This window comes from Drosophila santomea, unplaced genomic scaffold, assembly GCF_016746245.2.
Source record: "Drosophila santomea strain STO CAGO 1482 unplaced genomic scaffold, Prin_Dsan_1.1 Segkk101_quiver_pilon_scaf, whole genome shotgun sequence".
In the NCBI taxonomy this organism is placed as follows: domain Eukaryota; kingdom Metazoa; phylum Arthropoda; class Insecta; order Diptera; family Drosophilidae; genus Drosophila; species Drosophila santomea.
This window is the reverse complement of record NW_025318933.1, coordinates 1,367,124-1,439,212: the sequence shown is the minus strand read 5'-3', so window position 1 is coordinate 1,439,212 and position 72,089 is coordinate 1,367,124. Positions and strand designations below refer to the sequence as shown.

The following is a 72,089-nucleotide window of genomic DNA, read 5'->3' as shown; positions in this document are numbered from 1 at the left end:
ATCCAATCTGTCTCAAATAGACTGATACGGACCAATTGGTAGTTATTAGTTATTTTAATATCCTTCTTCCTCAATTATTGGATCTGTCTTTTAGCAAGTCCTGAAGTAGTCCAGAGTAGCACCTCCTGTCCAGAGTAGCACCTCTTACTCAACCTGAAGATCCATATCATCCTACTTTCGAGGTGATAATTGATATAGGTACCGTAATAAAATAGAAGTCTAAGACTAAATAATGTTATATCTGCCTTTAATTGGTCCGATCTGTACTACTGCAATATAATGGCGGATGCCATAAAAATTTTTTTTGTACCGCAATTAAATCAATATTTAACTCTTGTGGTCGCATGTACTATCCGTCAGTCTCTAAGAAACCTACTTGGTTTAAGAGTTGACATACCTAAGAAAAGTAAAGTCTAGACTTTAAACAAAATTTAAAAATACCGGTTTTCAGTCTATCCATCTATCTAAATATTTTACCGTGCCTAATGTTTCAGTTCGGGTCGAAAACTAATTTATAATTTCGTTCACACTAGGCGCAAAACAATTTCTTACCCTTTCTCGCTATATTTTTTAAATACTACAACATACTCCACGTTGTCTCATTCCGAACTGTCTTACTCTTACGCGGTATTAAAGTCGAATTTAATATTTTGTCCCACTCTAAACAAAAGCTCGCTGCTTTACGATCTTCAGCGTTAAGCCAATCTATTCGGCAAGCCCCGACAGAATCCCCGGATGTGTGCTTAGCTTCTGTGCGAAAGCGTTGTGCAAGCGTCTGCTGAAATTGGTTACCATATCTCTGGAATCTTCGCAGTATGGGAGGAGTCCTTTGTGATCCGTCTCCATAAAAAAAGTAAGAAAATAATTACAGAGGAATCTCTAAATTGTCGGCTATACGTAGGCTTATGGAAAACGGTATCACTCCTCATTTGCAGCACCCTTGTAGGTTAATTATATTACCATGACAGCATGGTAATAACCTTTTAGAGCTAACTTCCCTGGTTATACAGGGCTTAAAAAGCAATATTCAAACAGATGCCATCTACACTGACTTTAGTAAAACATTTGACTTGGTAATTCATACTCTTCTAGTAAGAAAACTTGATTTAATAGGTTTCTCTGTTGATCTTCTAAATTGGACTTAAATGATTTAGTGGATCTGAATGGCAGGACGCAACGGGTCCTATTTAAAAATTCTTTTTCTTGTAATCTCCGAGTCACATCCGGTGTTCTACAAGGGAGCCACCCTGTTCCGCTCCCTAGTAATACAACATTCGCGTGTACTCAAGTTCGCAGACGATGTTAAAGTATAAAGACATTTCTTGTCATTTGGATTTAAAATTCAATCTAGATAGCTTTCCAATATGGTGCCGTGATAACGTATTGATCTTAAATGGCTCGAAGTGTAAGGTTATGACCTTCTGTCGTGCCAACCCAAGACCCGTGACATACACTCTAAGTGGATGCTCATTGGATAGAATAACACGAGTTATTGATCTTGGTGTTATTCTAGACCCTAATCTAAAAATTGTATGACCATATTTCGTCTATAGTCAATACGGCCAGGGGTGTGCTTAGTTTTATAAAAAGGTGGGCAAAGGAAGTTCATGATCTTTACATGACCAAAATCTTATTCATATCGCTAGTCCGTCTGTAGACTAATGTTAATTAATTTACTCTTCCTAGCTAACCGTAGAACGATGCTTGAAACAGTCTCTATTTGCAAGCTTATTCGTGGTAAATTTTGTGGTTCCGACCCGGTTAGTCGGTTAAGCTTCTCTGTTCCAAGCAGATACACTAGAAACTAGCTACCCCTAATCTTAAATCATTGTAGATCTAACTATGAGTTGCATGACCCCTACAGAGTATAATGTTCAGACTTTATTCTATTTTCTCTAATCTCAATCCGTTCGTGGTTTTCAACAGTGACGGACGTGATTAAACCGAGCTCCGCGATAAGCAATCGATTTGCCAGTGCTGTGAATGTTTAATAACAATACAATATATCTGAGTCTTCAAATAAGGCGAAATAGACGCTAAAGCACAAATATAGTTTCCTTTTTGTAGTCTTGAGTATTTATTCTCAAATAATAAAAAAAAAAAACACTTAAAATAATTATGAGCCAAAGCATTATTTGCTTTCTGTGCCAGCCAGAGCACGACGAACGTCGGCAATCTCTTCAAAAGAATAACGCTTACTTCCTATTTATATCAACACAACCCGCAAATATTACAAATGCAGTAAGCGAGCGGTCATTGAACCTAAACCCGGCAAATGCACTAATACCAACAAAACAAGAAAGAGCGCGCCCTCATTACCATTGATTACTGCTACAATAACTTTGCTGAACATTCCCGAAATTGCACTTCTCTTACAGACAGCGACAAGTACAGTGACCTCAATAACTACCGCAACTGCAGTTACAACCAGAAAGACCGCTATTGTCGAGTTTCCCGACTATCTCCCCGATTTATCTGTGCGGCGCTCATTCCTTGTTCTCTTTGTTATCTACCTACGTTAAGCTTGGGCACTGCATTTCGGCTGTCTGTCTTCGTTTTTCGGCAAAGACTCAACTTGTGCATTTGAAATCGCTCTTTGTCGGCCCTAGCTGCCGTAAACAATTCGCAAAATAAACAGCATTAAAAAATAAACAAACTTTCTTCGGCTACTTATTATTCGCAACAGCTATTGAAAAAGCTCAATAGCTAAACATTGGTGACCCCGACGTGATAGTGTTAATTTGCATGCATTAATTATTGCACTTATCCCGTTAATATAAATAATATTAAATTAATATAAATACATTAAATCGCAATCGGTTGGACAAGTGAGTGGTGATTTCGGTGATAGTGGCTGTGTTTAAGCGAGCTAGCATTACATATATACATACATACATTGCTACATATATCGTTACGCGCATTGACTCCGCTTGCATTTTCGGCATTTCCGTTTTGCTCATCTTCCCGCTGAACCGAATTAAAAGCGATTTGTTGCTATGCCCGCTGAAAGTGACAAAAACAGGGTGACCTTTTTAAAGCGCAAAGCCAATGCGCTGTTCAGCAGGTTGCAGAGGCTACAAACGTCGCTGTCTAATGAGACGCTAAGAGGATACGACGAACCCACTCTTACGGTGAGGCTGGAGCAGATTGATGAGCTGCAAAGTGCCTTCAATGTTCTGCATACAGAACTTGAGGAATTGGATTTCGACGAAATTGGCAGTGAAATGAGCGAGAGTTTCGATGAATTCATCGTTGAATTCAAGGCTAGTGTGCGCGCGGAAATAGCCAAACGCAATGTGCATTTCGCGCCGCACTCAACGCTTGCAAAAGGTGTTGTGCCCCACCAGTGTAGTGGTCCTCAAACGCAGCCGCGGCCGAGGCCGATGCCGTTGCCGCCTGTGCAGCTGCCAACCTTTGGCGGAGGTGTGCTTAGTTTTATAAAAAGGTGGGCAAAGGAATTTGATGATCTTTACATGACCAAAATCTTATTCATTTCGCTAGTCCGTCCGTAGACTAATGTTAATTAATTAACTCTTCCTATTTAACCGTAGAACGATGCTTGAAACAGTTTCTATATGCAAGCTTATTCGTGGTAAATTTTGTGGTTCCGACTCGGTTAGTCGGTTAAGCTTCTCTGTTCCAAGCAGATACACTAGAAACTAGCTACCCCTAATCTTAAATCATTGTAGATCTAACTATGAGTTGCATGACCCCTACAGAGTATAATGTTCAGACTTTATTCTATTTTCTCTAATCTCAATCCGTTCGTGGTTTTCAACAGTGACGGACGTGATTAAACCGAGCTCCGCGATAAGCAATCGATTTGCCAGTGCTGTGAATGTTTAATAACAATACAATATATCTGAGTCTTCAAATAAGGCGAAATAGACGCTAAAGCACAAATATAGTTTGCTTTTTTTATTCTTTATTATTTTATTATTATTTTATTATTTGCAGTGTTGTGAAAGTTTAATATAACAATACAATATATCAGTCTTCAAATAAGGCGAAATAGACGCTGTTGGGTCACGCAGCCGCCAAAACTGTGCAGTAGACTAATCTCATACTCTTTAATATTGTAAGCCGAAGTAGTCAGTGGTCGCAGTTGCGATGCCCATAGTGCAAACCGCTGTTCTCGCACGCATTTATCTGTGCGGCGCTCATTCCTTGTTCTCTTTGTTATCTACCTACGTTAAGCTTGGGCGCTGCATTTCGGCTGTCTGTCTTCGTTTTTCGGCAAAGACTCAACTTGTGCATTTGAAATCGCTCTTTGTCGGCCCTAGCTGCCGTAAACAATTCGCAAAATAAACAGCATTAAAAAATAAACAAACTTTCTTCGGCTACTTATTATTCGCAACAGCTATTGAAAAAGCTCAATAGATAAACATTGGTGACCCCGACGTGATAGTGTTAATTTGCATGCATTAATTAATGCACTTATCCCGTTAATATAAATAATATTAAAATAATATAAATACATTAAATCGCAATCGGTTGGACAAGTGAGTGGTGATTTCGGTGATAGTGGCTGTGTTTAAGCGAGCTAGCATTACATATATACATACATACATTGCTACATATATCGTTACGTGCATTGACTCCGCTTGCATTTTCGGCATTTCTTTTGTGCTCATCTTCCCGCTGAACCGAATTAAAAGCGATTTGTTGCTATGCCCGCTGAAAGTGACAAAAACAGGGTGACCTTTTTAAAGCGCAAAGCCAATGCGCTGTTCAGCAGGTTGCAGAGGCTACAAACGTCGCTGTCTAAAGAGACGCTAAGAGGATACGACGAACCCACTCTTACGGTGAGGCTGGAGCAGATTGATGAGCTGCAAAGTGCCTTCAATGTTCTGCATACAGAACTTGAGGAATTGGATTTCGACTAAATTGGCAGTGAAATGAGCGAGAGTTTCGACGAATTCATCGTTGAATTCAAGGCTAGTGTGCGCGCGGAAATAGCCAAACGCAATGTGCATTTCGCGCCGCACTCAACGCTTGCGGAAGGTATTGTGCCCCACCAGTGTAGTGGTCCTCAAACGCAGACGCGGCCGAGGCCGATGCCGTTGCCGCCTGTGCAGCTGCCAACCTTTGGCGGAGGCTACGCAAACTGGGCGGATTTTTACTCCGTGTTCACGAGCATAATCGACAGCCATCCGGACCTCTCCAACATTGAGAAATTTCAACATCTGCGGTCATGTTTGAGGGATTCAGCGCTGGAAACTATCCGATCATTGGAGATCTCAAACAGCAATTACGAAGCGGCTTTAGAGTTGCTTCAAAAAAGGTTTGATAATCGGCGTCTCGTTTTTCAGGCGCACATCACCGAGATTCTGGGTTTAAAGGTAGTACGGAATGGTTCAGTGGCATCGCTTCGGGAATTGTCGGACAAGTTTAACGCTCACATTCGTGCGTTGAAGGGTTTGGGCACCACTGAGCAAATCGCTGGCTGCATCATAGTGCAAGTGCTGCTGCAAAAGCTGGATGCGGCGAGCCAAGCTAAGTGGGAGGAGCGCTTGGAGGATCCGGTCTTTGTCAACCTAATTCCGTCGTGGGAATCGATGGCTGCATTCCTGGAGGCCGTGGATTGCGCCATGGCAACCTATGCGCCAGGCGCTCAGGTGGGCAGAAATCGTTCGACGCTAGTTGCTACCACCCAAAATTCTCTTGGTTGCATGCTTTGCCATAGTGCAGAGCATGCCATATATTATTGCCCGCAATTTAGAGACTTAGCGCCAGTAGATCGTCTGCGCGAGGCAAAGAGGCTAGCACTTTGCCTAAATTGCCTAAAGGCAGGTCATCAGCTACGGCAATGCAGCTCGAGCCGCTGCCGCACCTGTGGAATCAGGCATCATACGCTGCTTCATCTAGATGGTCCGCCTTCCTCGCAGCCACATGTTCCGGTGTCTTCAAGCTCCCACACTGAGCCTTCTGCCCCGCTTTCGACTTCTTCTACTCTAATTGCCCAGGATCTCGGTAGTGACCTTGTGCTGCTAGCCACTGCAACCGTTCTAGTGCAGAATCGGTCGGGACTGTTCGTTTCCTGCAGGGCTTCGTTAGATTCTGGCTCTCAACTGCACTTGGTCACCTCTCGGTTTGCAAATCAACTGCAACTTAAGAGGTCGAGGTCGTCCGGCTCCGTCACTGGAATCGGCGATTCCAATTTCGCGACTGATGGATTCTCGGTAGGAATTGCGATGCGGTCTGTCACTTCGGATTTCTCAACGAGCATAACAGCAGTTATCGCTCCCAATATCACGGATCGCCAGCCAAGTTTTAATGTGGACATTGGGAACTGGAAGATTTCAGAAAACTTGCAGCTCGCCGACCCGGAATTTCATAAAGCTCAGCGTGTTGACCTGTTAATAGGAGCTAGCCTGTTTTATGAGCTGCTGTGCGTAGGTCAGATAAAGTTGTTGCCAGGACTGCCACTGCTTCAAAAAACTCGTATGGGCTGGGTTGTGTCTGGAGGCTGCGCGCGCCCTTGCGGTAGCGCCTTAATAGCTTCACGCGTTCATTCTTCAGCCAGCAAGGAAAACAGCATTCACTTTTGCAGCGCTTTTGGGAGGTAGAAAATTGTCCCGGCCCAATAGTTCAAGCCACTAAGGAGGAGCTGGATTGTGAGGCCCACTTTGTTAAAAATTACACCCGACTGCCAGCTGGCGATTACTCGGTACGGTTGCCGCTAAAACTCCATTTGGACTCTTTAGGAGATTCCTATCCTCAGGCTTTGCGAAGATTCCTGTCGCTGGAAAGGAAGCTTACAAAGCACCCTGGCTTGAGGGTTAAATATGCGGCGTTCATGAAGGAATATCGTGATCTGGGACATATGTCGCCTGTGCCTGCCTCCGAGGTCAGCTCGTGCCGATATTTTTTACCACATCACTGCGTCATGAAGGAGGATAGCACTACCACAAAGCTTCGCGTTGTCTTTGACGGATCAGCTGCCACTTCCACTGGTTACTCGCTTAACGATGTGTTAATGGCCGGCCCGGTCATCCAGCCCAAGCTATTTCACATCCTAATTCGATTTCGATCACACCCAGTTGCCGTTACACGAGACATATGTAAAATGTACCGATGTGTAAGGGTCTCGCAAGAAGATAGCTATTTGCAGTGCATTGTATGGAGGGACTCCCCGATCGATGACCTTCAAGTATACAAACTCGACACAGCTATGCAGCAGTTGTCAATCGATGAGCAGGCATCGTTCCATTGGATCAGAAATCCTTTTGCGCGATTTTTACGTGGATGATCTTATCTCCAGCTACGGCACGGTAAAGGATGCTATCAGCATCAGCAGCAGACGGCTGGCATTCTTGCGAAGGGCAAGCTCAAGCTAAGGAAATGGTGCTCTAACATTCCGCTTGTGCTGTCTCGCTTGGGATCCCGCCTCCGACCAGCTATTTTTTTCGTTCTCTGCCTTTCAGTCGCCATTGAGACCCTGCAGGCGCTCTGTTTTGTCTGCGATTGCTAAATTTTACGATCCTCTCGGCCTGGTCGGTCCGGTAATCACAAGGTGTAAAATCTTTTTGCAGCAGCTCTGCAAGGAAAAGCTTTCCTGGGATGAAAGCCTCCCGGAAACTCATAACACGAAATGGCTTGATATATGTCGCAGTTTTGAAATAATAAGTCATGTTAGTTTCCCTCGGTTCGTGTTTAGCGCAGAGTCTGGTCTTGAGGTGCATGGTTTTTGTGATGCAAGCATTGATGCCTATGGAGCCTGCGTTTATGTGGTTTCTAAAGGGAATCAAAGTTTTAGCCATTTGCTTTGTTCGAAGTCGCGCATAGCTCCGTTGAAGACCATAACAGTACCAAAGCTGGAGCTTTGTGGTGCTGATCTTCTGGCTAAAATCATGAGGGAAATAGTTGGCTTGAAAGTATTTAAAGGACGCTACTATTGTTGGTGCGACTCGACGGTGGCACTTTCCTGGATCCGAGATGAGCCCGCCAGGTTCAACATATTTGTGGCAAATAGGGTTGCTGTCATTCAGGAGCTGACAGATGTCACGGCTTGGCGTTATGTTCCGACAGCTTTAAATCCGACTGACATCTTATCCAGAGGATCCCTGGCGTCTGAGCTTAGCGAATCGTCACTCTGGGCGCATGGACCCGCCTATCTTACGGAGCCTGAAAGAGATTGGCCAGCAGCTGTTTGTCCTGCCAAACCGGTGCTTGAGCTTCGTCGAAGTGTGTTCATCGTAAAGTCGCCGTACGTGGATGTAATTGCTAGCTCCAAATTTGCAAATTCTTACCCCTCACTGCAACGAGTGTTTACATACATTTACAAATTTTGTAATGGAATTCGTCATCCTGGGCTCACCGTCGCACACATTCAAGAGGGTAGTCAGATGATGCTGCGGTTGGTGCAGCGCGCGAAGTTATGGGAGGACATGCAGTCCCTAAAAACGCTGGGAAGAGTTTCCTCGTCTAGTCCCATATCTTCGCTCTCGCCGTTCCTGGATCAATTTGGACTTCTTAGAGTAGGCGGTCGCCTCCGGAATTCGTCATTGGACTTTGATGGCCGCCACCCTAAAATCCTTCCAAGGTCCCATCCGGTGACTCTGGCAATTATTTCGCATTACCATGAAAGCAATCTTCATGCCGGACTTCGAGCTCTTCTGGGTGCAATTCGATCCCAATATTGGGCTATTGGGGGGAGGAAGACGGTTACCAAGGCCGTGAACAGATGCATCAGATGTTTTCGGATTAAGCCGCGGCTGATAGAGCACATAATGGCGGACCTTCCCAAGGAGCGCTTGGAAGGATCTCACGCTTTTGAGGTTGCTGGTATAGACTTCTGTGGACCCTTCTTTCACAAGTCGGATACTCGCAACAAGCCCGCGGTTAAATGCTACGTCTTCGTCTTTATATGCTTTGCAACCAAGGCAGTGCACCTGGAGCTGATCAAGGATCTCTCGACAGTTGCGTTTCTGTGCGGACTCAAGAGGTTCATATGCACCCGGCGGAAGCCGAAGCAAATTTGGTCAGACAACGCCACCAACTTTGTCGGCGCCAAAAATGAACTTCTGGAACTTCGAAGGTTATTTCTCAGCAGCGAGCATCAAGGCTCCGTTCTGAATTTTTGCCTTTCGGAGACGATTGACTGGCGGTTCATCCCTCCACGGTCGCCCCATTTCGGTGGACTTTGGGAAGCATCGGTGAAAACGGCCAAACATCATTTCTACCGCGCTGTGGGTACGGCGGTTCTGACCTTCGACGAGCTGAGGACGATGGTGTGCCACATCTCGGCAGTTATTAACTCCAGACCTTTAGTTCCCATTTCAGAGAACCCTGCCGATCTGGACGTCCTCACTCCGGCGCATTTTCTCAATGGTGGTCCGCCTTCGTCGTTTGACGAGCCAGATATAACGGGCCTAAACTATAATCGGCTTGACTCTTGGCAGCGCATCTCCTTTCTTCAGCAAATATTTTGGTCGCGATGGAAAGAAGAGTACTTGACGTTGCTCCAGCAGCGCTCCAAGTGGCGCACCCCAAAGCCTGGCGTAGCCGTGGACAACGTCGTTCTTGTTAAGAATGAGAATCTACCCCCAATGAGATGGCCTTTGGCGAGAGTCATGCAGTTGATTTCTGGCGAGACGGCGTCGCTCGAGTTGCAGAATTGAGGACCGCGTCTGGAGTAATAAGGCGGGCAGTGAACAAGCTGTGTCTGCTTCCCCTTGAGGACTCTGTTGGAAGCCAAGCTTCCAACGGGGGGAGGATGTTGGGTCACGCAGCCGCCAAAACTGTGCGGTAGACTAATCTCATACTCTTTAATATTGTAAGCCGAAGTAGTCAGTGGTCGCAGTTGCGATGCCCATAGTGCAAACCGCTGTTCTCGCACGCATTTATCTGTGCGGCGCTCATTCCTTGTTCTCTTTGTTATCTACCTACGTTAAGCTTGGGCGCTGCATTTCGGCTATCTGTCACGCCAATTGCCACTTCTTCGTTTTTCCGCAAAGACTCAACCTGTGCATTTGAAATCGCTCTTTGTCGGCCCTAGCTGCCGTAAACAATTCGCAAAATAAACAGCATTAAAAAATAAACAAACTTTCTTCGGCTACTTATTATTCGCAACAGCTATTGAAAAAGCTCAATAGCTAAACAGACGCTAAAGCACAAATATAGTTTGCTTTTTTTAGTCTTGAGTATTTATTCTCAAATAATAAAGAAAAAAAAAAACACTTAAAATAATTATGAGCCAAAGTGTTATTTGCTTTCTGTGCCAGCAAGAGCACGACGAACGTCGGCAATCTCTTCAAAAGAATAACGTTTACTTCCTATTTATTTAAACACAACCCGCAAATATTACAAATGCAGTAAGCGAGCGGTCATTGAACCTAAACCCGGCAAATGCACTAATACCAACAAAACAAGAAAGAGCGCGCCCTCATTACCATTGATTACTACTACAATAACTTTGCTGAACATTCCCGAAATTGCACTTCTCTTACAGACAGTGACAAGTACAGTGACCTCAATAACAACCAGAAAGACCGCTATAGTCGAGTTCCCCGATTATCTGATACCCGTTACTCAGCTATTGGAAGTGCGAAGGAGAGGCTTCAACACTGACAGGTTTTGGCGGTTTGTAGGTGTTGGAGTCATGGCAAAAAGTTTTTTGTCAAATCGATAGAAATTTTCAAGACTGATACAAAAATGAAAAAATATCAAAACATTTTTCAAAAGTGTGGGCGTGGCAGCTTTGGGCAGTTTGTGGGCGTTACAGTGGGCGTGGCAAAAAGTTTTTTAACAAATCGATAGAAATTTACAAGACCAATACAGAAATGAAAAAATATTTAAACATTTTTCAAAAGTGTGGTCGTGGCAGTTTTGTGCGGTTTGTGGGCGTTAGAGTGGGCGCGGCAGCATGATTCGACAAACTTGCGCTGCGTCTATGTCCCTGGAGTCTGTATGCTTAATCTCAACTTTCTAGCTTTTGTAGTTCCTGAGATCTCGACGTTCATACGGACAGACAGACGGACAGACGGACGGACAGACGGACATGGCCAAATCGACTCGGCTATTGATCCTGATTCAGAATATATATACTTTATATGGTCGGAAACGCTTCCTTCTGCCTTTTACATACTTTTCAACGAATCTAGTATAGTTACTCTACGAGTAACGGGTATAAATATGAAAACATTTTTCAAAAGTGTGGCCGTGGCAGTTTTGGGCGATTTGTGGGCGATAGAGTAGCCGTGGCAATATGAATTAACAAACTTGCGCTGCGTCTATGAGTCTGGAGTCTGCATGCTTAATCTCAACTTTCTAACTTTTATAGTTTCTGAGATCTTGACGTTCATTCAGACAGACAGACGGGCATAGCCAGATCGACTCGGCTATTGATCCTTGTTGGATGAGGGGTTGGCTGGCCTGGAATTTTCCAAATATGCTGAAAGATAAAACACTCGAACACTTGACTTTTAATAAATGCGCGGGCGCGACCGGGCGTAATGTTTATTCGGCGAATACCAGATAGACACTAATGCTTATTCTACTTAGCTAAGCTCTCCCGAGCGCAGCGGAGACTCCGTGGTGAAGAGTGAGAGAGAGAAAGAGAGGGAGTGGAGAGCGGGTGTCAGTCCTCGCCCTGTAACCTGGACATTCCGCCCCCCTTCCAATCACTGGTGTTGCAATATACCCATCCTACGGCATGCTGCAGGCACCGGACACGATCCACCCAAAAACTGTTTTCTGGGCGACCGGCATTCCCTCGTCGAAGGTCAGGAATCCGGATTGGATGACCTTTGGATAAATGTCTGCTCCCAGGTCCAGGGAGACAGTAGCAGGCCGATGGAACTGGTCATCAGCCAGCACGATGTCCTGGAACTTGGACACCACTGTGTCGCTCAATGCCCGGACAGGTGTGCGGATCCGCACACTGGGCTCGATCTTAAGCACGACCTCTAGCTTCGTTTTCGCGTCGACCCTGGAGCGAATCGTGGTAGTACAGACCTTCTCGTCGCCAACATTGGTCATCGGTAACGTAATGGCTGACGCCAACGAAGCGTCGATGCAGCTCATGGGGGTGCACGGATCGATAAGTGCTGCGGCCTCGAAGGTCTTCGTCCAGTTCTCCCACTTGACCAGCGCTGTCGGAAGGATGTTCACGCTGTGGCGTTGCAGCAGCGACGAGAGCGATGGGCCGGCGTGGTCGATTCCGGGCGTTGTGGCGGTGAACTCCTACGCTGAGTTGGCGGATTTTGCCGGCGGGAACGCTGGGACGAGGCCGAAGCTGCTTGCCTGGTTGGCACCGGATGGAGACGAGAGCGCGCTCGCAACCGCGCGTGCATGTGGAGCAGCGTGTGGTGGGGTCGGTCGCACTTCTTGCAACGATCACCGCATCGGCAGTCTCCTGTGGAATGCTCGTGAGCAAGGCAATTGGCGCAGTATTTGTTAATGAGGACTGCTCGCAGATGCTTTTCAGTGCTGAGCCTTAGGAACCTCGCGCACTTCCGAAGAGGATGGATACCGACTCGGCAACGTTAGGCACTAGCACTGCGTGCGTTTTGTTGACGAGGGGCCATGCTGCGGGTAGTCGAATGGCGAAAGGAGATCGAAAACGAAATGAAAAAGAATGGATGATTAGTGCTAATGAACTACAACTAAGGACGAGAGGCGCGCCTATTTATTGTGGGGATTCGGAAGACTCCGTCGGCAAAAACACCACTTTTGCCACTGGACGTTTAAGAACAATTTTGTGCGCTTATGGAGTTCTTTTAGGTACTCTTCTTTCCATCGCACACGGAACTGCTGATGGAGAGCCTTCAAATTTAGAATGGATTTCGTTTCTCCCTTTACTTCGGGTTCCACCGTGGACATAAGGGGTCCCCCGACAAGGAAATGACCTGGCGTCAGGGCCAGCAAATCTGTCGGATCTTCAGACATAGGATAGAGCGGCCTGGAGTTAAGGCACGTTTCTATTTTTGCCAAGAGCGTGGAGAGCTCTTCGAACGTGTATTTTCGTGTGGCAGTGCATTTGTAAAATAGTGTCTTAAAACATTTTGCGCCTGCTTCCCAAAGGCCTCCCATATGGGGTGCCCCCGGAGGAATAAATTGCCATTGCATCTCATGATAACGATAGGTATCCGTCACCGACTATTTTACGGCCTGAAGGGAATCGCGGGAAAGCAGGGTGGCAGCGCCAAAAAAGGTTTTGCCATTGTCTAACTGGACTTGACGTGGACACCCTCTTCTGGATACAAAAGGAGCGAAAGCGGCAAGAAATGGATGGCCTTGGTGGAGAAACAAACAAAAACACGTGGATCATAACCAAGCTGGACGGTTACATATTTTACCTAAATATTCTTATTTTGCAACCCAAAAAAGGTTCAACAATGAACACGTGTAACTTCTAAAATAATAAACCGATTTGAATCATTTCTTGAATTCAACGCTTTTGAACTATTACCTGTCGAATGAAACATCCGATATTTTGTATAGTATTTTTGTATAGTATCTTTAGCTTTTGCGGCATTGTGCGGTGGTTCAACTAAAAAACCAATTTTCGTTTCTCGACTTTCCCCTGATCAAACATCATTTGATGTATTCAGGCATGCTTCAGTAATCGAATTCGTAAGATTTTTACGATTTCGATTTGAAATCGTAAAATTGGTGCTCCGGTTTTCGAAATCGTAAGAATTTTTCGATTTGTAAAACGGGCACTTTTGTCTGGCAGAAATGAAAAGCAAATGCCTTTTTTTATATCAAATCAGATCTTATTTACTAAGGGAAAAAAATATTTAACTCAGTGGTCTATTGATGTTAATTCCACATCCCCACAAAATCATTCTGCCACTTAGTTATTTTAAAAAAAAATATTTCTGACTCCACCTCAGATTTGACAAACAAAATGTTGCCTTCAACAGGTTTTCAAAAATAATCTTCAAACAGATGTCATTTATACGGATTTCAGTAAAGCATTCGACTCTGTTAATCATTCACTTTTAATAAAAAAACTTGATTTATTAGGTTTCCCTGTTGATCTCCTAAATTGGATTCTAAGTTATCTAAATGGCAGGACGCAACGGGTCCTCTTTAAAAATTCTCTTTCTTGTATTCTCCGAGTCACATCCGGCGTCCCACAAGGGAGCCACCTAGGTCCGCTCCTTTTTACCTTATTTATTAACGACCTTCCCTTAATAATAAATCATTCGCGTGTACTAATGTACGCTGATGATGTAAAATTATGCTTGCAATATAAGGACATTTCTCGCCATTTGGACTTACAATCCGATCTAGATTGCTTTTAAACCTGGTGCCGTGATAACGTATTAAACTTAAATGGCTCTAAGTGTAAAGTTATGACCTTTTGTCGTGCCAACTCAATGCACGCAACTTACACTTTAAGTGGGTGCTCTTTGGACAGAATAACACATGTTGATGATCTTGGTGTTCTTCTGGACCCTAAACTTAAATTTTCAGACCATATTTCGTCTATTGTCAATAAGGCCAGGGGTGTGCTTGGTTTTATAAAACGGTGGTCAAAGGAATTTGATGGTCCTTACATGACCAAAACATTATTTATTTCTCTAGTCCGTCCGATCCTCGAGTATGGATCACCTGTTTGGAGTCCACAATATGAAGTTTACTCGGACCGCATTGAATCGGTTCAAAAGAACTTCTTACTTTTTGCCTTACGGCGCCTTAATTGGGATGCAAACCGTAGATTACCTCTTTATTCGAATAGATTAATGTTAATTAACTTACCCTCCTTAGCTAACCGTAGAACGATGCTTGGAACAGTCTTTATTTTTAACCTTATTCGTGGTGAAGTGGATAGTCCCGACTTGGTTAGTCGGCTAAACTTCACTGTTCCAAGCAGATTTACTAGAAATTACGTACCTCTAATTTTAAATCATTGTAATTCTAACTATGAGTTGCATGATCCCTACAGAGTATTATGTTCTGACTATAATAGATTCTATCCTATTATCTCTAATTCTGACTCTCTGCCGTTTTTAAAGCGAACATTACTAACGTACTTAACGAATCCTTAGATATTACTACTAGCCTACATATATTTCCTCGTCCTTTACTGTCTTCTATATCGCGTCTATCTTCCCGCGATTCGAGCCGTACGATACACGGCAGCGCCCCTCGGTCGGTTGGGCGGGAGGTGTGGCCGTGGGACTCGCGCGTAAAAAAAAAAAAAAAAAAAAACAACAACAATTTACGATTTGGTAAGGGATCGAAGTACGTCGCAAAAGCTATCCCTAAGGTTGCCATACTGTTCGTGGACAGGCAGATAAAAGTACTTATAAAATATAAAAGAATTCATTAATTAATTAAAAGGAGGGCCATACGTGTTCTTTGTAAATAATGCTATATAATTTAATTACTTAAATGGTCAAAGTGCAGACCAAAGTGCGAACATCGGAATTAAAACTGTGAAAAAGGTGGCAACTCAAGATTTTCTCAAGCAAAAATTTTGCGAAAACCAGAGCACCTAAAAACGAAATCGTACGATTTGGCCCAAATCGAAATCGAAACCAGAGAGAACGCTATAGTCGAGTTCCACGACTATCTGATAAAAATTACAAGACTAATACAAAAATGAAAAAATTTCAAAACATTTTTCAAAAGTGTGGGCGTGGCAGTTTTGGGCGGTTTGTGGGCGTTAGAGTGGGCGTGGCAACATGAATCGACAAACTTGCGCTTGTGACAAACTTGCCACTTCTATGTCCCTGGAGTCCGTATCCTTAATCTCAACTTTCTAGCTTTTGTAGTTCCTGAGATCTCGACGTTCATACGGACGGACAGACGGACAGACGGACGGACAGACGGACGGGCAGACGGACATGGCCAGATCGACTCGGCTATTGATCCTGATCAAGAATATATATACTTTATATAGTCGGAAACGCTTCCTTCTGCCTGTTACATACTTTTCAACGAATCTAGTATACCCTTTTACTCTACGAGTAACGGGTATAAATATCTTACGTTTACCGGAGCATGCCTGATTGTCTTTTATACACGATAAAACAGAAGTCAATAATATAAATGTGGAAAAATTTAACTTTTCTTACGATCTGCTTTCGGCCATATGTTCTGATGATTTTAAGCGGGATATTATGGTGCTAAAAGACTTTAAAGCTAAGATTAAAAACAAGAGAAAACGCTATAGTCGAGTTCCCCGACTATCTGATACCCGTTACCCGTTAGTGGAAGTGCGAAGGAGAGTCTTCAACACTGAGAGTTTTTGGCGGTTTGTGGGCGTTAGAGCGGCGTGACAAAAAGTTTTTTGGCAAATCGATAGAAATTTACAAGACTAATACAAAAATGAAAAAATAACAAAACGTTTTTCAAAAGTGTGGGCGTGGCAGCTTTGGGCGGTTTGTGGGCGTTAGAGTGGGCGTGGCAAAAAGTTTTTTGGCGAATCGATAAAAATTTACAATACTAATTCAAAAATGAAAAAATATCAAAACATTTTTCAAAAGTGTGGCCGTGGCAGTTTTGGGCGGTTTGTGGGCGATAGAGTGGCCGTGGCAATATGAATTAACAAACTTGGGCTGCGTCTATGTCTCTGGTGTCTGTATGCCTAATCTCAACTTTCTAGCTTTTGTAGTTCCTGAGATCTCAGCGTTCATACGGACGGACAGACGGACATGGTCTTATCGACTCGGCTTCCTAGCTTCCTTCTGCCTGTTACATTCTTTTCAACGAATCAAATATACCCTTTTACTCTACGAGTAACGGGTATAATAATTCTTTAAAACTCTAACATCTAGTCTTACTATCTCCTATCAAAATGCAATAGGGTTTCCTTTGCATCCCATATTATTGTGTTTACAAAGACTTTACAGAGACTTAACGCCGGAGATACTTACCTCTGAAGTTTTCCCAGGTATATAAACAAGGCATGACCGTTCCTCCAGACGAAAAGGTGGAGTCCTAATTGCGGTTAGGTCTACCCTTACGTCAAAGGAGGTACTCTTTGACGAATATCGTCAGTTTTATTTACATTACGTGATTTTACATTCTGCCGTTTTCTGAATTCCCAGAATATAATAAATAATAATATAAATAAAATTAAATTTATAATAAAAAATAATATAAATCATTTGTCAGCTATCCAATCTGTCTCAAATAGACTGATACGGACCAATTGGTAGTTATTAGTTATTTTAATATCCTTCTTCCTCAATTATTGGATCTGTCTTTTAGCAAGTCCTGAAAGTGTGTTTCTGTCCAGAGTAGCACCTCTTACTCAACCTGAAGATCCATATCATCCTACTTTCGAGGTGATAATTGATATAGGTACCGTAATAAAATAGAAGTCTAAGACTAAATAATGTTATATCTGCCTTTAATTGGTCCGATCTGTACTACTGCAATATAATGGCGGATGCCATAAATATTTTTTATACCGCAATTAAATCAATATTTAACTCTTGTGGTCGCATGTACTATCCGAATTTAATATTTTGTCCCACTCTAAACAAAAGCTCGCTGCTTTACGATCTTCAGCGTTAAGCCAATCTATTCGGCAAGCCCCGACAGAATCCCCGGATGTGTGCTTAGCTTCTGTGCGAAAGCGTTGTGCAAGCGTCTGCTGAAATTGGTTACCATATCTCTGGAATCTTCGCAGTATGGGAGGAGTCCTTTGTGATCCGTCTCCATAAAAAAAGTAAGAAAATAATTACAGAGGAATCTCTAAATTGTCGGCTATACGTAAGCTTATGAAAAACGGTATCACTCCTCATTTGCAGCCCCCTTGTAGGTTAATTATATTACCATGACAGCATGGTAATAACCTTTTAGAGCTAACTTCCCTGGTTATACAGGGCTTAAAAAACAATATTCAAACAGATGCCATCTACACTGACTTTAGTAAAACATTTGACTTTGTAATTCATACTCTTCTAGTAAGAAAACTGGATTTTATAGGTTTCTCTGTTGATCTTCTAAATTGGACTTAAATGATTTAGTGGATCTGAATGGCAGGACGCAACGGGTCCTATTTAAAAATTCTTTTTCTTGTAATCTCCGAGTCACATCCGGTGTTCTACAAGGGAGCCACCTTGTTCCGCTCCCTAGTAATACAACATTCGCGTGTACTCAAGTTCGCAGACGATGTTAAAGTATAAAGACATTTCTTGTCATTTGGATTTAAAATTCAATCTAGATAGCTTTCAAATAAGGTGCCGTGATAACGTATTAATCTTAAATGGCTCGAAGTGTAAGGTTATGACCTTCTGTCGTGCCAACCCAAGACCCGTGACTTACACTCTAAGTGGGTGATCTTTGGATAGAATAACACGAGTTAATGATCTTGGTGTTATTCTAGACCCTAATCTAAAAATTTTATGACCATATTTCGTCTATAGTCAATACGGCCAGGGGTGTGCTTAGTTTTATAAAAAGGTGGGCAAAGAAATTTGATAATCTTTACATGATTAAAATCTTATTCATTTCGCTAGTCCGTCTGTAGACTAATGTTAATTAATTTACTCTTCCTAGCAAACCGTAGAACGATGCTTGAAACAGTCTTTATTTGCAAGCTTATTCGTGGTAAATTTTGTAGTTCCGACTCGGTTAGTCGGTTAAACTTCTCTGTTCCAAGCAGATACACTAGAAAGGGGCCGTCCATAAACCTCGTGACGCTAATTTTGGGCCATTTTGACCCCCTCCCCCCCTATGTGACATTACCATGACTCTCACCGCAACCCCTACTGTGACATTACGTGACTCTTCGGCGCACCCCCTCCCCCCCTCGGAGCTAGCTACCCCTAATCTTAATTCATTGTAGATCTAACTATGAGTTGCATGACCCCTACAGAGTATAATGTTCTGACTTTATTCTATTATCTCTAATCTCAATCCGTTCGTGGTCTTCAACAGTGCCGGACGTGATTAAACCGAGCTCCGCGATAAGCAATCGATTTGCCAGTGTTGTGAAAGTTTAATAACAATACAATAAATCAGAGTCTTCAAATAAGGCGAAATAGACGCTAAAGCACAAATATAGTTTGCTTTTTTTATTCTTTATTTTTTTATTATTTGCCAGAGTTGTGTAAGTTTAATAACAATACAATACATCAGAGTCTTCAAATAAGGCGAAATAGACGCTAAAGCACAAATATAGTTTGCTTTTTTTATTCTTGCGTATTTATTCTCAAATAAAAAGAAAAAAAAAGAAAAAACACCTAAAATAATTATGAGCCAAAGCGATATTTGCACTCTGTGCCAGCAAGAGCACGACGAACGTCGGCAATCTCTTGAAAAGAATAACGCTTACTTCCTATTTATATCAACACAACCCGCAACTATTACAAATGCTGTAAGCGAGCGGTCATTGAACCTAAGCCCAGCAAATGCACTTCTACCAACAAAGCAAGAAAGAACGCGCCCTAATTACCATTGAGTACTACTGCAATAACTTTGCTGAACATTCGCGAAATTGCACTTCCCTTACCGACAGTGACAAGTACAGAGACCTCAATAACTACCGCAACCGCAGTTACAACCAGAAAGTATAGTCGAGTCCCGACTATCTGATACCCGTTTCTCAGCTAGTGGAAGGGAGAAGGAGTCTTAAACACAGTTTTTGGCGGTTTGTAGGCGTTATAGTGGACGTGGCAAAAAGTTTTTAGGCAAATCGATAGAAATTTACATGATAAATAAAATAATGAAAACATACAAAAACCTTTTTTAAATGTGTGGGCGTGGCAGTTTTGGGCGGTTTGCGGGCGTTAGAGTGCATGTGGCAAAATGTTTTTTGGCAAATCGATAGAAATTTACCAGACTATAAAACAATACAAAAATATGAAAACATGTTTACAAAAGTGTGGGCGTGTCAGTTTTGGGAGGTTTGTTGGCGTTAGAGTGGGCGTAGCAAGATGATGCAACTTGCGCTGTGTTTATGTCTCTGCATGCTTAGTCTCAACTTTCTAACTTTTATAGTTTCTGAGATCTTGACGTTCATTCAGACAGACAGACGGGCATAGCCAGATCGACTCGGCTATTGATCCTTGTTGGATGAGGGGTTGGCTGGCCTGGAATTTTCCAAATATGCTGAAAGATAAAACACTCGAACAGGCGAACACTTGACTTTTAATAATTGCGGGGGCGCGACCGGGCGTAATGTTTTTTCGGCGAGGGAGCGGGAGCGGAGAGCGGGTGACAGTCCTCGCCCCGTAACCTGGACAATACTGATCAAGAATATATATACTTTATATGGTCGGAAACGCTTCCTTCTGCCTGTTACATACTTTTCAACGAATCGAATATACCCTTTTACTATACGAGTATCGGATATAATTATTACACCAACCAGTTTAAAAGCAGCTAAACAAGTTGCTTTGAAGGGCATTGAGCCCGAGGTGACGCCCGAAGATAGTATGGAGGCGCTACAGGAAAAGGGGCTTTCCGCTAAATCTGTTATTAAAATTCTGAATAAAGACAAGTAGCCGCAACCACTTTTTAAGATCGAACCTGACACCAAGCCCCTAAAAAGATACGAGATTCATTCAATCTACAAGCTACAGTCTGTTCTGCATCGTAGAATCACAATAGAAGAGACGCATAAGCGCAAGACTCCTTTACAAGCACTGCACCCATGTCGCCTTAGATAACAAAATCCTAAATATAAATTATCGCTCTCGATTCATTTACATAAGATATGAACGGAGCCCAAAATTGTAAGTCTTTAAATATATTCGTGTTCATGTGTGAACATTCTGCCAAAGGACCAGCAAAGCTGAGATGTACATTTGTATATTAGTTGCATTTATAACAGTAGTGGACTGTATTTATTTGATATACGTTCATTTATTTTGCAACTAAGATTTCAATGGCCCTAGTTTTCATGGCTTTTAATTTTATTGGATTACAATTATGGTTTTTATTATTTTTATACCCGTTACTCGTAGAATAAAAGGGTATACTAGATTCGTTGAAAAGTATGTAACAGGCAGAAGGAAGCGTTTCCGACCATATAAAGTATATATATTCTTGATCAGGATCAATAGTCGTGTCGATCTGGCCATGTCCGTCTGTCCGTCCGTCTGTCCGTCTGTCCGTCTGTCTGTCTGTCCGTCCGTATGAACGCTGAGATCTCAGGAACTCCAAAAGCTAGAAAGTTTAGATTAGGCATACAGACTCCAGAGACATAGACGCAGCGCATGTTTGTCGATTCATATTGCCACGCCCACTCTAACACCCACAAACCGCCCAAAACTGCCACGCCCACACTTTTGAAAAATGTTTTTATATTTTTTCATTTTTATATTGGTCTTGTATATTGGTCAAATAACGTTTTGCCACGCCCACTCTAACGCCCACAAACCGGCCGAAGCTGCCACGCCCACACTTTTAAAAAATGTTTAGATATTTTTTCATTTTTGTATTAGTCTTGTGAATTTCTATTAATTTGCCAAAACACTTTTTGCCACGCCCACTCTAACGCCCACAAACCGCCCGAAGCTGCCACGCCCACACTTTTAAGAAATGTTTAGATATTTTTTCATTTTTATATTAGTTTTGTAAAATTTTTATCGATTTGCCAAAAAACTTTTTGCCACGCCCACTCTATCGCCCACAAACCGTCAAAAACTGTCAGTGTTGAAGACTCTCCTTCGCACTTCCACTATCTGAGTAACGGGTATCAGATAGTCGGGGAACTCGACTATAGCGTTCTCTCTTGTTAATTCATCAATTTGTACTCAATTAACTTTTTTTAAACATTTCGCTTTTTCTATGTAAAAGTACATTCTCTCTTAAACAACGATATAGTGGACTGTATATTTTTATACCCGTTGCTCGTAGAGTAAAAGGGTATACTAGATTCGTTGAAAAGTATGTAACAGGCAGAAGGAAGCGTTTCCGACCATATAAAGTATATATATTCTTGATCAGGATCAATAGTCGAGTCCATCTGGCCATGTCCGTCTGTCCGTCCGTCTGTCTGTCCGTCTGTCTGTCTGTCCGTCCGTATGAACGCTGAGATCTCAGGAACTACAAAAGCTAGAAAGTTTAGATTAGGCATACAGACTCCAGAGACATAGGCGCAGCGCTAGTTTGTCGATTCATGTTGCCACGCCCACTCTAACGCCCACAAACCGCCCAAAACTGTCACGCCCACAATTTTGAAAAAGGTTTTGATATTTTTTCATTTTTGTATTAGTCTTGTAAATTTCTATCGATTTGCCAAAAAACGTTTTGCCACGCCCACTCTAACGCCCACAAACCGACCGAAGCTGCCCCGCCCACACTTTTGAAAAATGTGTAGATATTTTTTCATTTTTGTATTAGTCTTGTAAATTTCTATCGATTTGCCAAAAAACTTTTTTGCCACGCCCACTATAACGCCCACAAACCGCCAAAAACTGTCAGTGTTGAAGGCTCTCCTTCGGATTTCCACTATCTGAGTAACGGGTATCAGATAGTCGGGGAACTCGACTATAGCGTTCTCTCTTGTTTTTGTTATATATGTATAATTTTATTTTTTATTTACTATTGATATTTATAGTACTGGCAACGGATGTGCAAAGGTTATTGCTTTCATTCTTTGTTGCACAGCACATTTCCGTATGAACATTTTTTATTAATAAGCTTGTTAGGTGGCATTTTTCTAAATTGAGTGGATGTTTAACATTAAACTCTGCATTGGAGTTTTGCAAATGGATTCAATGACAATATTCTATTATTTGTCTTGATTTCCTTTTTGATTTTAAGGCACTTTATCTCTTGCCTAAACTGGAATTCTTGTTGTTTCTTAATAACAACTGTTTCCGCTATTTTTATCTCCTTTACTGAAATAATTGATGAATAGACTTTTCTTTTTGTTTTCATCTGCACGAATCTATTTATGTATGCTATTATACGTATAAGTTTTTCTATACTGGAATACCTTTCTATTAATTCGTAAATCGGATCATCTATTTCGTCATTTAATACCGTATTTATTAAGACAGGTTCTTCTACAGACTGCTGCCGAGGCCAATGTTCTTTTGGGTCGGCTAGCCATTTCGGACCTTTCCACCAAAGATCACAGTTGATCAACTGGTTAGAATCCACTCCCCTGGATGCTAAATCTGGTGGATTATCCTCTGACTTAACATGATTCCATTCAGTATTTTTTAATTTCCGAATGTCATCCGTTCTTCTTCTTATAAATTTGATCTTACTTTGACCACTGTTAATCCATGCTAAGGTAATCGTGGAATCACTCCAAGCGTAGATCTCCATTATATTGTCAATTGATCCTTTTAGTCTTTGGATTAATTCACTAAGCAAGTGAGCTGCACACAGCTCGAGTTTGGGAATTGTCTTCCTATTTTTTATAGGGTTGACTCTACTTTTGATAGCTTTAACATGAGGTCCTACTTTAGCATAGACTACTGCAGCATATGCTTTTTCGGAGGTGTCCGCAAATCCGTGAATCTGAATGACGTAAGAACTGTTTGAATTAATCCACCTTGGGATTCGAATATTCTCTAACAATAATACATTTTCTTTATATTTTTCCCAATAATTTTTTTCTTCTATGGATAATTCCTGATCCCATTCACTTTTATTTATCCAAAGTTTTTGAATAAAAAGTTTTCCTGAAACATTTTTCTATTTTAATTTGTCGGTACATCTTTTCAATGTCTGCCGAAACCACAAATTTCCATTTTCTCCATTTAATAATAATGTCAAAAATATATTTTTGAACTCGTGGCCCAACCCACATTATGTCGTTCGTAGTTTTTGCTGAAGCATCAAAGACTACTCTCAATTTGGTCGTAAGGCCTGAATCTCTAATCACTGCCTGGTGCGGTAAAAAATATTTGCCTTCATCACTCACTTTAATCATGTGTCCTAAATCCATGTATTCATTCATGAATTTAGTGTAGTCAACCTTAAGTTTTTCATTTCTTTTTAGTTTTTTCTCCAGATTCATGTAACGAGCTATCGCTTGTTTCTTTGAATCTCCTAAGGTTACATCCTCCTTGAATGGAATTGACACAATGTATCGCCCATCTGAATCTTTTTTTGTCGTTTTGACAAATTTATTTTCACAGATTTCAGACTCGATATCATCTTTTTCTTCTTCTTCCACTTCCCAGTAGCGATCTAAATCCTTTATTTCTATTGTTGTGGCTACAATGGTTTCTTTTCCTTTGGATTTTTTACATCCAGAAACTATCCACCCGAAATCAGTTTTTTGCCCAAGGAGACCATCTATTTTTATAACTCCATTTTGCAGAATGTGACTATATACGTCTGCTCCAATGATTAGATCAATACGACCTGGTTTATTAAAATCGGGGTAGGCTAATTTAAAGTTCTTCCATTTTTTCTGATCAACATTAATTGTGTTGACTGGAAGTGCCTTCATAAGCTTGGGGAAAATATGTGTGTAGACGTCGGGGGCCGGAAAAGCTGATGTCGCAAAATGTCCCAGAATTTAATAGAAACACAAGGGGTGTTGGAGTTCGTCCTTCTCGTTTGGGGTTTTATTTTCAAGTAATTTTCTCACATAAAATAACGGCTTCATGTCCCACTTCCGAAACATTCCGCCAATAGCGATGCTCTGCTGGCGGGATACCGGACTCAGCTGTTCGGCATGAACATTCTCCCCCCCTTGCAAGAGGAATACTTGCACATTTAGGACAGAGAACAGCGTCCCGAAAGAATCCATCCCAGCTTGGAATTTTGTGCCATGGGCAGGCCGTCCTGGCTCGCGATGATACCCGGCAGCATCAGGTCAGCGTAAACGTCTGCTCCAAGGACAGCCGAGACAAGCGCTGGGTGGAACCACCGGTCATCCGCTAGCGTCATGTTGTGGAACATGTCCTGCACCTTCGGATCCAGGGGCTGTGCCGGCGTCCGGCTCTGCATCTGCTCGTCCACCACCATCAGCAGCTGTTTGCTCATCCGGGACGTTTTCGAGCGAATCTCGGTGGTGCACAGCCGTTCGTTGCCCACGCCCGTGACGGCCAAGTTGAGGGCCTTCACCAGCGAGACGTGGATGCGACTCACGGGGCAGCACGGATCCACCAAGACTCGCACATCGAATCTCTTCTGCTCGGACCCAATGAGCACGGCAGCGGTCGGAAGGATGCTGACGCTCGTCCGCACCAAGCTAGGCGCGCCCGTCGGCGTTGACAATGAGCTGTGGGGTGGGGACCTATCCATCGGCGAGGCTGAGCGTCGTGACCCGGTCGAACCCACCTCCTGACGCCGTTGAGGCTGAGGCGCTGCTTGTGGCTCACGCTTCCGTTGAGGCCTCGAAGAGCCTGGCTGTTCGCCGCGGATGTGCAGCAGAGTGTGGTGGGCCTCTCGGCAGATGCGGCACCTCGCTTTGCTGCGACACGACCGGCCCGAATGCTCGTGGGCCAGACAGTTAGCGCAGTACTTGTTAATCAAGACTGCCCGGAGCCGCTTCACAGCCGGCAGTTGCAGGAATCGCTGGCAGCTCCTCAATGGATGAATCCCCCTGCACACTCGACAGCGGTATACATCGTGGCGGATCGCTGGAGCCATTGTATATGCGGCTACATAAGAAATGGGCAAAATAAAAAGTTAGATGAGATAGATGCGGATGATCATGACACATGGACGACGTAGGACGACACAACTTAGGACTCGTCAGTAGCAGGTTTTCAACTACTTAAAGTATGGAGGAGTCTTTCGACTCATTCGGGCTGTCCATTGGAAGGCGGATCATTTTTGCCACTGGTCTCCGGACGACCCCCCGTGCTGTGAGCACGTCTGCCACTCTGACCTTGCCGTCCACGCCGGGACAGACCACTTGGATACGCCCAAGTCGCCACTCGTTGGATGGCAAGTTCTCCTCTTTGATCACCACCATGTCTCCAGCCTGGAGATCTCGCGTTGGGAACTTCCATTTATTCCTTTTGTGGAGTTCCTTTAGGTATTCCTCCTTCCAACGCAGGCAGAACTGCTGATTCAGGGCTTTCAACCTCCGCCACCGATTGATAATGGAGCTGGGACCTTCTTTAACCTCAGGTTCTGCTACCGCAAGTAATGGTCCACCGATTAGAAAATGCCCAGGGCTCAGAGCGATAAGGTCCGTGGGATCTTCGGACATTGGCGAGATGGGCCTGGAGTTCAAACAGGCCTCAATCTTCGCCAGGAGGGTAGTCAGTTCCTCGAACGTGTATTTCCCAGCGGCTGTGTACTTGTAAAAATGCGACTTGAAACTCTTCACACCTGCCTCCCAAAGCCCTCCCATATGAGGTGCGCCAGGAGGGTTGAAATGCCAGGACACATTCTGAAGACTGTGCTGCGATAAAACCGATGTTCTGGTAGCTTCAATGAAATCCTTTGATAAGGACGTGGAAGCTCCGACAAACGTTTTCCCGTTGTCAGAGTATACGTGTTGTGGACACCCACGCCGAGCGAAAAAACGGGAGAATGCGGCCAGGAACTTCTCTGTAGTCAAGTCCGAGGTCGCTTCGAGGTGGATAGCCCGGGTAGTAAAACACACAAAAACGCACACGTACCCCTTTGTGATTTTGCAGGCTCGACCGACATAACTCTTGACGTCAAATGGTCCTGCGAAGTCCACTCCCGTATGGGTGAACGGTCTGGAAAACGTGGACCTCGCACGGGGCAAATTCCCCATCAACTGCGTCTGCAGTCTCTTCTTGTGAATAACACACACTCGGCACGAATGTATGGTTCGTTTCACCAACATTTTAAGCTTGGGAATCCAGAATTTGGAACGGATCAGTCGGATCATTAATTGATTCCCCCCATGCAAGGATATGCGATGGATAAACAAGACTTGAAGTTCGGCGAACCTACACCGTGCAGGAAGGATGATCGGATGTTTTTCATCATAACTAAGCATTTCAGATGCTTGTAACCTGCCGCTTGCTCTCAAGACCCCATTCCCGTCAAGAAAGGGGTTTAGGTTCGAAATTGCGCTTGCGGGTGGAACTGGTTGCTTGTTGCTCAAAACCCTATATTCGGCGGGAAACTCATTCTTCTGAGTGAGCACAATTAGCCGCTCCTGCACCTCCGACAACTCCGCCGCAGTGAGTTCTGCCGATGAGGCTACACCTTCCCTCCGGCAACTTTTCACAAAACGAAACACATAAGCAAGAACTCGCAGAGCTCGGTCAAAGGCTGAGAACCTCTCTAGGATTTCAACTGCTGAGGGCACTGCGACCGTGTGGCATTTGACGGGGCGCTGCTCAAGCTCAGTCTCCGGATGGACCAACAACTCACTCGGCCACTGCTCCTGTTTGAGGTGCAACCAAGCTGGCCCACGCCACCACAGTGCGCTGTCCTTCAGCTCTTGGGGTGAGACGCCCCGGCTTGCCAGATCAGCTGGATTGTCTTCGGATCGTACATGTCCCCACTTGCTTCCGTCGGTACACTGTTCGATTTTTGCGACCCTGTTGGCAACGAATGTTGTCCAGGTGCACGCTGGCTTACTCAGCCATGCAAGAACGATCGTGGAGTCGGTCCAGTAAAAGGTCTCATAAACATGAGGAGGCATTTCAGAAATTACTAGAGCTGCCAGCTCCGTGAGCAGCACTGCTCCGCACAATTCCAAGCGTGGTATGGAGATGGATCTGACAGGAGCGACTCGGGTTTTGGATGTAAGTAGATGAGTACAACAGCCTTCCTTCGTTTCGATTCGGACGAAAATAGCAGCCCCATAGGCGTCCTGTGACGCGTCGCAAAACGCATGGTACTGAAGTTTCGCAGCTGGATGGAAACGTACCCATCTCGGAATACGAATCTCCTTAAGGGCAGGATACCCTTCTAGGAACTCCCGCCACTGGGTCGCGAGATCCCTGGGGAGTGGCTGATCCCAGCCCAGCTCCCGTAGCCAAATTTTCTGCATAAAAATCTTGGCCCGGACTACGAAAGGTAATAGCCATCCTGCTGGGTCGAACAGTTTGGCTATCTGAGATAAAACCTCTCGTTTTGTGTAAGCAGTTTGGAGGTGGATCACCATTGGAATAAAAAAGAAACTATCGGATGTAGCTTGCCAACGGATCCCAAGAGTTTTCGCCGTACTAGCCTCTTCAAGCTCCAGAAAGTCTGCACTAATCAAGTGCTCCTTTGGAACCTCTTGTAGGAGTTTTCTTTCGTTCGAGGTCCACTTCCGTAATGGAAAGCCAGCACTCTCAAGAGCCAGCCGAAGCTCCTCGATGGCTAAAACTGCCGACTGCTTAGTGTGAGTGCCTGCGAGCACATCGTCAACGTACATGAAGTTCGAGATGATGTCACTTGCCAAAGGATATTGGCCTCGGATATCCTGAGCCAACTGTTGTAGAACGCGGATGGCTAGGAAAGGCGCACAGTTTACGCCGAAGGTGACTGTATCGAGTTCATAGTCACAGAGCTCTCCATCCTTATTGCGAAAGAGGATTCTCTGAAAGCGCGTATGGGTTGAATTTACCCGAATTTGCCTGTACATTTTTGTGATGTCCGCATTGAACACATACTTGAAGAAACGCCATTTTAGAATCTGGATAGTAAGATCGGACTGCAGTACGGGCCCCGCATGAAGGATATCATTGAGGCTGTTCCCGTTTGATGAAGGATTGGAAGCATTAAACACAACGTGAACCTTCGTTGTGGTGCTGTCTGGTTTGAAGACAGCATGATGGGGCAAATAAAAATTATTAGAGTCGTCCGGAGAGACTTGGTGCATATGACCTAAATCTAAATACTCTTGAATGACTGAGTCGTACTGCTTTTTTGACACAACGTCTTTATTCAGTCGAATCTCGTTTCGGAGGAACTGAGCCAGTGCGATCGACCTGGAGTGCCCAAGGTTGATATTGTTAGGCTCTTTAAAGGGCAACGAAACCACATACCTCCCATCCTCATTCCTTTCGGTAGATTGGACAAAGTTTTCCTCGCAAATCGAGGTGGATTCCCTAACCCGCTTCACTGGAACATCCTCCACCTCCCAAAATTTTGTGAGAATGTTGTCCAGTCTGGACTCGGTGACAGCTAGTCGGGACGAAAATGAGCATATTCTGCTTGTGGGATTCGTTGCGATCGGACCGCAAAGAATCCATCCGAATATGGTCTCCTGGCCAAGAAGCGTGCCACAGATATTGGGATGGGAGCCGCTGAGAATGATCGATGGCAGGATATCGGCACCGATCAGAACGTCGATCTGCGAACTCCGGTAGAAATTTGGGTCTGCTAGTTGCAAAGGCGGCAGATGCTTTAAAGAGTCCTCAGGTAAAGTAAAAGATGGGAGACTCCCGGCCAGTTGTGGTAGTACATATGCAGAAGTCTTAATTTGGATGTGGGGCTTGACCGGAGAACCTATGCTGAGTTGACAGCGCTTACGGGGCTGAGCCGCAACAGTGAGGTTGAGCCCTGAAACTTGAGCATGGATGGATTCATAAGGCAACTTAATCAAGTTGAACAAGCGTTCTGAAATAAAGGTTGCCTCAGAACCCGAGTCAATAAGTGCCCGTGCTGAGTATTTGATGCCTAAATGGCAAATCTCTATTAAAGCTGTACTCAGGAGGACCCCTTGAGTGTTTACAGCCAGAAACGTTTGCACATTCGGTTGATTCTTTAATGGAGTGGACTGTATATCTTGCTGGTGGTTAAATGTGGATACGTGGGCCTGGTGGTCAGGATTGACCGCTGACTGGACTGGTGGAGTGCCGCTTCGGTGTAGGAGAGTGTTGTGGCGCCCTTTACAAGTATTGCAATTATGCGTGCTAGTGCAATCCCTTAGCAGATGCGTTCTAGCAAAACAGTTTAAGCACAACTTCTGCTGTTTTATATATTTCTCCCGCTCTCCGACTGGCATTCGTAAGAATAACGGACATACTCGGATAGGATGGTTCTCTTGCGAACAAAGTTTACAGGATTGTGGAGTTACCGTCACTCTATTCTCAAAGGTCTGGATCGCCCGCGGGCTATTGTCAGTCCGCAGTGCTCTGGATTGAGCGTTTGGCTTAAAATCTTCGATCGCCTCGAGCGTTCGATGACGATCTTGTAAGAACGCCTGGAATTCAGCCCACAGTGGAATATCTGTCTTACTCATAAGGGATTGTTCCCATAGAGACAGCGTTAGCTTTGGCAACTTGGCAGAGCACAGAAAAACGAGCAGGCAATCCCAGTTAGAGGTGTCGATTTTTGCTATTTTCAAAGCTGTTAAACAACCTTGAATTGTGCTCTCTAACTGTTTCAAGGATTTGCCGCATTCAAGGGCAACAGAAGGTAAATTAAACAAAATCTTAAGCTGACTGTTGACCAGCAGCCTCTTGTTTTCGAAACGATTCTGCAAGTTTCTCCATGCTGATTCGAATCCCTCATTGGTCAAGGGTGATAAGGCCACAATGGATTTAGCCTCACCACTAGTTTTAGCATTGAGATGCAACAATTTCTCAACTTCTGAAAGCCAAAGGTTGTGTATGTAGATGGCTGAGAAAAGATCCCGAAACGTGGGCCAGTGAACATAGTCCCCACTGAAACTGTCGCACTCGACTGGGGGTAAGCGACACCCTCCCTGAGGAGGCGCCGGAATGGAGGCCTGAACGGCCTGTTGCGAGCGTGAACCTTCTTCAATGATCTCGTTGAGGCTCGCTGCGCACCGCTCGTAAACGGCATAACAGTAGTCATACTTGGACTGCATGACTGTTATTGTGTCTGTGGATCCCAGACCGGACAGAGCTTCGGAGCACGCCTCGTATTCCTTCTCCACCTTGTCCCATAGGGCCCTGATCTGCTCGAGTCGCACCCTACTTGTGTGGATTGACGGACTTGTGACTGCTGGGGTGTTGACTCTGGCCTCGAACTGACCTACTCTATCGGTTATGGTCATGAATTTCATCAAGGCCCTGTCTGCCTCAGCTTGCGCCATTTTTGCGGTTGCTCTCGTAATTTGGGGTGAGAAGTCTAAATTCGGTTTCGTGTTCGGTGCTGACCGTGGAACTTGGAGCGACGTGCTCGTGGATTTCCGTGGAGTTGACGATGGGCTTTTGCTTCGAGTGGGACTTGGGCTTTTGAAGGGCACAGAGGACTCGCTCTTGGCTCTAACTCGTTGAGACGTTTTGGAAACAGTCAAACGGGTTTTTACCTCCTCACCGTGGCCAATTGGCATATTAAGCTCTCGGAGGAGCCGAAAACCGTGTGGGGGCGAAACAGTCTGTCCACTTGGACAAATACGGGGACGCTGGATAAAGCGTGCAACCAAGCTCGAAACAACTTATATATTGGGACGCTGGATAAGCGTGCGACCAGTTGGCTCGATCGGAATGTTCTGTTTTGGAAAAAAAAAATAACTGGAGTCGCTAGATACAGCGGACACCCAAAATAATTGAAAGCTAAGGATTGTTGATTTGGAGTTATACTGGGTCGCTCGATAAAGCGCACAAAAGTAATTAAGAACCAAATTATCGCATCAATTTAGACAGGGTGTGGGGGCGCAGGACAACGCGTGAAAAAAGATGTGACAATCGGAACAAAAAAAAAAACACCGGGGTCGCTGTATTGAGCGAGAGACAAAATCAAAAGAAAAATGAATAATCGGAATTAATCGATTTAGACAAAAATAAGGGGGCGCCGGATTGCGCTTGAAAAACAAATGGTAATCGTTACAAATTATGTTATCGTTTTATATAAAACCTGGGGTCGCTGGATTAAGCGCGGAATACACAATAACCGGAATAAATGTTGCTATCGATTGAGAAAAAAACAGATATGAGGGCGCTGGATCACGCTGGACTATAATTGTTGATGTGGGACGCTGGATAAGCGTGGATGTTCGGCCAATTTTTTGAGACGATATATGCGAATCGGATATGCGAATAAATCAAGAACGGAGTTAAAAAAAAAGTATTAAAGAAACAAAAATAAACACACACTGACACTTTCTATGGGAAACTAGAAAAAAGTAGTGTCAGTGTGAACGGTCCCTTATTGGAATAGGCCCTAGAGTGGCTACCTTGACACATACGTACATATGCTGGTACACACATATATATACAATATGTAAATGTTAGCGCCGATGTTTGTTTTTAAAATTTGTTTTTTTGTTATTCTTTTTTCTCTTACTGCGTTGGAGGTTGTGTTCGTGGATGTGTTCGTCGTAGTGTTGGCTGCAGCCGGTTCTTATCTGCCAGTCCAACAAAACGTCTGTGCTTGTCGTGTGTGTGGAAGCTTTCGTGTATGTGAAAAAGTAAACAATAACATTAATATATGTATGTCCATATGTTGGATGATATTAATGTCTGTTTGAATGTTTTGAATGGTTTGGCAATTAATGAAACACCCTATGACCATGCAGATGTACGACGTTGCGTATGTGCCATGTACGCAATGTATGCAGATGCAATGGACATATGTATGTACATCGATCGGCCAACATACATGGAATGTCTGTATGTTTTTGTGTATGTGAAAGTTTGGGTGGCGAATTTAGTTTTTTATTTGGAAAGTTGATGATTGGTTGATAACACAAAAGGGAAAGGATGCATACAGAATATACACACGAACATATATTATTGCGCAGGTGGCCACTAGTTGATAGTGAGCGGATTTTGATCGCAGCAATATATATGCGTATGTATATACATATATGGTGGGGATTTTGGCACCGTACTTATCTCGGCAAAGCGCTGGATGATCCGGCTCGAAGGACCAAAATGTAGACGTCGGGGGCCGGAAAAGCTGATGTCGCAAAATGTCCCAGAATTTAATAGAAACACAAGGGGTGTTGGAGCTCGTCCTTCTCGTTTGGGGTTTTATTTTCAAGTAATTTTCTCACATAAAATAACGGCTTCATGTCCCACTTCCGAAACATTCCGCCAACAGCGATGCTCTGCTGGCGGGATACCGGACTCAGCTGTTCGGCATGAACAATGTGCTTCAATTTCTAAATTTTTCGGAGAATTTCTTATCGAAATAACCGCTTTGTGATTGGAGATGCACGTTCCTGTGGAAGATACTCCACTTATTTCAGTATGAGACCGAAATTTTTCAATTTTAGAATCTGTGCAGACCCTTCTGAAATGATTGTGCTTTGAGAGCCACTATCAATCAATGCTCTTAATTGTTCAAAGCTGTTGGCCGTGGCCAACAAGGCTGGACCTGTTGTTCTAGATTATGACCTGCAAAGTGAAGTAAAGTGTGGTGAGGCTTACGACAAGTCGAACAAAGCTGCTCGCTTATACATTTTTTACCAAACGGATGCCTCAGACATCTTAGACAAATCCCATTTTTTCTTACCCAGTCAGACCGTTCTGCTGGATTCATTATTTTAAATTTATGGCATTGAATTAAATAATGCCCTGGTAGTTTGCAATATGGACAATTGTCACTATAATTTTTATTCTTGTTATTATTAATCATTTTCTTTACAGGTTTGACTTCCTGTGAAAATGATGATATAGAATTGAGCCTTTGCTCTAAAAAGTCCATGACATCAGAAAGTGCCTTTAATTTTATGATATAAATTGACTCGTTAATCGTGTCAATAAATGTCTTTATTTGCTTATTGGATTCCAAATTTAAATTTGGCATATCCATAAGCCAATTCATATGATCTAAGAATATGTTTCTTTTATTCTCATACCGCTTGGTCAAAAACTCCAAGGTGGCTTCATGTAAATGTAAATGAGTAACCACATTTCTGGCTTCTCCTTTTAATGCTGACTTTAGATAATTAAATTTGAGAGAAGGACTGAGATTCCTCTCTCACATGTATGAGCTCTGTAAAGAGTTCATTAAAAAGATCCCATTCTTTGAAATCACCAAAGAAAGTTGGAATCTGTATTTTAGTTTGTCAAATTCAAGTTCGCTAATTTCTTCTTCAAATAGCGAATTCTCAAAATGACTATTCACCTGTTCAACCAGGCATAAAATAGATAATGCCATAAAAATTGAATTTTTTTTTCCTTATTTTAAGGAAATCTGGACTACTGTCTATTAGTTTAGACGTATCTTCTAGATATACTCGAAATTGGCCAACATTAATTCGGAATAATACTTTTAAAGCGTTGTCCTTTCTGTTCTGTGCTATACCCTCTTTTTCAGGGTGACCACCCATTTCAAGGTTTAATGTAGGGTGGGGGGTTTGATTTAGGGACAGTGTTTGATTTAGGGACAGTGTTTTCTACCGACTCGCCCTTAATTTTTTCATTTTTATTTTTAATTTTTTCTAACACCATCATTATTAAATCATACTGCTTCGTGTTAAAGTATTCATGATCGACAACGCCGATCTTTAACAAATTGCTATGATTAGCAATGAAACATTTTTGAAGCTCATTTAATTTTAGAATTTCTACATCTGTTAATGTTGGTTTTACTTCCAACTTTCTAATTTCCAAAATAATTTCGGACTGCTTCTTAAGGAATTGAATAGTCTTTTCTGACATCATTTTGAAAAATTTTTTGTAATTTCTTAATATATATAGTACGTGTATATGTATTTTATATGTATTTATATATATATGTGTGTTTGGATAAACAGAAAATTCTTGTTTTGACTTAGCTGATGTCGTTGTTGTTGCGGCTGTTGCTACTGCTGTTGCTGCTGTTGTTGCTGCTGTTGCTACTGCTGTTGCTGCTTCTGCTGCTGCTGTTGTTGCTGCTTCTGCTGCTGGTAGAGGCTCCTTTGAATTTGATTTCCTTCTCTTCTTTAAGGCTCCGTCGATGTTTAAAGATGATTTTTTTTTTTTTTTTTTTTTTTTTTTTTTTTTTTGGCACGTTTTATTATTTTTGTAGTCCAGTCAGATTTTTTGTTTTTTAGCCTTTTATTTCAGCATTTATGCTCTTTTGGCATATACACTGCACTCTATTTATGAGCTGATTTAATGCTATTAGAGCATTTATAAGGCACTGTTTTCAGGCACTTTTTATTTAATTTATGCTCTTTTGGCATATACACTGCACTCTCTTTATGAGCTGATTTAATGCTATTAGAGCATTTATAAGGCACTTTTGTTATGCACTTTTTTAATTTCACAATTGCTGATGTATGGCCTCAAGCACGCCTTACCACAATTTATAATGGTCCACAAAGCAACCTTTAGCTATAGACTATAAGGTGCTTGTTTTAAAACATAAAAGATTCTTTTGTATCTTTTTGCTTTTTATATTTATACTCTGTTCCTTACCTTTGGTAGGGGGAAACAAGAGTCAATTATTTTTGCTACCTTTAGCTGTAAGATGCTTAAAGGAGCTGGCCTTTCTCTGAGTCCCTTACCTTTGGTAGGGGGAAACTGCAGAGTCGATTAAAGGCTCGATTGACCAAATGTAAAATCCCAAATAAGAAGACTTTACTCGTTGAGTTTTTGTAAGAAACTGATTTTATTTGGAAATATCTTCGGTTTAAATAGGTGACATGAGAATCGCATCTTAAAGTAAATGGCCTACGCAGAGGCCTAAGTAAATAGTCCCCGCCCTATCGAGGTCTCCTACTAAGAGACTAAATTTGGGAGGCGGGGAACGATCTCAAGTGGTTGACTTATGTGGTGTGCAATTAGATTACATGTTTATGAGCACTGCATCCATCTCGCCTTAGATAATAAAATCGTAAATATAAATTTAACACTCTCGATTCATTTACACAAAATATGAACGGAGCCCAAAATTGAAAGTCTTTAAATATATTCGTGATCGTTTGAACACATACATATGCTGCGAACTTCTAAGGATTTTCCTATATTTTCTCTCGCGTTTCCGCGATCTAGCTGCATTCTGATTTGTCTTCTGTCTCCTGCGATCTTGTACTGTCTCTGGTATCGTGGCCATCGACTCTGGTAGTGGCTGCCTGGATGGCCGAGTTGACCCTTCAACTGCGCGCGAAATCAAGCACGAAATGGCGGTTTCATGTCGCAACTCCAAGGTATTGTCAAAGCTCACGGACTGGCGAGGATGTCGCTAACTTGGTTATGGTTTCTACATTGTCTGGGTATGTTCATTGGCTTATGGTGCGGTGTCCTATGTACAAATATTCTTGCTTAATAATTAAAGATGAATTTCTATACCATTGCATTAATCACCACTTAAATTTTTGGGTTCTTTGATTTTTTTGCCTTTTCAGTTTATCATCCTTCCTGGTTATCATGTACTCGGTAAAACCTGATCTTCCAACCATAATTCCACGTCCAATTTTTGGACCACTGCGATCGATTACAATTCCGACCGATTAATTTGCCAGTTAGCTTGGAGAGGCGGCACCTTGCGAGCACGCCTTCCTGTGGCTGAGATTGCTGGCCGTTTTCCGCTCTCTGGAAGTACTCCTTGCTTCTTATTCCAACTCTTCCGTACGTCCGGCAGAACAATAGCATCTGGTTTTGGCAGTCTCTTTCCAAATAGCCGTGTCCACCGCAGCTGCAACAGGCTTCTTGCCGATTGGTTAAGTAGGTTTGGTTTTGGCCCGGAGTTGCAACCGCGTGTCGTGTATAGTGTCTCTGGAAAGTAATTGTCTGCCTCCATAGGGTTGTGTTCAGTCGCCTGGACTGGGTCGAGTTATTCTGTCTATATTCTGTGCTATACCCTCTTTTTCAGGGTGACCACACATTTCAAGGTTTAATGTAGGGGGAGGGTTTGATTTAGGGACAGTGTTTGATTTAGGGAAAGTGTTTTCTACCGACTCGCCCTTAATTTTTTCATTTTTATTTTTAATTTTTTCTAACACCATCATTATTAAATCATACTGCTTCGTGTTAAAATATTCATGATCGACAACGCCGATCTTTAACAAATTGCTATGATTAGCAATGAAACATTTTTGAAGCTCATTTAAATTTAGAATTTCTACATCTGTTAATGTTGGTTTTACTTCCAACTTTCTAATTTCCAAAATAATTTCGGACTGCTTCTTAAGGAATTGAATAGTCTTTTCTGACATAATTTTGAAATTTTTTTTCTTTTTTATATAGATGGGCTTGATTTGATTGTAAGTTCTTAATATATATAGTACGTGTGTATGTATTGTATATGTATTTATATATTATATATATGTGTGTTTGTATAAACAGAAAATTCTTGTTTTGACTTAGCTGATGTCGTCGTTGTTGCTGCTGCTGTTGTTGTTGCTGCTGTTGCTACTGATGTTGCTGCTTCTGCTGCTGCTGTTGTTGCTGCTTCTGCTGCTGGTAGAGGCTCCTTTGAATTTGACTTCCTTCTCTTCTTTAAGGCTCCGTTGACGTCGATGTTTAAAGATGATTTTTTTTTTGTTTTGTTTTTGGCACGTGTTTTTAATTTTTTTGTAGTCCAGTCAGATTTTTTGTTTTTTAGCCATTTATTTCGGCACTTATGCTCTTTTGGCATATACACTGCACTCTATTTATGAGCTGATTTAATGCTATTAGAGCATTTATAAGGCAGTTTTCAGGCACTTTTTATTTAATTTATGTTCTTTTGGCATATACACTGCACTCTCTTTATGAGCTGATTTAATGCTATTAGAGCATTTATAAGGCACTGTTGTTATGCACTTTTTTTTTTTTAATTTCACAATTGCTGATGTATGGCCTCAAGCACGCCTCACCACAATTTATAATGGTACACAAAACAACCTTTAGCTATAGACTATAAGGTGCTTGTTTTATTTAAAACATAGAAGATTCTTTTGTATCTTTTTGCTTTTTATATTTATACTCTGTTCCTTACCATATAGGGGGAAACAAGAGTTAATTATTTTTGCTACCTTTAGCTGCAAGATTAACTTAGCAATGCTTAAAGGAGCTGGCCTTTCTCTGAGTCCCTTACCATATAGGGGAAAACTGCAGAGTCGATTTAAGGCTCGATTGACCAAATGTAAAATCCCAAATGAGAAGACTTTACTCGTTGAGCACTGCACCTGTAACGACCCCCGAAAATACACAATTGATACAGGCTGAGCTTCTGTTATTTATCTGTATTTATCTGTCTTCGGTAATACGACTTATTAATCCGGTGGTCCACAATTGACTGACTCTCCCTCTCTCGCTGCCCACTCATCATCGCGTCTCTCCCGCTCCCGCTTCTGTGACGTCGCTGCTTGTTCCAGTAGCGTCGCTGTTTGGTACAGGTTCCCACATCCCTCCTTTATTTATGAGACGGAACTTCAGGGGTTTCACCTTCGAAGGAGAGTGTTGAGCAGGTGCTTCCGACGGCTGGTCTTCTAGGGCCTCCTGAAAAGATGCTGGAATGGTTTGGAGAATACCCAACTCGGGCGCTGGTGCGACAGATACGTCGCCTGGAATCTTCTTTAGGTGCGCAATGTTCCTCATTAATGTTCTGCCGCCTCCTGCTATCTTTACTATGTCTATTATATCTCTCTAATACCTCAAACTCAGTTTGGTCAAAAGTCGGTGTCAGTTTATTTGGAAAAACTACGTTTTGTAGCAACACTTTATCGCCAATCTTAATATCAATATCTTAGCTCTTCTCTTTTTATCCTTTTTCTTTTTGCATGTGAACTGTGAACTGTGAACTGTTCATTTAATTCTTCAATCCCTGGTATTTTGTCGCGTATTATTCTTTTAAACATTAATTGGGTTGGGGCAATCCCTGTGGTTCCATGGGGAGTTACATTATGCATCAGCACAAACTTTTGTATCTCCTCCTTATAGTTTTTTGAATTTAAGTAGGCAATTTTCAGCCGTTTGACTAAGGATTTATTCATGTTTTCCACCTCCCCATTAGCCTGAGGCCAGTATGGTGGGGTTTTAACTTGTTCTATGCCGCATGTCTTGCAATATTCTGAGAATTCATCGCTAATATATTGCCGTCCATTGTCGGTACGTAAGTATTTTGGATAGCCCAATCTACAAAATATTTCTTTCATGACTCCAATTAAAGTGCCCGATGAGATCGACCGCAAAAACTTAAACTCCATATAGCGAGAAAAATAGTCTATAAAAACTAAGATGAATTCATTGTTAGGCAGGGGTCCCAACAGATCTGACGCAACCCATATCCACGGTCCCGTAGGAAATGGATTCCTGTCCATCGGGGCTGGTCTTATTGACTGGGATACCAGGAGGCAGTCTCTGCACGTTTTAACAAATTTTTCCGCATCTCTGTCGATCAACGGCCACCATACCTTAGATCTTAAGCGGCGTTTCATAGCTGATAGCTGCCAATTCAAGTACCCGTTTGCGAAGAGTTGTCGGGATTACAATGCGATTTCCTCTCAGTAGAAGAGGTCCTATGGTCGACAGTTCAAATCGAAATGGATATAGTTTCGTTGATGTTTCTCGTTCCCAGGAGTCGTTCTCTAGACTGTGTATAGCATCGACAACTTTCTCGTCTCGCAATGACGGTTCAGCGATCTCGGAGATGGTCATTGACTTGGGAATAGCGCTTTCCACTACTCGCAAGATGCTATACTCCATTCTATTGGTAGCTGGACTTGACGATGATTGGCAAAGTCGGGACAATACATCAGATATATTTTCCTTTCCGGCTTTATAGATTACTTTAAAGTTGTATGATTAAAGGCGTAGTAACCATCTCTCAATACGAGCCGGAGGCTTCGATGTCGGTTTGAAGATAGCCTCTAAGGGTTTATGATCTGTTACCATCTCGAAATGTAGACCAGCTAGGTAATAGTAGAATTTCTCTACTGCCCAGACAAGTGCTAAACTCTCTTTCTGCGTTTGAGAGTAGCGCCTTTTAACCTCAGACAGGGCTTTGCTGGCAAATGAAATAATCAACGGATCTCCATCCATATTAAACTGCAGAAGGACCGATCCAAAAGCTACAGGACTAGCGTCCGCTATTAAGCGGGTGCGGCTCTTTGGGTTAAAATAGATTAGGAACATGTGCTAAATAACATTTTAACTTTTGAAAAGCCTTTTCCTCGGTATCGCCCCATTGAAATTTTTTGTCTTTTCGTAATAATTGGCGTAGGGGTTCCGCGTTCTCGGCCAAATCAGGAATAAATTTTCCAACATAGGTAATGAGACCGAGAAAACTGCGGGTTTCTTCCTTATTCTTAGGGACTCTAAAAGAATTTATAACCTATGTCTTCTCGGGGTCAACTTCAATTCCCGAGTCGGACAAAATGTGCCCCAAGAATTTAAGCCTTTTTGTTTTCCAAGTGCACTTTTGTTTGTTTAACAAAACATTATTGTCGTTAAACACTTTGCAAACTGATTTTACTGTTTCGTCATGTTCGTGTTCATTGGCACCAAAAATTATCACGTCATCGATGTAATTCATGGCATTCGGAAATGCAGCTAACAGTTGTTCCAGCCGGCGTTGAAAAATCTCAGGAGCTGAATTCACCCCAAACATCAATCGTTAATATCGGAAGAGCCCCTTTGAAGTTATAAACGTTGTAATCCCCCTACTAGACTCTTCCAATTCCAATTGGTGATAGGCATCCTTAAGATCAAGGCGGGAGAAGAACTTTGCGTCTTTTAACTTTGTCATAAAGGATTCAAAAATGGGTAAAGGGTAGTTCTCTCGCTGAATTGCCCTATTTGCCAATCGCATATCCACGCATATCCGAATGTCTCCATTCTCTTTAAATGCCAGTACGATGGGAGAGATCCATGGACCCATAACTGGTTCGATTATGTCACGTTTAAGGGCTTCCTCCAGCTTAGCATGAACTTTCTCCTCTAAAGCTACCGGAATTCTTCTTACCGGCTGTTGCACCGGTCTAATCGCGGGATCTATGCACAGCTTTACTTTGACGCCTTTCCACTTCGGGAACGGTGTAGGCTCTTCAATGTGGTTGACATTCAAACCCAAGCGAAAGACATTGAGTTTTATAGCTGTGTCTCGCCCCAATAATTTTTTTTTTTTTTTTTAAATGCTTTGCTTTTATTTATTGAATCTTCTCATTTACGAGACTAACAATAAGTGTATCAAAACTTATACTATAACCTAACTAGGAGTCATGTAGACTGAGACAGTGGCCCTGACAAGTTATGGCTGGGTTGGAAGGTCTGAACGTTGCAGGCGGGTTCGGCTGGAGACCCGAGTCAAGACCCTTGCTAGAGGATTTGGGTGGACAGAGAGTTTTTCATTGTAGGACGCTTTTTGCTTGTCTATTTCATCTTTTACTGCGAGAATGCCGAGGTCCCTGTGGATGTTTTGGTTACGAATATACCATGGTGCCCCAGTGATAGTTCGCAGGATCTTTGATTGGGCTCGCTGTATGATGTCTATGTTGGTTCTGCTCGCGTTCCCCCACAGCTGGGAGCCATACGTCCAGATTGGCTTAAGAGTGGAGTTGTAGAGCAGGACCTTGTAGTCCAGACACAAGGGCGATCGTGAGTTTATAATCCAGTGGAGGCTGCTGGCTTTCAGTTTTAGGTGCAGATTCTTGGATTTGATATGTCTACGCCATGTTAGACGTCTATCGAGGTGGATGCCCAGGTACGTTACTTCATTAGCTTGGGGGATCTGCGTGCTATTCATACAGAGCGGAGGGCAAGTTTGTCTGTTAAGGGTAAACGTTATGTGTTTACACTTTTGTTCGTTTATTTTAATACGCCAGTCAGATAGCCACTTCTCGACTACCACGAGGTGGTTGGCGAGTTGGGTTGTTGCACGGACTGGGCATCTGGAGCGGCTAAGGATCGCAGTGTCGTCGGCGAAGATGGATGTTGTTAGTCGGTCACTCGTGGGAATATCTGTTGTGTAAAGGACGAATAAAGTTGGCCCAAGTGCGCTACCTTGTGGTAGTGTAGCTGTCGGAAATTGTTGTGTTACATCTTACTGCGAAGGCTCTATTGTAGAGGTAGGATTCAAGGAGTTTATGAGTGTACCCGGGCAAGTTTGTTTTAATTTTATGCATGAGACCTTTGAGCCAGACGCGGTCGAATGCTTGAGATACGTCGAGAAATATCGCGCTGCAATATTCCCTATGTTCGAAGGCTGTGCGAATTTCTGATGTTATTCTGTTTACTTGCTCTATAGTTCCGTGTTTTTCTCTGAAGCCGAATTGATGGGCTGGGATAATGTTGTGGGCTCCCATATATGGTATTATGCGCGTTAGAAGGCATTTTTCGAATAATTTGGACAGGCATGATAATAAACTTATTGGTCTGTAAGATGACGGAATCGTGTGATCTTTTCCGGGCTTCGGTATCATTATAATAATTGATTTTTTCCATTTCCTTGGATAATAGCCGAGACTTATGATTCCATTGAAGAGTTTACAGATGACCTTAATAGCACAGTACGGAAGTTCCATTATCATTTTTGTAGTTATTAGGTCACCGCCTGGAGCCTTTTTTGGTTTTAGCTCCCTGATGACTTTTGTGATCTCGTTCGGCTGAAATGTAGTTGGCGTGGATTCAGTTTCGAGGTGGATTTGCGGAGGAACATAATCATTTGCTGCGGGGTTCGGCTGGAAGACGCCTCTGAGATGTAAGGCAAATGATTCGGCTCTATCTTTGTCGCTGCGGGCCCAGCACCCTGAAGAATTCCTTATAGGGGTGACGGTTTGAATTGGAGAGCTTAGATTTGGGTGAGCCCTCCACAATGGATGCTTTGTACTAGTTGGCGAGAGTTTTCCAATATATTTAAGTTGTTCATTTTCAGCTTCTTGCTTCAGGGCCCGGCTTAGATTGCGGGTGGCTTCAGTAAGTCTTTGCTTTGAGCATGGCGATCTGCTGGTTTGCCAAGCTCGTCGCAGACGCCTCTTTTCCAGAGCCAGCTGTTCAATTTGCCGGTTGGTTTTGAACTTCTTAAATTCCCCATCCTTCCGTTTACGGGTTGAGATCCTGGCTGCTGTGACGAGTACCTCTTCCAGTGCGGCGGTGGAGCAGTCGATGTCCGCTTCGATATTTAGTTGGGGAGTTAGCTCGATGTGGGAACTCACATACTTTCTGTATTTCATCCAGTTAGTGTTGTGCGACGTCAGCCTGTGGGGGTGGTCCGCAATTTCTGGGCTTTGAAGAAGGCTTATCAACAAAGGCGAGTGGTCAGATGAGAGATCCGGTAGTGCTATGGCGCTTATTAGATTGCGTGGGATGTTTTTTGTCACCGCGAAATCAATTAGATCTGGGATCTTTTTTGGGTCTGCAGGCCAATATGTGGGGCTACCAGGAGAAACGTAGTCCAGTTTATTGCTCACCTTTATAAGTGCATTATACAGTTGCCTTCCCTTGGGAGTCACGGGGCGTGATCCCCAGTGCGTGTGTTTGGCGTTGTAGTCTCCTGCGGCTATGAAGCGATCCCCCAGAGTGTTGTAGAAGTCCATGAATTAACCTTCAGAGATATTAAATCGAGGTGGGCAGTAGACAGCGGCAATGCAAAGGTTGCCGTTTCCTGAGATCACTTTTATGGACGTGGCTTGCAGGTAATTTGTTGCAAACCTTTGATGAAAGTGGTGTTTGATGCGTTCTCTGATTAAGATGCCCGTTCCGCCGTGGGCCTTGCCATCCGGATGATCTGTGCGGTAAAAGGTATAACCTCTTATATGGAAGTTATATCTCCCTGTGAGGTGCGTTTCAACCAGCAGCATGGCGTCGATGTGATTTACGTTTAGAAATTGAGTTATTTCAAGTTTATGCCGTGAAATGCCGTTGGCATTCCACATGGATATACGTAGGTTAGTCATTTATTATTTGGACTGTTGTGCTACAAGCAACTGAATTACCATGTTCTGGTTCTGAACAAGGGTTTGCATGGTTGTTTTCATGAATGACATAAGTTCCATCATACTTTGTTGCATGGTGAACATCATAGATTCCAATTTGCTTTGCGGTTGCACTGGAACCTGCTGAGCATTTTCTGCGTGAGGCTGGGGCGGATTTTCCATGCCTGTTCTTAGTGCTTCGGCGTAGGAGATTCCCTTGGTTGTATCTAGCTGCCCAAAAGATGATCTGGCTGCCTTGGCGAAATGTTGATGGTGCGTAGCTGTCGCTCGTCGCATACGACTCTTCAGCTCCTTGTAGACCGCACAGCCTCTGTAGTTTGCCGTATGGTTTCCTCCACAGTTGCCACATTTTTTCATTTGGGGGTCTTCTTTGTTTGCGGGGCAGTTTACGGAGTTGTGGAAGTCTCCGCAGACTACGCAGACCGTCCGAAGTGTGCAGTATGTCCTGGTGTGTCCATACTCTTGGCAGTTTGTGCATTGAACAGGGCCGTTGCGTTTGTGGGGTTCTTCCACGGTGATTCTTCGATGCAGTAAGAGCTGCAGCTTGTAGATCGGGTGCACTTCGTTTTTCTTTAAGGCTTTGCTATCTGGTTTGAGCTCGAGCTTGAAAAGTGGTTGCGGTTTTTGTTTCTGTTAACAATATTGCTAACATTTTTGGCACAGAAACCCCTGGCCTTAAGGGCTTCTTGAATTTCAGAGGGGGTGACGTCAGGTTCTATACCTTTTAGCACAACTTGCAGTCCCTTGCTGCTTTTTAGTTGATAGGTGTAATAGTTCTTTTTTGTGTCTTTCAGGTACTTAGACACAGCTCGGAAGTGTTCTTCAGACTTCGTTTGAACCTTTGTTTCGTGAATGTTCCCTTTAATAAGCGGAACAACATGGAAATTCTCGTCCCCGACCAGCGCAACAATTTTGTTGACCAGGGCGCTTGAACTTTTTTCCCTTACGTAAATAGGGGGGGGCTTAGGTTTCCTTTGGGTCTCCTGCCCCAACTCTGGTTGGTTGTTGTCCGCCTCTGCTAAGATGGAGAATCGGTTTTCATTGGAGCTCCTCGTTTGATCGGTGCTTTTGTTGGTTCGATTGATCTTGGGTTTATTGCCAACCGTGTTGGGTGGACTAAGCTTGCGCTTAATCTGGATGTAGCGGTCCATGCCGGTCTGTATAGCCGGGACCGCTTGCCGCTTATCGAGGCTAACCGTTTTTGTTGCCATTTTATTTTGTTGTGCGGCCGTTGGGACCGAACTCGCAGTATTGGTAGTTGGTTTAATTATTGGTGGTGAGTTTGCTGCAGAAATCTTAGCACTGCTTGTTGTTGGAGCTTCATTTAGCGAAGCCGGCGGTGATGGGGTTTGGCATTGGTAACTCCATGATGCGGGAGTTGGGGTGAGCAGAGAGGGTGAGCAAGAGATGGCTCTCTTGCTGTCGACGGTCAGTAGAGTCGAGTTGCTCTTTGTCGCCTTCTGATGTTGATCTATATCTCTAGTTGAGAAATAGGAGTAGCAAGCATTTCTTGGGTTGACGGAGCTTCTACGCTCATTCTTTTGATCGCTGCTCATTTTTTCGAGCTTGTTGTGCGTGGCACTTATTTGTTTAAATTAAATTAAATCAAATTTTGAATTTAATTTTGAAATTACGCGCCCAACGTTCGCACCTCAGCACTGGTCTTACAGTTGATGCAACGCCACTCGCTCATGATCGCCCTCCGAGATAAGTTGGCAGCGCTGTCAGCTGTTTTATCAGCTGCAAAAATTGCAAACTTATATATTTTGCTAACCACCTGCACACGCGGTCATTCAGCACGCCTAGGTTACGCGCAGAACTATGGCACAAGTCCACCGTTTGTTTTTGCAGATTTGCCGCTAACACTGTTCAGCACAACCACGTTAACACAAGATTTTCGCGCAGCGCTATCGAAAGACGTCCGCTTCCACGAATGTGTAGACTTTACGAATGATTGTCGCCCCAATAATGATTGTCGACCATTTTTTATAACGTAAAATGTCGCAATCACTTCATTATCTCTTCCAGCCGAAATGGGTGCCTCAAAAACACGAATTACCTCAAGCAATTGTTCAGAAGCATAGCCTCGAAACTGTTTTTCAGAATGTGATCTTTCATTTAATATTATAGTGCCTTTCTTTTGTAGCAGTTGCCAATCCGAGCTGCTGATGAGGTTGAATCTTGATCCTGAGTCAATAACTAGGGGAATTTTCTGGCGTGACCAAAGCGTCCGCATCTTGAACATTCACCTTGGGGCTTTGTCTTCCGAGTAGAAATTTTTCGAATTGCTTCGACATCGGATTTCGACACCATTACCTCAGATTGTTTATTAATCTGCTCTTTCACTTGGCATGTTTCAATTATTTCATCTAGTGAATATTCTTTGGCCAGAAGATTTTTCTTTAACTCTATAGAGGCCCACGAGTCAATTATTTTATCTTTGAGGCAAATCTGCTCTATCTCGGTTTTAGAATCTCCAAATGAGCATTTATACATTTGTTGGCGTAACCGCAAAACAAATTTTGAAATCTTCATTTTCTAACGGAGCCAAGCTGCGAAATAAATGCCTCCCAAATGTAGAGTTTTGTTTAGGGGAGAAGTAGGTGTTCAGCTTGTCAATTAAAATCTGAAACACATCAATTCCCTCTGCTCCATCAACGATAGCATCTGGCAAGGAAAACGCAACAGTCTGCAATTGCACTCCTCCAATATGTATTTATATGTATGTATTTATTTATCTTTTGCCTTTTCGATGTTACGTTCTCGACTTCGAGAAATATATCAAACGCTCGTAACCATTTTCCCCATTCGGTTCGCAGAATTGATTTCTCTAGGCCTTCACATAAGAATGGTTTCAAATTGTGCTCAGCCATGTTTCATTTGCAATCTAAAATTCAAAAGATAATGTATATATAATTAATTTTTCCCTTTCTAGGACCAACATTTTGTTGATCTATGTAGCTTTGGCTTGTATCATTTATAAGCATATGTATATGTATAAGTTACTCAGCCATTTATATTATCTAAATATGTCAAGTGAACACAGCTTGCCAAGAGAATTCTCTTCACGCGCACAGCCTTTTATTTTCAACAGCTTGCAAAGAGAAGTTCTGTCTTGCACAGCCTTTCATTAGTACGGCTTGTAAAGATAACTTAAAGCAGCCTTGCAGCTTGCAGCAGTAACACTCTTCTGCACAGCCTATTTCTAATAGCTTGCAAAAGAGAATTCTGTTTTGCTCGGCCCTTTATCATTAATACAGCTTGTAAAGTGGACTCTCTTTACGCAGCCTTTTGTCATTGCAGCTTGTCAAGAGATCTCTCTTTCTCTCTTGACTCAGCTGTTCGTAATTGCAGCTTGTCAAGAGATCTCACTCTCTATTGACTCAGCTTCCATTCACCGTTATTTGGTTTCTTCGTTTCTTTTCATTTTCTTTTGCATGTACAACTTATTTTATGTTGGACTTTAGATTTTAACTTATTGTTCCTCCGACTGTACACTTTTTGAACACATATATATATATATAATTTCTGTTTTTTATATAAGTATGTGTATTTAGTTTGATATTAACCACCAACAAGAGTATTTTTACAGGAGTCATGCGCTTGCTGTTTGCACTGTTTACTATTTTCATTTACTCGCCTGTTATTTATTTAGCACACGACGTTTATAATAGTTATAATTTACCTCGTCGCCAATGTAACGACCCCCGAAAATACACAATTGATACACGCTGAGCTTCTGTTATTTATCTGTTTTATTCGTTCTTCGGTAATACGACTTATTAATCCGGTGGTCCACAATTGACTGACTCTCCCTCTCTCGCTGCCCACTCATCATCGCGTCTCTCCCGCTCCCGCTTCTGTGACGTCGCTGCTTCTTTCAGTAGCGTCGCTGTTTGGTACAGGTTCCCACAGCAAAAACAAGTTAACACAAGCCAACGAACTAGAACAGTTGGCTCAGTGTATGAAACATAATATCAAAGTGCTGAACCAGCATCGGGCTGGAAACCCGTGCGCAGCCGGCAAACACAGCATATTTGCGTGTCCGCTGCGAGTCTTTGTTAGCTTTAAGAATCATTTTAAGTTTCAGTTTGAATTTGCATTTACCAGAAAAATGAACGGCAGATCGTCAACTCCGACTAAACGTCGTAAAAATATTTTTGTTTACTTACTCTGCCACACCACAATGCTGGCAATAAAAAGAGGAAAGTTCCTCTCAACGTAAATAATAATCTTCTCCTGCTCCCCAGAACCCCCGGAGTAGCCATAAATTATTTTGAACAAAACAATTATTTTCAACAGAAAGTATTTTAAACAAAAAAATATATTTTCAACAGAAATCAATGTTAATAAAAACAAAAATCATATAATTATTTTTTATAACAGCGCATACGTTTGCTTTTCATTCATTTTTGTTGTTTTACGTTCCATTCGATTCAAGCGCCACATTCGACGCTGCTGCCTTTGTCTTTATTTATTGTTTGTTTGTCTTTGGTCAACTGCTACCCACACAGGCAGCTTTTGCATACCTAAGCAAATTGGACTGCTCATGCAGCCTGGATTCTCACAGTATAAGATTAATAAACCATACTCCACAGACTCAGAGTCCGATAGCGAAAAGCTGTAATACAGGCAATTGTGGCCAATACTTTAAAGAACTCGCACAAAATGAAATGCGTCAGAAAATTCAGGAGCTGGCCAGCGAGTTGGCAGCAACACATGTCGCGACCACCTCAGCCGTGGCCCCCGTAATTATAACCTACGAACCCATAGATATAACTAATAATTCTCCATGTAGCGTGACTTTAGCATTTGCAGCACCCTTGTAGGTTAATTATATTACCATGACAGCATGGTAATAACCTTTTGGAGCTAACTTCCCTGGTTATACAGGTCCTAAAAAACAATATTCAAACAGATGTCATCTACTCTGATTTAGTAAAACATTTGACTTTGTAATTCATTGTCTTCTAGTAAGAAAACTTGATTTAATAGGTTTCCCTGTTGATCTTCTAAATTGTACTTAAATGATCTGAATGGCAGGACGCAACGGGTCCTATTTAAAAATTATTTTTCTTGTAATCTGCGAGTCACATCCGGTGTTCTACAAGGGAGCCACCTTGTTCCGCTCCCTAGTAATACAACCTGATCTTTGTGTTATTCTGGACCCAAATCTAAAATTTTAAGACCATATTTCGTCTATAGTCAATATGGCCAGGGGTGTGCTTGGTTTTATAAAAAGGTGGGCAAAGGAATTTGATGATCCTTACATGACCAAAACCTTATTCACCTAGTGAATATAAACCTAGTCCATCCGAAGACTAATGTTAATTAATTTACTTTTTACTCTAGCTAACCGTAAAACGATGCTTGAAACAGTCTTTATTTGCAAGCTTATTCGTGGTAAATTTTGTAGTTCCGACTCTGTTAGTCGGTTAAACTTCTCTGTTCCAAGCAGATACACTAGAAACTAGCTACCCCTAATCTTAAATCATTGTAGATCTAACTATGAGTTGCATGACCCCTACAGAGTATAATGTTCTGACTTTATTCTATTATCTCTAATCTCAATCCGTTCGTGGTCTTCAACAGTGACGGACGTGATTAAACCGAGCTCCGCGATAAGCAATGTTGTGAAAGTTTAATAACAATACAGTATATCAGAGTCTTCAAATAAGACCAAATAGACGCTAACTGCGATGAAAGCACAAATATAGTTTGCGTTTTAAATAATAAGGAAAAAAAGAAAAAACACCTAAAATAATTATGAGCCAAAGCGATATTTGCTCTCCGTGCCAGCAAGAGCACGACGAACGTCGGCAATCTCTTGAAAAGAATAACGCTTACTTCCTATTTATATCAACACAGCCCGCAACTATTACAAATGCAGTAAGCGATCGGTCATTGAACCTAAACCCGGCAAATGCACTTTGACCAACAAAGCAAGAAAGAGCACGCCCGCATTACCATTGAGTATCCAATCAATCCCTTTTGAATATGATAAAGAACATATTCAAGAACAAAACCCCATACGCAAAACCCATAAGTGGGTGTACGATCGCTTTCTTTTTTCCATCAAAGTTGAAAAATATGTGAAATTTAGTACTTCGGTAAAGCAGGTATGCCTGCACAAGCAAAGAATATTATACATTTATTCTACCTTGGTTTTGCCGAGATTTGATGACCCTTTCCATAAAGACCTTAAGTTACATATTTTACCTAAATATCGACCGCAAAGTCCAAATTTTCTCAAAAAAAAAAAAACCTGCTTCTTTCGCAACCCAAAAAAGGTTCAACTATGAACACGTGTAACTTCTAAAATTTTGAACCGATTTGAATCATTTTTTGAATTCAACGCTTTTACTATTACCTGTCGAATGGAACATCCGATGTCATCAAAAACTTGATTTTTGTATAGTATCTCTATCTTTTGCGGCATTGTGCGGTGGTTCAACAAAAAAACAAATTTTCGTGTTTCGACTTTTCCCTGATCAAACATCATTTGATGTATTGTCTTTTATACAAGATAAAACAGAAGTCAATAATATAAATGTGGAAAAATTTAACTTTTCTTACGATCTGCTTTCGGCCATATGTTCTGATGATTTTAAGCGGGATATTATGGTGCTAAAAGATTTTAAAGCTAAGTGTAAAAACAAGAGCTTTTTCTTGAGTATAAATGATAAGTCGGATGGTGCTAGTTTAATAGTTAAATTTTAATGACAATCCTTGATTATTTCTCGTCACTTAAACTCCTCGTGGCTATATCTTCCACTTCAATTTTTCATCTATATTTGTTCTATTCTCTCTTTTTTCTAATTCCTATCTGCCTCTCGTTCGCTAGTACGAGTTGGCAGCCTAGCGCAACAGCTGTTATGTTAACATCATTCAAAAAGCGCGGAATTCGAATATACAAGATTATTCTAATTGGGTTTTGACCCAACATACCGGCCCCCTTGAAAGTATGCGATTGACTTTCAAGAGACAGGTAATAAGGCGAGTTTCCGTATAGGGCGGCGGATGATTCCCTTGGCAGTGCGTACGTCGGCTACACGCACGATGTTGTCCGCTCATGCGATCGTGCTGACTATGCGCCCAAGAAGCCACCGTTGTGGGGGAAGATTATCCTCGTGAACGATGACCATGTCGTTGACAGCCAAATTTGGTGAAGTCTTCGTCCAGGTTGTGCGAACTTGGAGCTCGTTAATGTACTCGTGGCTCCAGCGACTCCAGATGTGATGTTTGAGTGCGCTGACCCTTTTCCATCGATCCAACTTGTCCAGGCTGTCGTCGATTGGTGGAAGTTCCGGTAGTGCTCGGAGTGCGTCACCCACTAAGAAGTGGCAATAAGTTACAGTATTCAATGCCAAGGTGCTCAATGGCTGCGATGGCGACGTTCTCCAAAGAATGTATTGGAATCTGCGATCCTCGGCAAACATGTTGACTTGGCGGAACATCTTGACCACATCAGCAGTGATGGCATAGCGATGTATCCGAAAACGCAGGAGTAGTGTATAAAGATCTGGCTGAATGGTCGGTCCGACCATCAGAATGTCGTTGAGCGATTTCTGGGACGTCGTCTTGCAAGATGCGTCGAAAACCACTCTGAGCTTTGTTGATGTGCTATTAGGCTTGAGCACGCAGTGGTGCGGAATATAATAATGCGGAGTGTTTAACTGTGGATGACTCACGGGACTCATGTGTCCCAGATTTTGAAACTCCTGCATAAATTCAACATATTTGGCCCCTACCTCAGGCCTTTTGCATAGGCTGCGTTCGAGGGAGAGGAATCTCCTTTTGGCAATGTCGAATGAGGCTCCGAGAACGGTAGGTTCATCTTTAAATGGAAGTCGTACTTCCAATCGACCATCTGAATTACGTCGTACCGTTTTGGTGTAGAACTCCTCACAGTTTCGCTGCTCTGGCTTAAGTGTGATCTCAGGAGGCTCCACATGATCGATGCGCCATAGCCGTTCCATTTTTTGGTCAATTTCTGGTCATACTGATGGAGTGTTTTGGGATGAGCTCGACATCGACCAGACACTATCCTTTCCTAATTTAACTTGGCCGACTGCCAATATATCGAAGAAGGTTTCCGTCCCCAAAAGCAGATCGATCCGACGAGACTTGTTGAAGCTCTCGTCAGCAAGAGATGAGTGCTGCGGAAGGTTCCACGCAGAAATGTCAATTTCCGATTCTGGATGATAGGCGATGTGGGATGTCACGCAAAAATCAAGGAGCAACTCGAATCCATTGTGCCTCGACTTGATATTGGTGGTTGCATGGTGTTTAATTCGCGTTTGTGTCTCACCAATGCTACGAATCTCGAGGTTGAGCTTGCTCCGTGGCAGTCGAAGTCTTTGGGCAAACTCCTCGGATATGAAATTCACCTGAGAACATGAATCCAGAAGCGCTCTTCCTATTTTGTAGCTTCCAGATGCATCCTTGACCAGAATCAGTGCCGTGGCCAGAATGACACAGTCGGAACGAGACTCCGTGAACGCGACTGCGTCCGAAACTTGTACAGGCTCCGCTTGAGGGAGTGGCAAGGGAGCTGCGGCCGATCCTGGCGATGGCCGATGAAGCAGCGAGTGGCAGTCGAAGTCTTTGGGCAAACTCCTCGGATATGAAATTCACCTGAGAACATGAATCCAGAAGCGCTCTTCCTATTTTGTAGCTTCCAGATGCATCCTTGACCAGAATCAGTGCCGTGGCCAGAATGACACAGTCGGAACGAGACTCCGTGAACGCGACTGCGTCCGAAACTTGTACAGGCTCCGCTTGAGGGAGTGGCAAGGAAGCTGCGGCCGATCCTGGCGATGGCCGATGAAGCAGCGAGTGATGCGGTAGTGCACATGAGTGGCACCCTGCCAAGGCAATTAATGCATAGCTTGTGGCGCTTTACTGCATTGAGGCGATTATCTAGGGCGAGATTGATTAGTTCTGGGCATCTAAAGGTCTTGTGGTCTGTCTGTGAACAGATGTTACAAGTTTGTGTGGTGCAATTGAAGGACAGACTTGCCTGATTCCTCTGCGAGCGCGACCTATGGCCACCTGGTTGACTTAACAATGACAATGACGTTTAACGACTCCAACGCATTTGTCCCACGAAGGCAACGTAGTGTAGTCCAGCGACTCATTCCACTTCCTCTTAGTCTCCTGGTCCACTTTGCCCATAACTATGGAGATGAGCATGGCCTCGCAAATCTGTGGCTCGGTGCTCAACGAACGCAACGAGTTGTATAATGCGGATGCATTATCGATTAGGCTGCGCAACTGCTGACCATTTGACTTGGCGACAGTTGGCAATGCGAAGAGTGACGATATGTTATCCAAAAATACGAGAGTCGGGTTGTCATAGCGCTGCATTAAGCGGTTCAGAGCCTTTGTGTAGTTGTCTGCGGTCACCTGGAAAGCTCGAACCGTTTCAAGGGCTGGTCCTCGAAGACAGTTTAACAACTGGTTGAACTTCTCGATCTTAGACATGGATGGCTGGTGGCCAATAACTTGGTTAAACGACAAGATAAAGTTTTGGAACTCGCAGTATTTGCCGTCAAATGTCGGCAATGATAAGCGCGGGAGCTTAACTGCAGATTTGTGCCCAAAATTAACCGTAGATTCATGAATGCCGGTGCTGTTAGCGTCTGGTCCAAGTTGCTCCTGAACGCAAACCTTGGCGTGGATAAACAGTTCCTCTATTTCGAAGCGAATATTGCGCTGCGCCTCAGCTGGCTCCATCTGCTCTATGGCTTCCTGGGTAGATAAAGCAAGTTTAAAATACGATTCCAAAATCGACAAACGGCAAGATAATTCCAACGGAGATAAATTCAAACCAGGTTCCACTGATTTGCCGGCAGCGAACGCGATGCGCGAATGTACGAGAGTTTGGCAGGGCAAAGGTCGTAAATGCGCGTGCGAGACTTAGAGCAAAGTAAAAATGGGGGCGAACGTAACCACAATCATCACCAAAATTAACTAAAACGTAGCACAAGTCCTGTCACGGTCGCCAAAATGTAAAAACAAGAGCTTTTTCTTGAGTATAAATGATAAGTCGGATGGTGCTAGTTTAATAGTTAAATTTTAATGACAATCCTTGATTATTTCTCCTCACTTAAACTCCTCGTGGCTATATCTTCCACTTCAATTTTTCATCTATATTTGTTCTATTCTCTCTTTTTTCTAATTCCTATCTGCCACTCGTTCGCTAGTACGAGTTGGCAGCCTAGCGCAACAGCTGTTATGTTAACATCATTCAAAAAGCGCTGAATTCTAATATACAAGATTATTCTAATTGGGTTTTGACCCAACACTAAGATTAAAAACAAGAGAAAACGCTATAGTCGAGTTCCCCGACTATCTGATACCCGTTACTCAGTTAGTGGAAGTGCGTAGGAGAGTCTTCAACACTGACAGTTTTTGGCGGTTTGTGGGCGTTAGAGCGAGCGTGACAAAAAGTTTTTTGGCAAATCGATAGAAATTTACAAGACTAATACAAAAATGAAAAAATAACAAAACGTTTTTCAAAAGTGTGGGCAAGGCAGCTTTGTGCGGTTTGTGGGCGTTAGAGTAGGCGCAACAAAAAGTTTTTGGCGAATCGATACAAATTTACAATACTAATACAAAAATGAAAAGATATCAAAACATTTTTCAAAAGTGTGGCCGTGGCAGTTTTGGGCGGTTTGTGGATGTTAGAGTGGCCGTGGCAATATGAATTATCAAAATTGCGCTGCGTCTATGTCTCTGGTGTCTGTATGCTTAATCTCAACTTTCTAGCTTTTCTGGTTCCTGAAATCTCAGCGTTCATACGGACGGACAGACGGACATGGTCTTATCGACTCGGCTTCCTCGCTTCCTTCTGCCTGTTACATACTTTTAAACGAATCAAATATACCCTTTTACTCTACGAGTAAACTCTAACATCTAGTCTTACTACTCCTATCGAAATGCAATAGGGTTTTCTTTGCATCCCATATTATTGTGTTTACAGAGACTTTGTTAAAGCCGGAGATACTTACCTCTGAAGGTATATAAACAATACACAGGCATGACCGTTCCTCCAGACGAAAAGGTGGAGTCCTAATTGCGGTTAGGTCTACCCTTACGTCAGAAGAGGTACTCTTTGACGAATCTCGTCAGTTTTATTTACATTACGTGATTTTACATTCTGCCGTCTTCTGAATTCCCAGAATATAATAAATAATAATATAAATAAAATTAAATTTATAATAAAAATAATATAAATCATTTGTCAGCTATCCAATCTGTCTCAAATAGACTGATACGGACCAATTGGTCGGAAGCGTTTCCGACCATATAAAGTATATATATTCTTGATCAGGATCAATAGCCGAGTCGATTTGGCCATGTCCGTCTGTCCGTCCGTCTGTCTGTCCGTATGAACGTCGAGATCTCAGGAAATACAAAAGCTAGAAAGATGAGATTAGGCATACAGACTCCAGGGACATAGACGCAGCGCAAGTTTGTCGATTCATGTTGCCACGCCCACTCTGTCGCCCACAAACCGCCCAAAACTGCCACGCCCACACTTTTGAAAATTTTTTGGAAATTTTTTCATTTTTGTATTAGTCTTGTAATTTTCTATCTATGTACTAAAAAACTTTTTTCCACGCCTACTCTAACGCCCTTAAACCGCCCAAAGCTGCCACGCCCACACTTTTGAAAAATGTTTTGTAATTTTTTTATTTTTGTATTGGTGTAAATTTCTATCGATTTGCCAAAAAACTTTTTGCCACGCCCACTCTAACACCCACAAACCGCCAAAAACTGTCAGTGTTGAAGACCTCCTTCGCACTTTCACTAGCTGAGTAACGGGTATCAGATAGTCGGGGAACTCGACTATAGCGTTCTATCTTGTTAGTTATTTTAATATCCTTCTTCCTCGATTATTGGATCTGTCTTTTAGCAAGTCCTGAAAGTGTGTTTCTGTCCAGAGTAGCAACTCAACCTGAAGATCATCCATATCATCCTACTTTCGAGGTGATAATTGATATAGGTACCGTAATAAAATAGAAGTCTAAGACTAAGTAATGTTATATCTGCCTTTAATTGGTCCGATCTGTACTACTGCAACATAATGGCGGATGCCATAAATATTTTTTATACCGCAATTTATTTAACTCTTGTGGTCGCATGTACCATCCGACAGTCTCTAACAAACCTCCTTGGTTTAAGAGTTGACGTAACTAAGAAAAGTAAAGTCCAGAATTTATTCAAAAGTTAAAAGTACTGGTTCTCAGTCTATCCATCTATCTAAATATTTAACTTTACCGCGCTTAATGTTTCAGTTCGGGTCCAAAACCAATTTTATAACTTTGTTAACACTAGGTCCAAAACAATTTCTTACCCTTTCTCTCTATTTTTCGCAGTATGGAAAAAGTCCTTTGTGATCCGTCTCCATAAAAAAAGTAAGAAAATAATTACAGAGGAATCTCTAAATTGTCGGCTATACGTAAGCTTATGGAAAACGGTATAACTCCTCATTTGCAGCACCCTTGTAGGTTAATTATATTACCATGACAGCATGGTAATAACCTTTTAGAGCTAACTTCCCTGGTTATATAGGGCTTAAAAAACAATATTCAAACATATGCCATCTACACTGACTTTAGTAAAACATTTGACTTTGTAATTCATACTGTTCTAGTAATAAAACTTGATTTAATAGGTTTCTCTGTTGATCTTCTAAATTGGACTTAAATGATTTAGTGGATCTGAATTGCAGGACGCAACGGGTCCTATTTAAAAATTCTTTTTCTTGTAATCTCCGAGTCACATCCGGTGTTCTACAAGGGAGCCACCTTGTTCCGCTCCCTAGTAATACAACATTTGCGTGTACTCAAGTTCGCAGACGATGTTAAAGTATAAAGACATATCTTGTCATTTGGATTTAAAATTCAATCTAGATAGCTTTCAAATATGGTGCCGTGATAACGTATTAATCTTAAATGGCTCGAAGTGTAAGGTTATGACCTTCTGTCGTGCCAACCCAAGACCCGTGACTTAAACTTTAAGTGGGTGCTCTTTGGATAGAATAACACGAGTTAATGATCTTGGTGTTATTCCAGACCCAAATCTAAAAATTGTATGACCATATTTCGTCTATAGTCAATATGGCCAGGGGTGTGCTTAGTTTTATAAAAAGGTGGGCAAAGCTAACCGTAGAACGATGCTTGAAACAGTCTTTATTTACAAGCTTATTCGTGGTAAATTTTGTAGTTCCGATTCGGTTAGTCGGTTAAACTTCTCTGTTCCAAGCAGATACACTAGAAAGGGGCCGTCCATAAACCTCGTGACGCTAATTTTGGGCCATTTTGACCCCCTCCCCCCCTATGTGACATACCATGACTCTCACCGCAACCCCTACTGTGACATTACGTGACTCTTCGGCGCACCCCCTCCCCCCCCTCGGAGCGTCACGAGGTTTATGGACGGCCCCAAACCAGCTACCCCTAATCTTAAATCATTGTAGATCTAACTATGAGTTGCATGACCCCTACAGAGTATAATGTTCTGACTTTATTCTATTATCTCTAATCTCAATCCGTTCGTGGTCTTCAACAGTGCCGGACGTGATTAAACCGAGCTCCGCGATAAGCAATGTTGTGAAAGTTTAATAACAATACAGTATATCAGAGTCTTCAAATAAGACCAAATAGACGCTAACTGCGATGAAAGCACAAATATAGTTTGCGTTTTAAATAATAAGAAAAAAAAGAAAAAACTCCTAAAATAATTGTGAGCCAAAGCGATATTTGCACTCTGTGCCAGCAAGAGCACGACGAACGTCGGCAATCTCTTGAAAAGAATAACGCTTACTTCCTATTTATATCAACACAACCCGCAAATATTACAAATGCAGTGGGCGAGCGGTCATTGAACCTAAACCCGTCAAATGCACTAATCCCAACAAAACAAGAAAGAGCGCGCCTTCATTACCATTGATTACTACTACAATAACTTTGCTGAACATTCCCGAAATTGCACTTCTCTTACAGACAGTGACCTCAATAACAACCAGAAAGACCGCTATTTTCGAGATCCCCGACTATCTGATACCCGTTACTCAGCTATTGGAAGTGCGAAGGAGAGGCTTCAACACTGACAGGTTTTGGCGGTTTGTAGGTGTTGGAGTCATGGCAAAAAGTTTTTTGTGAAATCGATAGAAATTTACCAGACTAATAAAAAAATGAAAAAAATATTAAAATATTTTTTAAAAGTGTGGGCGTGTCAGCTTTGGGCGGTTTGCGGGGGTTAGAGAATTAATTACTGAATTGATTGCATCTGGTGGCAAGTTGGATAAGATGGATAAAGTGAACCTTCTAATGTCGCTTCCTTCATCTAATAGCGTAAGGGTGAACTTCGCAAAAGGTTATGTTTGTAAATCGATATAAATTTACAATTCTAATAAAAACAAGAGAGAACGCTATAGTCGAGTTCCCCGACTATCTGATACCCGTTACTCAGCTAGTGAAAGTGCGAAGGAGAGTCTTCAACACTGACAGTTTTTGGCGGTTTGTGGGCGTTAGAGTGGGCGTGGCAAAACGTTTTCTTGCAAGTCGATAGAAATTTTCAAGACTGATACAAAAATGAAAAAATATCAAAACATTTTTCAAAAGTGTGGGCGGTTTGTGGGCTTTACAGTGGGCGTGGCAAAAAGTTTTTTAACAAATCGATAGAAATTTACAAGACCTACAGAAATGCAAAAATATTTAAACATTTTTCAAAAGTGTGGGCGTGGCAGTTTTGTGCGGTTTGTGGGCGTTAGAGTGGGCGTGGCAGCATGATTCGTCTTGCGCTGCATCTATGTCCCTGGAGTCTGTATGCTTAATCTCAACTTTCTAGCTTTTGTAGTTCCTGAGATCTCGACGTTCATACGGACAGACAGACGGACAGACGGACGGACAGACGGACATGGCCAAATCGACTCGGCTATTGATCCTGATTCAGAATATATATACTTTATATGGTCGGAAACGCTTCCTTCTGCCTGTTACATACTTTTCAACGAATCTAGTATACCCTTTTACTCTACGAGTAACGGGTATAAAAACAGCTTTGGGCGGTTTGTGGGTGTTAGAGTGGGCGTGGCAAAAAGTTTTTTGGCAAATCGATAGAAATTTAAAAGACTAATACAAAAATGAAAAAATATCAAAACATTTTTTAAAAGTGTGGGCGTGGCAGCTTTGGGCGGTTTGTGGGCGTTAGAGTGGGCGTGGCAACATAAATCGACAAACTTGCGCTGCTTCTATGTCTCTGGTGTGTGTATGCTTAATCTCAACTTTCTAGCTTTTGTAGGTCCTGAGATCTCGGTGTTCATACGGACAGACGGACAGAAGGACTGACGGACAGACGGACGGACAGACCATGGCCAGATCGACTCGGCTATCGATCCTGATCAAGAATATATTTACTTTATATGGTCGGAAACGCTTCCTTCTGCCTGTTACATACTTTTCAACGAATCTAGTATAGTTACTCTACGAGTAACGGGTATAAATATGAAAACATTTTTCAAAAGTGTGGCCGTGGCAGTTTTGGGCGGTTTGTGGGCGATAGAGTGTGCGTGGCAACATAAATCGACAAACTTGCGCTGCTTCTATGTCTCTGGTGTCTGTATGCTTAATCTCAACTTTCTAGCTTTTGTAGGTCCTGAGATCTCGGTGTTCATACGGACAGACGGACAGAAGGACTGACGGACAGACGGACGGACAGACCATGGCCAGATCAACTCGGCTATCGATCCTGATCAAGAATATATTTACTTTATATGGTCGGAAACGCTTCCTTCTGCCTGTTACATACTTTTCAACGAATCTAGTATAGTTACTCTACGAGTAACGGGTATAAATATGAAAACATTTTTCAAAAGTGTGGCCGTGGCAGTTTTGGGCGGTTTGTGGGCGATAGAGTAGCCGTGGCAATATGAATTAACAAACTTGCGCTGCGTCTATGACTCTGGAGTCTGCATGCTTAATCTCAACTTTCTAACTTTTATAGTTTCTGAGATCTTGACGTTCATTCAGACAGACAGACGAGCATAGCTAGATCGACTCGGCTATTGATCCTTGTTGGATGAGGGGTTGGCTGGCCTGGAATTTTCCAAATATGCTGAAAGATAAAACACTCGAACAGGCGAACACTTGACTTTTAATAATTGATTTTTAATAATTACGCGACCGGGCGTAATGTTTATTCGGCGAATACCAGATAGACACTAATGCTTATTCTACTTAGCTAAGCTCTCCCGAGCGCAGCGGAGACTCCGTGGTGAAGAGTGAGAGAGAGAAAGAGAGGGAGTGGAGAGCGGGTGACAGTCCTCGCCCTGTAACCTGGACATTCCGCCCCCCTTCCAATCACTGGTGTTGCAATATACCCATCCTACGGCATGCTGCAGGCTCCGGACACGATCCACCCAAAAACTGTTTTCTGGGCGACCGGCATTCCCTCGTCAAAGGTCAGGAATCCGGATTGGATGACCTTTGGATAAATGTCTGCTCCCAGAACCATGGAGACAGTAGCAGGCCGATGGAACTGGTCATCAGCCAGCACGATGTCCTGGAACTTGGACACCACTGTGTCGCTCAATGCCCGGACAGGTGTGCGGATCCGCACACTGGGCTCGATCTTAAGCACGACCTCTAGCTTCGTTTTCGCGTCGACCCTGGAGCGAATCGTCGTAGTACAGACCTTCTCATCGCCAACATTGGTCATCGGTAACGTAAAGGCTGACGCCAACGAAGCGTCGATGCAGCTCATGGGGGTGCACGGATCGATAAGTGCTGCGGTCTCGAAGGTCTTCGTCCAGTTCTTGCACTTGACCAGCGCTGTCGGAAGGATGTTCACGCTGTGGCGTTGCAGCAGCGACGAGAGCGATGGGCCGGCGTGGTCGATTCCGGGCGTTGTGGCGGTGAACTCCTACGCTGAGTTGGCGGATTTTGCCGGCGGGAACGCTGGGACGAGGCCGAAGCTGCTTGCCGGGTTGGCACCGGTTGGAGACGAGAGCGCGCTCGCGACCGCGCGTGCATGTGGAGCAGCGTGTGGTGGGGTCGGTCGCACTTCTTGCAACGATCACCGCATCGGCAGTCTCCTGTGGAATGCTCGTGAGCAAGGCAATTGGCGCAGTATTTGTTAATGAGGACTGCTCGCAGATGCTTTTCAGTGCTGAGCCTTAGGAACCTCGCGCACTTCCGAAGAGGATGGATACCGACTCGGCAACGTTAGGCACTAGCACTGCGTGCGTTTTGTTGACGAGGGGCCATGCTGCGGGTAGTCGAATGGCGAAAGGAGATCGAAAACGAAATGAAAAAGAATGGATGATTAGTGCTAATGAACTACAACTAAGGACGAGAGGCGCGCCTATTTATTGTGGGGATTCGGAAGACTCCGTCGGCAAAAACACCACTTTTGCCACTGGACGTTTAAGAACAATTTTGTGCGCTTATGGAGTTCTTTTAGGTACTCTTCTTTCCATCGCACACGGAACTGCTGATGGAGAGCCTTCAAATTTAGAATGGATTTCGTTTCTCCCTTTACTTCGGGTTCCACCGTGGACATAAGGGGTCCCCCGACAAGGAAATGACCTGGCGTCAGGGCCAGCAAATCTGTCGGATCTTCAGACATAGGATAGAGCGGCCTGGAGTTAAGGCACGTTTCTATTTTTGCCAAGAGCGTGGAGAGCTCTTCGAACGTGTATTTTCGTGTGGCAGTGCATTTGTAAAATAGTGTCTTAAAACATTTTGCGCCTGCTTCCCAAAGGCCTCCCATATGGGGTGCCCCCGGAGGAATAAATTGCCATTGCATCTCATGATGACCATAGGTATCCGTCACCGACTATTTTACGGCCTGAAGGGAATCGCGGGAAAGCAGGGTGGCAGCGCCAAAAAAGGTTTTGCCATTGTCTAACTGGACTTGACGTGGACACCCTCTTCTGGATACAAAAGGAGCGAAAGCGGCAAGAAACTTTATGGTCGTTAAGTCAGATGTAGGCTCTAAATGGATGGCCTTGGTGGAGAAACAAACAGAAACACGTGGATCATAACCAAGCTGGACGGTTACATATTTTACCTAAATATTCTTCTTTTGCAACCCAAAAAAGGTTCAACTTTGAACACGTGTAACTTCTAAAATAATAAACCGATTTGAATCATTTCTTGAATTCAACGCTTTTGAACTATTACCTGTCGAATGAAACATCCGATATTTTGTATAGTATTTATACCCGTTACTCGTAGAGTAAAAGGGTATACTAGATTCGTTGAAAAGTATGTAACAGGCAGAAGGAAGGGTTTCCGACCATATAAAGTATATATATTCTTGATCAGGACCTATAGCCGAGTCGATATGGCCATGTCCGTCTGTCCGTCTGTCCGTCTGTCCGTCTGTCCGTCTGTCTGTCCGTCCGTATGAACGCTGTGATCTCAGGAACTACAAAAGCTAGAAAGTTGAGATTAAGCATACAGACTCCAGAGACATAGACGCAGCGCAAGTTTGTCGATTCATGTTGCCACGCCCACTCTAACGCCCACAAACCTCCCAAAACTGCCACGATTTCGAAAACCGGAGCACCAATTTTACGATTCCAAATCGAAATCGTAAAAATCTTACGAATTCGATTACTGAAGCATGCCTGAATACATCAAATGATGTTTGATCAGGGGAAAGTCGAGAAACGAAAATTGGTTTTTTAGTTGAACCACCGCACAATGCCGCAAAAGCTAAAGATACTATACAAAACAAGAGAGAACGCTATAGTAGAGTTCCCCGACTATCTGATACCCGTTACTCAGCTAGTGGAAGGGAGAAGGAGTCTTAAACACAGTTTTTGGCGGTTTGTAGGCGTTATAGTGGGCGTGGCAGAAAGTTTTTTGGCAAATCAATAGAAATTTACAAGACTAATACAAAAATGAAAAAATTTCAAAACATTTTTCAAAAGTGTGGCCGTGGCAGTTTTGGGCGGTTTGTGGGCGATAGAGTGGCCGTGGCAATATGAATTAACAAACTTGCGCTGCGTCTATGTCTCTGGTGTCTGTATGCCTAATCTCATTTTTCTAGCTTTTGTAGTTCCTGAGATCTCAGCGTTCATACGGACGGACAGACGGACATGGTCTTATCGACTCGGCTTCCTCGCTTCCTTCTGCCTGTTACATACTTTTCAACGAATCAAATATACCCTTTTACTCTACGAGTAACGGGTATAATAATTCTTTAAAACTCTAACATCTAGTCTTACTATCTCCTATCAAAATGCAATAGGGTTTCCTTTGCATCCCATATTATTGTGTTTACAGATACTTTACAGAGACTTAACGCCGGAGATACTTACCTCTGAAGTTTTCCCAGGTATATAAAAAAGGCATGACCGTTCCTCCATACGAAAAGGTGGAGTCCTAATTGCGGTTAGGTCTACCCTTACGTCAAAGGAGGTACTCTTTGACGAATCTCGTCAGTTTTATTTACATTACGTGATTTTACATTCTGCCGTTTTCTGAATTCCCAGAATATAATAATATAAATAAAATTAAATTTATAATAAAAAATAATATAAATCATTTGTCAGCTATCTTTCTCAAATAGACTGTTACGGACCAATTGGTAGTTATTAGTTATTTAAATATCCTTCTTCCTCAATTATTGGATCTGTCTTTTAGCAAGTCCTGAAGGTGTGTTTCTGTCCAGAGTAGCACCTCTTACTCAACCTGAAGATCCATATCATCCTACTTTCGAGGTGATAATTGATATAGGTACCGTAATAAAATAGAAGTCTAAGACTAAATAATGTTATATCTGCCTTTAATTGGTCCGATCTGTACTACTGCAATATAATGGCGGATGCCATAAATATTTTTTATACCGCAATTAAATCAATATTTAACTCTTGTGGTCGCATGTACTATCCGTCAGTCTCTAAGAAACCTACTTGGTTTAAGAGTTGACATACCTAAGAAAAGTAAAGTCTAGACTTTAAACAAAATTTAAAAATACCGGTTTTCAGTCTATCCATCTATCTAAATATTTTACCGTGCCTAATGTTTCAGTTCGGGTCGAAAACTAATTTATAATTTCGTTCACACTAGGCGCAAAACAATTTCTTACCCTTTCTCGCTATATTTTTTAAATACTACAACATACTCCACGTTGTCTCATTCCGAACTGTCTTACTCTTACGCGGTATTAAAGTCGAATTTAATATTTTGTCCCACTCTATACAAAAGCTCGCTGCTTTACGATCTTCAGCGTTAAGCCAATTTATTCGGCAAGCCCCGACAGAATCCCCGGATGTGTGCTTAGCTTCTGTGCGAAAGCGTTGTGCAAGCGTCTGCTGAAATTGGTTACCATATCTCTGGAATCTTCGCAGTATGGGAGGAGTCCTTTGTGATCCGTCTCCCTAAAAAAAGTAAGAAAATAATTACAGAGGAATCTCTTAATTGTCGGCTATACGTAAGCTTATTGAAAACGGTATCACTCCTCATTTGCAGCACCCTTGTAGGATAATTATATTACCATGACAGCATGGTAATAACCTTTTGGAGCTAACTTCCCTGGTTATACAGGGCTTAAAAAACAATATTCAAACAGATGCCATCTACACTGACTTTAGTAAAACATTTGACTTTGTAATTCATTCTCTTCTAGTTAGGTTAGGTTAGGTTTTACCGGCCGTCGCTTATCCGACGAACTTAGACCATTAGAGGTCCGTTGTGATACCGTGTATGTTTTCCCCTTTTGCCGTAGAGGTTCGTGTTAAGTTAGCAGTTTCCCTAGCCAGAGGCGCTGGTGAATTTTGGTATCCGATGTGGATCGGTGTCGGACAGGTCGGACGTGTCTATCAGGAATCTGCTTCCTAATTGAGCAAGTCTTTTCGCTTGCAGTGCTGGACAGTGGCATAGTAGATGCTGTGCCGTTTCTTCCATTTCTTCGTCCCTACAGCTACGGCAGAAATCATTATACGGGGCATTTAGTCTTCTGGTATGGGTGCCTATCATTTAATGCCTGTGATGACTCTCATAGCAGTGCTGAGGTTTGCTCTGGTCAATCTTAAAAGTTTTGCCGTTATCTTTGAGCTTATTTTTAGCCATATTTGGCGTGTTAGGCGACAGTGTGTGGTTGTTTCCCATATTGTCTGTTTGTTACGGTTTAGGTTTTCCCTAAGTAGTAGTTTACAAGTGGCTAAAGGCATACTCATGCCCTCCATCTCTTGTATGAGTGGCGCGGTAGTGCCTTCTCGAGCTAGTTCATCTGCGATGCAGTTGGCTTCTATGTCCCTGTGTCCGGGTACCCATATAAGGCTGATTACGAATTGTTGTGAGATCTCGTGTAAAGACGATCGGCAATTCGATACTGTTTTCAAGTGACTAGAGATTGAGCCAATCGATTTGATAGCTGCTTAGCTGTCACTGAAAATGTTTACATGTGAGCCTTCCATCTTTAGTGATTTTAAGTGTTTTAGGGCCTCCCTTATTGCTGCCACTTAAGCCTGAAAGACTCTGCAATGATCGAAGAGTCTGAACGAAGTGCGTAGGCCTAGCTGTTCGGAGTAAACTCCTCCTCCTACTCTGTTCTGTAGTTTTGACCTATCCGTATAGAAGCATATAGCATTCTGGGGGCCAGGTATTTGTGAGTTCCAATCGTCCCTCTCTGGGATGATTGTGTTGCAAGGTGTTTGTATGTACTCTGTAGGAGTGCAGTAGTCTGTCCTGAAGGGGACTATTTGTATGTTTTTTAGGATACATGAGTGATCCGCTTCTTGTGGGTTCCACTGTTTGGTATCTCTAAGCCTGATTGCCGCTACTGTGGCCTGTTCCATGCCAGCTAGTTCTGGGCTTGGGAGGTTGAGTATTTCATTTAGTGCTCTTTGCATTTTTATGCTGGATTTCTTTTTCAGAGACGGCCACCATACCACGACTCCGTACAGTAGTATTGGTCTGACAATGGCCGTATATATCCAGTTTACTATATAGGGTGTCATGTCCCATTTGACCCCTATTGATTTCTTGCACGTGAAGAGTGCAATTGAAGCTTTTTTATATCGGTCTGTGAGGTTCAGGTTCCAGTTTAGTTTCCTCTCAAGTATTACGCCCAGGTATATTGCGCTGTTACTGAAGGAAAGTCTTTGATTGTTGAGGATGGGTGGGACTAGGTCTGGTAAGTTATATTTCCTAGTGAAGAGAACCAGCTTCCGTTATTTTTGGTCCAGCTGGACAAAACACTGAGTTTTTCGCTCATGAGATCGCATAGCGTTTGCGGGTATTTGCCTGTGAAGATGATAGCAACGTCATCCGCATAGGCTATTATCCGGCAGCTCCCCCCTTCCATGTCGCGTAGAATCGAGTTGACTGCTATGTTCCATAGAAGTGGGGAGAGGACGCCTCCTTGCGGAGTGCCTCTGCTGACGTGCCTAGTGAGGGTTGACGCGCCTAGTGAAGATATAACCTTCCTGCAGGTGAGCAGTTGGTTTATGAGTCACACCAAGTGGCGGTCCACCCCAAGGTCTGTCAGGGCTCCGGTAATCGCCGTTGGGATGACGTTGTTAAAAGCTCCTTCAATGTCCAGGAAAGCTACCAGTGCATATTTCTTTTGGGACATTGATTTTTATATCTGTAGATAGAGTGTAGAGCGTAGAGAGAGTGTAGTGCTGTCTCTGTCGATTTCCCTTTCTTGTAGGCGTGTGGCGTGTCTATGATGAGACTAGGGTTGAGAGTTGATCTCAGATGCAGGCCGATGATTCTTTCAAGGGTCTTTAGTAGGAAGGATGACAGACTGATTGGTCTGAAATCCTTGGGGGTCTTGTGCGATGGTTTCCCAGCTTTGGGGATGAAGACTATACGGGACTCTAGCCACGATTGTGGTAGGTGTCCCAGAAGTAGGGACCGTTTAAAAATGTCAAGAAGCCAGTTTATGGCTATATTTCCCGCATGCTGGATTTGTCTGTACCTGCAGATTTGTATGGTTTAAAGCTGTGTATGGCCCAATGGAGGACCTTTTGGTCTATGCACAGTTCGATACTTGCCAGTGTGGCTTTTGTTTGTTGGGGGGTGAGAGCGTTTTGGCTGTTTCTTGGGAAGTGAGTGTCTGGAAGTATCTCCAGAGATTCCTCACTGGTGCTGGTCCAGGAGCCATCTGCTCTTTTAAGGTAGTCTAGAGTTGTGGCCGATTTGGATAGTATTTTTCTAAGTCTGGCTGCTTCAGTTGTGTTTTCAATTTCTGAGCAGAAGGAATGCCACGAGGATCGCTTTCCTTTCCTGATGGCTTTTTTGTATTTTGCAAGGGCTCTCTTGTAGGCGGTCCACAGGGCATCCTCATTTCCTGCCTTGGCCCTGTTAAAAAGGGTTCTGCAGTCTATTCGGAGGGGGGACAGTTCTGCTGACCACCAGGGAGGTTTTTTTTGGTTTTGGGCTTGCTGTTGGCGCAGTCCTTTTTTAGTGCATAGTTGCAGGTTTCTGTGAAGATTGAAACTAGTTCGTTTAGACTAGAGATTGTTTGGGGGTATGGAGGGGGATCCGTTGAGATTTTTTTCCTTAAAATATTTTTGTATTTTTGCCAGTCTGTTTTCCTTGGGTTTGTGAAAACTGCTGGCTTTGAGGGATTGATTGTGAGGGTCGTTTCTATATACCTGTGGTCCGAGAAAGAGTGCTTATCTAGCACCCTCCAGTGAGTTACTGTCTCTAATAGTGGTTTAGAGACGAGAGTTAGGTCTATTACCTCTTTTCGGTTCTTAATAATAAAGGTGGGGTCATTACCTTTATTACATATGAAGAGATTTGAACTAAAGATAAAGTTTAAAAGAGACTCACCGCGGTCGTTTGTGTCTGTACTTTCCCATTGTGTATGGTGGGCGTTAGCATCACAGCCTTTTAAAAGGCCTATGTTTTGTTTTTCGCTGTCTTGTACCAGTCTTCTTTCCAGCTCCTCCGGCGTTTCTTGCCTTTCGTAGGCCATGTACGATGACAGCACACGGAACGGAGATGGCTGACTTCCACGGTAGCTGCCGCGTTGTCTGCATCGCTGTAATTATGGAGCAGAAAACTGCTAAGGTGCTTTTTGGCTCCCCCTTCGCTGGGAGCTGTTAAAAGCTTATATTCCTTAGTTTCTAATCCTGAAACCTTTTCTCCCACTATCCAAGGTTTCTGGATCAGGGCTATGTCGACTGTGGATGTCGAAGGTGTGGATTGCATCACTGCAACATGGTGAGTATCTGGTCCGGCGCCTTAATGGATGCCGGGATCCAGATCCTTGCAACAAGTCCGGCGCCCTCATACACCTCATTTACTGCGGCTTTATATAGCTCCTTAGAGCGCTCGTCGTCACAGGCGATCACCTTGACGATGCCTTGGAACCATCCCACGACTTTTCAGATAGGAGGGGGGGCCAGGTTCCTTGGCTAGAATTTCGAAGCATTTTATGGCCACTCGGGTCGTTTCTGTCGACCACGCTCAGGAGAATGCGGTTTTTCGCGATCTCCGCAAAGGATCGCCCTGGCTGTACAACGCCGCTTTGCCGAGGAGTCGGAGTGAACGTCCTGGGAGCGCTCCCTCTTAGGTGGAGGTCGCTTTTTGACCTCTGTGGGCTTGGGTGGTTTGGGGGCTTCCTTGCCGAAGTTTGGCAAAACGGATTTAGCCCATTCCACCTTCTTCATCCATTCAGCCAAAGGAGCCGTATTCGATCTCCCCTGGCTGCGTAGGATTTGACCTGCAGATCGTTTCTCTGAGTGGGTGTTTTTGCCTTTACCGGTTGCCACTGTGTGCTTGCCGTCCTTGGCTGCGTCTGAAGGGGGCATCATGGCACTAGGGCCTGGAGATGTTCCCATGGCGACGGCTTTAAGCGGCTTTCACTTAGTCGCCCCAGATTTGAGGCGGGGTTCACCCGAACTCGATCCTACGGTGTTGGCCAGGCAGGTGGGCTCACTCGCCAACTTCGCTGCCTTGAAATTTGTACGGCCAGACTCAGTCGTCACTGCCGTTTGAGTAGGTTTTTTGGGAGATCCTGACTTCTTTTTATTTATTTTTATTGACTCCATGTGATTCCCATGAGCTGCGGAGAAAAGGAGGGTCCACCCGGGCGGAGATCCGCGACACCCCCGGTTAGGCTTCTTAGTACAGGGGGTCGCCAGGTACCCTGAGCTCTCTGTTTGAGACTGAGCTATTTTGTGACCCGGGCCCTCAGTCAGGCTGACTCTCGGCACGGGTCGAATGACACCTTAGTCCGGGACGCCCGACTACCATTTGCCAGCATCCTCTGGCAGGGACATAACCTTGCCAGGGGACCTGTTTCCAGCCGCCCTCGCTTGGAGAGTATAGTCGCACTTCCGGGTGTATGGACAATTACGGCGCCTTCTTCTAGCAAGTTTGAAACTACACGTTCTTCCCCTTGTCCATCACTCGACTGACGGCCTTCTCTTCTCTGTTGATCTTCTAAATTGAACTTAAATGATTTAATGGATCTGAATGGCAGGACGCAATGAGTCCTATTTAAAAAATATTTTTTTTGTAATCTGCCAGTCACATCCGGTGTTCCACAAGGGAGCCACCTTGTTCCGCTCCCTAGTAATACAACATTTGCGTGTACTCAAGTACGCAGACAATATTAAAGTATAAAGACATTTCTTGTCATTTGGATTTAAAATTCAATATAGATAGCTTTCAAATATGGTGCCATGATAACGTATTAAACTTAAATGGCTCGAAGTGTAAGGTTATGACCTTCTGTCGTGCCAACCCAAGATTCGTGACTTACACTTTAAGTGGGTGCTCTTTGGATAGAATAACACGAGTTAATGATCTTGGTGTTATTCTAGACCCTAATCTAAAAATTTTATGACCATATTTCGTCTTTAGTCAATATGGCCAGGGGTGTGCTTAGTTCTATTAAAAGGTGGGCAAAGGAATTTGATGATCTTTACATGACCAAAATCTTATTCATTTCGCTAGTCCGTCAGTAGACTAATGTTAATTAATTTACTCTTCCTAGCTAAGTGGGTGCTCTTTGGACAGAATAACACATGTTGATGATCTTGGTGTTCTTCTGGACCCTAAACTTAAATTTTCAGACCATATTTCGTCTATTGTCAATAAGGCCAGGGGTGTGCTTGGTTTTATAAAACGGTGGTCAAAGGAATTTGATGATCCTTACATGACCAAAACATTATTTATTTCTCTAGTCCGTCCGATCCTCGAGTATGGATCACCTGTTTGGAGTCCACAATATGAAGTTTACTCGGACCGCATTGAATCGGTTCAAAAGAACTTCTTACTTTTTGCCTTACGGCGCCTTAATTGGGATGCAAACCGTAGATTACCTCCTTATTCGAATAGATTAATGTTAATTAACTTACCCTCCTTAGCTAACCGTAGAACGATGCTTGGAACAGTCTTTATTTTTAACCTTATTCGTGGTGAAATGGATAGTCCCGACTTGGTTAGTCGGCTAAACTTTACTGTTCCAAGCAGATTTACTAGAAATTACGTACCTCTAATTTTAAATCATTGTAGATCTAACTATGAGTTGCATGATCCCTACAGAGTATTATGTTCTGACTATAATAGATTCTATCCTATTATCTCTAATTCTGACTCTCTGCCGTTTTTAAAGCGATCAATACTAACGTACTTAACGAATTCTTAGATATTACTACTAGCATACATATATTTCCTCGTCCTTTACTGTCTTCTATATCGCGTCTATCTTCCCGCGATTCGAGCCGTACGATACACGGCAGCGCCCCTCGGTCGGTTGGGCGGGAGGTGTGGCCGTGGGACGGACGTGATTAAACCGAGCTCCGCGATAAGCAATGTTGTGAAAGTTTAATAACAATACAGTATATCAGAGTATTCAAATAAGGCGAAATAGACGCTAAAGCACAAATATAGTTTGCTTTTTTTATTCTTGCGTATTTATTCTCAAAAAATAAGGAAAAAAAAGAAAAAACACCTAAAATAATTATGAGCCACAGCGATATTTGCACTCTGTGCCAGCAAGAGCACGACGAACGTCAGCAATCTCTTGAAAAGAATAACGCTTGCTTCCTATTTATATCAACACAACCCGAAACTTTTACAAATGCAGTAAGCGAGCGGTAATTGAACCTAAGCCCAGCAAATGCACTTCTACCAACAAAGCAAGAAAGAACGCGCCCTCATTACCATTGAGTACTACTGCAATAACTTTGCTGAACATTCGCGAAATTGCACTTCCCTTACCGACAGTGACAAGTACAGTGACCTCAATAACTACCGCAACTGCAGATAGAACAAGAAAGAGTTCCCCGACTATCTGATACCCGTTACTCAGCTATTGGAAGTGCGAAGGAGAGACTTCAACACTGAGAGTTTTTTGCGGTTTGTGGTCTATAATCTATAATCACAGCAACTCAAAGATACTACAACAACTTTGCTGAACATTCCCGAAATTGCACTTCGCTTACCGGCAGGGACAATTACAGTGACCTCAATAACTACCGCAACTGCAGTTACAACAAGAAAGAGTTCGCCGACTATCTGATACCCGTTACTCAGATATTGGAAGTGCGAAGGAGAGACTTCAACACTGAGAGTTTTTTGCGGTTTGTGGTCTTGGCAAAAAGTTTTTAGGCAAATCGATAGAAGTTTACATGATATATAAAATAAAAAAAAATATATCAAAACCTTTTTCAAATGGGCGTGACAACATGAGGCAACTTGCGCTGCGTCTATGTCCCTGGAGTCTGCATGCTTAATCTCAACTTTCTAACTTTTATAGTTCCTGAGATCTCGACGTATACTATACGAGTAACGGATATAATTATTACACCAACCAGTTCAAGAGCAGCTAAACAAGCTTTGAAGGGCATTGAGCCCGAGGTGACGCCCGAAGAAATTATGGAGGCGCTACAGGAAAAGGGGCTTTCCGCTAAATCAGTTTTTAAAATTCTGACCGTATTCAGAAATTCAGAAAGACAAGTATCCGCAACCACTTTTTAAGATCGAACCTGAAACCAAACCCCTAAAAAGATATGAAAATTATTCAATTTAAAAGCCACAGTCTATTCTGCAGAATAGAATCACAGTAGAAGAGACGCATAAGGGCAAGACTACTGTACAATGTACAAACTGTCTGAAATATGGCCACATCCGATCTTACTGTTCACTGCGCACTGTATGCGTAGTTTGTAGAGATCTCCACGTCTCTGCACACTGCCCAGCAAACAAGAACATACCCCTCAAGCAAAGGTGCGGAAGCTGTGGTGGCAATCACACAGCAAACCACATAGGCTGCCCAATTTACAAGGTTCACTTTATTAAACATACATCAAACTTCTTTTTACCCAGAGCTTTAGAACTGCCTCCGGGTCCGTCCCCTTTAACACTAAAGTAACGGTTGCAAATGCCTTAAAAACTGCCCTAAGCCCAAACTACACAAACAAGCAACCGAACACCTCCAACAACGTACACCCAGTCTGGCAATGACCAAAAATCATCAGCCCTCAGAACAAAATGTAACGAAAATAATAGCCCTGCAAATAAGCATGATGGATCGAGTGTAAAATCATCAACAACATCTCAGAGCTTTCATCAGATCGCTCCCC

General features: G+C 43.0%; 1 protein-coding gene across 1 annotated transcript; it reads right to left on the bottom strand.

Moving 5' to 3' along the window:
* Positions 1-24,427: 24,427 nt before the first annotated feature.
* Positions 24,428-32,570, bottom strand: LOC120457490. Its single transcript, XM_039645041.2, has 3 exons — positions 32,558-32,570; positions 32,011-32,115; positions 24,428-25,490 (listed from the first exon to the last, which is right to left on the bottom strand). The coding sequence occupies exon 3, from the start codon at positions 25,477-25,479 to the stop codon at positions 24,601-24,603; it is 879 nt and encodes a 292-aa protein (XP_039500975.1). The 5' UTR covers positions 25,480-25,490; positions 32,011-32,115; positions 32,558-32,570; the 3' UTR covers positions 24,428-24,600.
* Positions 32,571-72,089: the final 39,519 nt, after the last annotated feature.

Coding starts and splice junctions, on each gene's coding strand:
- LOC120457490 (XM_039645041.2), bottom strand. CDS start 25,479: ATGGCTCCAGCGATCCGCCACGATGTATACCGCTGTCGAGTGTGCAGG.